This window comes from Macaca thibetana, chromosome 8 (genome assembly GCF_024542745.1).
Source record: "Macaca thibetana thibetana isolate TM-01 chromosome 8, ASM2454274v1, whole genome shotgun sequence".
Classification (NCBI taxonomy): Eukaryota; Metazoa; Chordata; class Mammalia; order Primates; family Cercopithecidae; genus Macaca; species Macaca thibetana.
The window spans coordinates 13771818-13843906 of record NC_065585.1 but is presented as its reverse complement, the minus strand read 5'-3'; the positions used below and the strand labels follow the sequence as shown (position 1 = coordinate 13843906).

The following is a 72089-nucleotide window of genomic DNA, read 5'->3' as shown; positions in this document are numbered from 1 at the left end:
GATATTTCAACATATATATTGTAAAATTATCAAATCAGGGTAATTAGCATATCCATTACTTACCTTAACTGTTCATCATTTCCTCGTGTTGAAAATATTTAAAATCCTCTCTTGTAGATATTCTGATGTATACAATACATTATTACTAATTGTTACTAAGTAGAATCACTGTCACCTTTCTGTGTAATAGAACACCCACAACTTATCCAGGGGAGTCTGGTGAGATAAAAGCATCCTAAACGAGATTAAAAATGGAGAAGAAGTCAATTCTATGTTTCAAAAGCGAAAACCTTTAAAAACAATAAAGTTTAATGGGCATAAAGTTAAGCCATTATTATTTTTGAAGGCTTTGCTTTTGGAACACAGAACTGATTCCCTCTCCATTTTAAAACTTGGTTAGGATACTCTTTTATCTAGCTGGATTCCTCAGGGGCTATCAAATTTTTACACATTGTTTTTATTACTCGAGTTCTGTCTCATCAGTTTATATTTTTAAAATACACTGAAGAAATGCAGTTTGACATTGGCCAGAGGGACCAGCATTGTCTTTTTTCCCAGGAATGGGAGTTTGGCAGGTTGTGTGTGGCCTATGAGAGAGGGTGGGGATGAGCATAATATATTACACCTTTTAGGGCTGAAAAATAACACCTTAAGGTTTAAGACTGAATTACAGAACACTTAGCCTTCAGTAAATCCACTGTGATGGGCAAATGCCTGCCAGATTTCTTTGAGGCTAATTGCTTCTGAAGGCCTTAACAGGTGTCCTCATTACTGTCAGGACTGAGGTACTGCTGCTGACTTAAATCAGAATTTAGTGCATGAAGAGGAGATAGGTGACCAAGACTCCCTTTTATTCCCTGATAATGCAGAGAATTTGGCAGGGAGTGAGGCAAGAAGAGACTCTGAATGTCTGGTTATATTTGGGCACTTAAGCAGTTATGTCTCTACTTTATGGCAGAGAGGCCATATGTCAGCATATAGAATTATTCTTTACCCTGTATTAGCAGAATGACTTGACTAATATCGAAGAAAGAATCCTCCATATTCAGGAACATACCAGAATAAACTTTAGTTTTTCTTGTTTGCATGAAATCTGTTGCAAGATATGTGGCCCGCTGCTATCTTCTAACCCTACCATCTTTTACTCTCAGCCTCCAGTGGCACCATGGTGGCCAGTGGGGAATGTAGGAGGTATCTGACTGTTCACCTCCTTGGACAGAAAATTACAGTCATCAGTGCATTGACCAGAGCTGACAACATTGTTCCAACTTCAGTCTGTAGTGGTCTGGGAAATGAAAGAGAGCACATACAATATTTGGTCATTATTGTCTCTGCACCATTGTCCCCCACCCCTCTTTACAAGCAGACATATTCCCAAGGGTTCTACCATCATCATCATCACCAGCAGCAGCAGCAGCAGCAGCAGCGGCAGCAGAACCAGCAATCCCCTTATTAGCTCAGTTTCCTGATTTCTGAAAAAAATAAGGACAATAATGCCCACTTCACAAAACTTGGATAAAGTAACATTTGAAAGGACTTAAAGTAGGATATGGCACAGAATAGATATTCAACATGTATCAGTCATCTCTAGTGCTACACTCTTGATTGAGAATTCAACAGGGACATTCCCATTGCACATAATTAAACACATAACATGAAATTGAAAATAAGATAAAATAAAGTCATTTATTTTTATTTTTCAGTCACATATTACAAAACAAAGTAGTGGTGACTCTGATATGGCTATTTGTTCTTTAATTCATCTTCTTATTCTCAAAGGGCACTGTAGTCATTGCCTGAGATCTGTGGTTCTCAAACTCTAGGTGATCCAGTGTGAAGCAAAGTTGTGAGCCAGTACTGTCCCTTGCTTTCTAACCTTCCTACTCTCACCCTGTTCCTCTGAATAGCATCTGGATTCTGGAAAAGTATGTAGTAATTAGTTAATTACTTCCAGTTTTCTGCTACCCCTTGATTACTATTGTCATTATCATCATCATCAACCCTGTTTTTCACAGAGCAGTGTTTCTGAAAATAATAGTTCCCCATTTTTATTGAAAACACTATAATGTTAGGTTCTCATTTATAAAATTAATAAAGCATTTCACAAGCAAGATTTTTGTTCCCTTTTACAATGAGAAGACTATGACTCAGACATGTACTGTGACTAGTAAGGGGAAGAGTATGGGACTCCACTTCAGGTTTTCTCATACCAAGTCCTGTGCCTTTTTAGTTGTATCAATCTCTCCTAAGGTTGAGATCTCAGGATTTGTAAAAAATAAAAATAGCAGTGGCTTATAAAAATAATAGCAGTGGGTGATTAGTCTCAAATGAGCAAGTAAGGCATTTCCTACCAGCAAATTAGTAGCAATGTTGGTCATATGAATTGAATCTGTTTTTTAAATTGTCTTAACAGTCAACTCACAATTAGAGTTTTAAGCGATTGCTAGAAACATTAAACGAATAAAGTAATTGGGCTGACCACTTGTTCACTAGTTATTTTGATCATTAAGAGTAGCCTATGTTAAATGAATTTGTTTAACTGCAAATAACTTCATCCCCAACCTTCCCAGATCTAGCCAGTCTCAAGGGCTGAGCAAAGCAATTTCCTTGGTTACATGAGTACTTGTGTTTGCCAAGGCATCTTGGATATCCAAAGGACCCAAAATAGATTTAGTCAAATGGATTTCAATCTTATTTGCTTCCTTCTCCCAATAAGGGTCAGTCCAGAAGGATTCTAAATTAATGCAAGTTCTCCAGAGGTCAGCATAAATTTAAAAACATCAGCATGTGCTTTAACTATTGATAGTCTATTAAACCCTGTTATTTAAATTGTGCTAGCATATAAATTAGGCTGCTGAGAATTAAGAATCGAGGGGCAATGCTTTATTAGAGTAATCCAAATACTGCATACTAAATTGTAAGGCAGATTAAAATAACAGATTCTGTAGATACTCTAGCCTAAAGAAAGACGAGTATAACTCTCTATGACTTGAGTGAGGGCTGTGCATAGTAAAGTTATTCCAAAGAGTACTGTACAGAAAAAAATAAATGACCTTACAATGGAGAAATCTAGAAACACTTGTCATTTAGGTAATTAATGGTCAAATCATATTGATAATATATATTCTCACTTTATGTGATGAAAATGGCACTTTGTCTCTGTGATCCTCCTCCCCAAACCCACAACCTCAGTCTAATCGTGAGAAAAACTTGAGGCAAATTTCAATAGAGAGAAATTCCACAAAATGCCTGACTAGTATTCCTCAAAACTGTCAAGGTCGTCAAACCCAGGGAAAGTGTGAAAAAATGTCACGGCCAAGAGGAACCTAACAACTTGTGACAACCAAATGTAACAAGGGTTATGTGTGATATCCTAGAACAGAAAAATAACATTAGGTAAAACAAAACAAAAAAAAAATAGATAACTGATGGACTTTAGTTATTTATAATATATTAAGATTTGTTCATTAATTGTAATATGTACCATACTAATGTAAAATAATAATAATAGAGACAATGAGAATCTGATGTGGAGAAGTTGTATAAAAACTGTTTAATCTGCAAAATTTCTCCATAAATCTAAAACTGTTCTAAAAAATATGTCTATTAATAATTCTAAAAAATCACAATAATAAACCCTTACATGGTCCCAGGTACTGTTCTGAGTTGTGTTATTATTTTGCATGATAATTTACTTAATGACATAATTATCATTCCCATTTTATAGATGGAAAAACAGAAACACAGAGAAAAGTAATCTGCTCAAAGTCATGCCTACAGGAAATGCTGGGTATGGTTAGGACTCAGGGAACCTGAATGCAGTGTCTAGCTCTTAAGGCTATGCTAACTTTCTAAAATCTATTTTCTTGTTTATCTTAGTCTGTGCTCATCTTTGTGACCCTTTTTTGAAATTAACTTCTGTCTAAACCAAACCTCAATTTACCTTCTGTAGTGAGAATTTATTTTTCCTTTCCTGAAATTAATTTCCAATTCTTCCAGCAACACTTACCACTACTCTGCCTCCCATCAACATCTTCACCTTTGGAATCTACATCTTTCCCAATAACAACCAATAAGGTTCGAATTGTGTTGACTCTACTCCCAGTTCCAGGATTGGACCAAGCCAATCAACCTAGAGCATTCCTCTGGCTGCAATGATTAGCTACAGGATGGCCATACAACATGGCCAATGAGAAGATACAGAAACTTCTCCAGGATTTCCAAGACAGTGAAGCTTTTTTCCCCCTGTATTTGGTGAAGTAAGTGCCTGAGGCTTGTTGCTGTACCTATATTACTACCTTGAAGGCTGCCATACTGAGGAACAGTTGATATTTGGAAGACAGTAGGGAAAGGTAATCCAGAGAAATGAACTGGATAACAATATTTCAGCCTGCCTTGCCCTACACATTCAGGTTATAGGTATCAATTGATTACCTTTTTTTGTTTGAAAAATTTGAGGTTTTTGACAGACAAACATAAGGAGTTCCAGCTGCTGCACTGTGCTCCTCTGGACCTCGGCCCCAGGAAAGTCTGAATTTTACTTGAGCAGTCACCAACCAGTCACCAATTTTACAGAGCAGTCTCTGTAGGTGAGATGAATTTCCTAAGCCATCTCACCCATGCTCACCTTCCTCCTCTCCCATTCTTCCCCCATCGGGGCTAGATTGCTTGTGATTCAGAGCTCCAAAGACCACAACTGGTTTTAATTCAAATTGGTTACTCTTAAATGGACTAGCATTCCCTTGACCTACAGTTTTTATTTCTTGCCTTTTTTCCTTTTCTTGTCCCCAAATATTAATAATTACTTTATTCATGAGCCTTCTTTTCTCTCCACCATTGCCTGCCTTTCCTTCAACTAAATTTTTATCTCAAAAAGAGAAGGGGAGTTTGTCCCCCATATAATTTCTTTCTATTGCTATATTCCCAATCCCACTGAATGTTTCCAACAGCTGTCTAGATCCTCAAGCCAGAAACTGGACATTTTTATTGTTGTTGTTAATTTTTTTTTGATACCTAGTGGAGTAGAGAGTAGAATGGTGATTACCAGAGGCTAGGAAGGGTAGTGGGGAGGAGGGTGAATTTGTTCCTTCTCATGCTGCTATGAAGAAATACGCAAGACTGGGTAATATATAAAGAAAAGAGGTTTAATTGACTCACTGTTCTGCATTGCTGGCAAGGCCTTACGAAGCTTTCTATCATGGTAGAAGGGGAAGCAAACATGTCCTTCTTCACATTGCGGCAGGAAAAAGAAGTGCAGAGCCAAGAGACTTATAAAACCCTCAGATCTCATGAGAACTCACTCACTATAATGAGAACAGCATGGAGGAAACCACCCCCATGATTCAATCATCTCCCATGAGGTCCCTCCCCCAACACATGGCGATTACAATTCTGATTCACACCTCAAGATGAGATTTGGGTGGGGACACAGAGCCACACCATATCAAAGGGGATGAAGAGAGTTTGGTTAATGGATATAAAAACACATTAGATAGAAGGAATAAGGGCACCAGATTTTATTCTTTCCTCTTTCATATCCTTGCATCTAGTGTTACCATACCCTCTGCCTTACATTTCTAAAATGGCTCACAAATCCATTAGTTTTTGTCTGTTTATCAACAAATGCTCATCTACTATTATCAACTATTATCTTGAAGACTTACATCAATAACCTCCTAATTTATATTGCATCCCTAAACATTGAGAATAATAAATTCACAGATGCTTGGAGCTGGTAGAGACCTCAAAGATATTCTGGTCCAATCCTTTGTTAAAGTCTTGGGTACACTTGGCAACATACCACAATATCACCTCAACTGCTCAAGGCCCTCCACCCCGTACATCCCCGGACCTGGCCTCAGCCTCATCCCTCTCTGTACTTCTATGCATGTGAACTGCTGCTTACTTACATCTTCCCAAATACAACTGCACATTCAGGCTTCTGGGCCTTTGCTCCTGCTTTTCTCTCTGGAAAATTGATTCCCTCCCTTAAATCATCTGACAATAAGCATTCACTTTTCATAATTCAGTTCAGGGTCACTTTCTTATAATATATTTCCTGATGATCTTTTTCATTCTTGCCGTAGTACTGGTTTCTTCCAACTTACATGCCCCTGCTGTGGCCTCTGTGGACTGCTATCACAGTACCTAGAACTTTTTATCACACCTGATCATTTATGCATCTGTCTCCTTATCTAAACTGAGAGTTTTTCAGGCTGAAGGTATCCTTTTTTTTGTATTTGTGCCCCTATACCAATCATAATATCTGTTATGTAACAGGACCTCCAGGCATGTTTAATGAATGGCTAAGTTAATGACTGAACAATTAGGTCTTCATCCATAATAAGCTGGACATGGTCAAGGTAATGTCCCCTCGCCCTTGTTTGAGCCCTTGAGTGACTGAAGAGAACCATGAGGTCTCCTTGGTTTACAATGATTTATATTTAATTTTTTAGAATTTATAAATTTATAATGATATGAGAGAGGTGGAGTAAGGGAGAGAGAAACAAAAGGGTAAAAAATAAAACCCTGTCCTATACAGAAGAATGTCAGCTTACATATGTAGAAGACATTACGGAATTAGAAAAACAACAGTCATTTTTAATTGATTTAAGCAATGATCATCATAATATAGGGTCTTCAAGGACAGGGTCCATATGTAAATGGTCCTCAAAATGTGGTTCAGCATGAGTATCTCTTGAGAACTTGTAAGAAATGCAAATTATCAGTCCCCACTGAAACCCACCAAATTAGAAACTCTGGTGATGAGGTTCAGAAGTCTGTGCTTTAGGATCAGGTGATTCTGATGTGCTGTGATGTGCATTCAAGTTTGAGAACTACCACCATGTACCACCATGTACCACTCCCTGCTGCATTGTCAGCACAAGGAACTACAAAGCAGAAACGATTGTTAATCTAATTGAAGCCTTCTAGTTACCCATTGTTCATTCCTATCACAACTCTTCAGGAACTGTCCTAAACCATTTTGACATTCTTCAGATTTCTAATTCTTCTCTGTACTCCCACTCCCTCAGCAGAAGGCCTAACCATTTGCTGTCCTGAGGAAATAGAGGTTATCCTAATGACTTCCCTTCATTTCTCATCTTTTCATCCAAGTATGTCTCAGTTTCAGCATTCAGGTAGTTTAAACCCCTTGGTATTGCTGACCGGACTTTCATGACATACAATGCCTCCATCCTCACCTCCTACCACTTATCTAATTACAAACTATTCCCCAGCCAAACCCTAAGGGAGTCTTCTTGTATAAAAACCTGAGCATTGTCTCATGAAAAAAAGTACTACTCTTCCATAGCTCCACCTCTATGTACACACATACAGGGTCTCTTGGCTCATAGTTGGGTCTCAAAATATGTGTGTTAAATCAAGCAATAGGAAAGATGCAAGTTAGGGCTCCTGATTGCAGAGAAAAGAAACTAGTTTCACCAAGGTTAAACCAAGAAGAAATTTTTTTTTTTGGAAAACATGTATTTTAGCTTACAGACTTGAAGGAAAAGCTAGACCATCAGGCCTTGGAAAGGACAGCTAACCAGACCCCTCTGCAGGCATTGGAAGCAGGGCAGTGTCTGAGGGTCAGTAATGTTAGTCAGCCAACTCCAACCATTCTCCATCTTTTCATCACTGTTCCACTTTTCAAGTCATGCATGGAGGATGGGCTAAACTGGCTGAATTTGTGTCACATATAACATCCAAGTCACAAGAGGTGTCTTAATTGGAATTTCTCCAATAGCAGATCCAGAATCAAAAACTTGAGTGCTTGTAACTTATTTGGGAGGTGATGTCAGAAACTAAATGGAAGTGAGAAAACAGGGATAGTGAGACAGGGAAAGGAGAAAAGACGTTATCATAAACTATGTAGAAAACCTTTGATTCCACATTTCTGGATTGCTCCGGTTGGCAAACAAATGAACTCCTGTTGTGGAAAACCTACAGGGTTCAAAGGGATATGGGGCAGGGATTAATAGAATCTGCTGTAAGAGGTTAATGCACCTCTTTTAAGAATTCCATTAAGACTGTGTGAACTAACCAGACACAGTTCTCTAAAAGAAAATCAAGACACTATTTACTGGGAGAAGGGAGAGTAGATTCTGGGCAGATAACATGATATACACGTCAAAAAATAAGGTAACCCATGGATAAGAGAGATTTAGAAAAAACGTGCTTGGGCAGGTTCATAGGATAGAAAGATCTTATCCAATCAGAGAAAATTATTTTAAAAAATCATTGAGAAGTTGGATTTTGTTCACCAAATGCACTCTCCTGTCTCAACACAGCAAAGTCTGTTTTCATGGTCTCTCCTCTTCAAGCATTCAGTGCATGTATGAACTACACTAGATTCTCATCATCACAACATAATGCAAAGGAAATGTATGTGGATACCTGGGTGTAGCAAATCATTAGTGCTGGGTGTTTGCTTAGATCCCGTTGTTGCTATTTTCAGGTGAATAACTGCTAATTTAATTCTTGCTGGGAAAACAACATTACACTCAAATTCCTGTGTGGGGGAAAAAAAAAGAAAACAAGGCACTAATGACTAGACAGACTCAGGTTTCTATGGCAACATATTGCTCTTAAGGCTCAAGTGGAATATTAAAATAGTGGTTCATTAGGTGGTACAGGTTTATTTTCTAATATAGTATATATGCAATATATAGTGCCTCAATAATGTAGTACTTGATTTATGGTCTCTAATATACCGTCTACAGCAGTGACAATTTTTTTCACCACATAAAGAATTATTTCAAGGCCGTAGCTATATTATTATTAATCTATTCATATCCTTTTGCCTCTATGTAGCTGAATGTGTATCTCTACCTCCTTATATCTCTCTCTGTCTATATCATGGTCATGGATATCTGCCCTGCATCTAGTAAATATAAAAATTCCAGAGAAGAGGGGAACAACTCTCTGTCTGAGTATACGAATGTCTGTCCTTGAAATATTCAATGGGTCTGGCATTCAGAACTCTCTGGGATCTTGCTTCTCACTACCTCATTCTCCTGCATCTAAATAGGATCATTCAAGTCTCTTCAAGAATGCTCTTTGTTTTTCATTCTGAAATCCATTCATCTAGCTATATCCTCTTCCTGGAAGATTCTTCCATCCATCACTCCTCTGCTTGTTGAGAGTCTACCCATTCTTCAAGGGCCTGTTGAAATACCCCAATCTCTGTCCTTTCAGATCTTCCTTAAAGGCTTGATCAGAAGTAACTGACCATTTTTCTGCAGTATAAAGGTCTTCATTTATATTTTGCTGGTAGTCCTATTCGAGTGATCTACTGGCCCCAATGTGGATCAATGTTAGAGACACTTCTCAAACACTTGATCTTTTTTTTTGAATCTTTCTCCTCACCTACAATAAATCACCTTGAAATCAGACAGCTCTGATACTACTTCCTTCTCAACTTATTACCTGTGTGTTCTTGAGAAAGAGAGATAACTTCCCGAAGCCTCAATTTTACCATCTATAAAAATGGTTTTAACAATAGATCCTATATGATACTGTTGTTGTAAAGATTAAATGAAATGCAAATCGATGTTGATGATGATGATGATAGTAATGACAACGGAGAGAATGAAAATTACGCTGGTTTAGATGTGCTTGAGTATTGAAAGAAAATTTAAATTTTATAAATAGTGAGTTCAAGGGGACCCACATAGCTCAAAAAAGAGCAAATAGCACGTTAATGCCCCGAAGAGAATGAATGCATCACCAAAAATTCACTGAGCATTTATTAATCATTTCTATGTGCTAGCCTCTGGCGAAAATTAAATACAAACAATGCTTAATATCCTGCAAAATTAAGCTCTGTTTTCTAGCTTGGAACATAAGCATGACTAGTATCCTGCTAGCATCTTTAGAATTTTCTTCCTATGATTTTCCTCGATTTTACAGTCCTCTCATATCGCCATATTTTTCCACTCACAATTTTCTTTCATTGGAATGTCTTTTTTCACCATTCTGTCCCCTAATGTTTCCTCAAGATTTTTCTCAATAATTGCCACTTACCTCCTCTAGCAAAGTTTTTCTATGATCCATCATCCTCTAAGGTTTGGTCACAAACAAGCAAAAAACCAAGTCTCCCTTTTTGCTCTTATAGTTGCTTGTGCAGGTCTGTCACTACACTTTTTTCTCTTGATTTTAATTAATATACTTGATTTTGCATGCAAAAAAAAGTTAGAATTATTTCTTTATCTCTACAACCTTAGCACTTAATACAATGCCTGTCACTTAATATGAACTCAATAAAAAATAAGTACATACATGCATGTAGTATTTATTAGTGTTATTTGACACAAATGGTATACTAGATTATTGCTTGGTAAATCATCACTCTCACCCTCTTCACCTTCATGGGAGAAATGTAGTTCTTTGCCCCAGCAACAGTAGCCCTGGCCATGAGGTAATTCAGATGTTAGTGGACATGACACAAGCAAAGGCTAGAAGTGTACTTGTGCACTCGGCTCTTTTTGTGCATGCCTTCCTTCTGCCATGAGAAGAATGTGGGTTAGGCAGCTCTCAGTTCTAAGGAGAAAGAGAGACATGAAGAGCAGCTCTATATCTACTCAGAAGTGGGATTATCACACTTGTTAGGATTGCTATTATCAAAACAAACAAGCAAACAAGCAAAAACAAAAGATGACAACTATTGTTGAGGATTCAGAGAAATTGGAATGCTTATACACTGTTGGTGGGAATGTAAAATGGTGCAGCCACTATGAAAAACAGTAGGGAAGTTCCCTACACACACACACACACACACACACACACACACACACACAAACCCAGAAATACCATATAATCCACCAATATCACTTTTGAGTATTTATTCAAAAGAATTAAAATCAGGATCTTGAAGAGACATTTGCACTCTCATGCTCATTGCAATGCTGTTATGTGCATAAAGCAGAATGTTGTACAACCTTAAAAAGAAGGAAACCTTGTCATATTTGATAACATGAGTGCACCTTGAGGACATTATCCTAAGTAAAATAATCCAGTCACAGAAGGGCATATATGGCATGATATCACTGATATGAGTTATTTAAAGTAGTCAGATTCAGAGGAGAGAATCATGGAGTGAAATGTTTTCAGGGGCTGGGAGGAGGAGTAGATGGGGAGCTGATATTCCATGGATATAGTGTTTTAGTTAAACATGATAATTAAGTCCTAGAGAGTTGCTACACAACATTGTGCCTACAGTCAACAATACTGTACTGTACACCTAAAACGATCTTAAAAGGATTGATCTCAGGTGAAGCGTTCGTATCACAATAAAAAAGAACAAATCAGAAATTTTTCTTTTAAAAACCCACAAAGGTTTTGAGAAACCTGCATGTATCTTAACTAAAAGAAAAGAGACTGAGACAGAGACTGAGAGAGACTGACACTGTTGATATAAAAATAGCGCTGGTATCATAACTTTCTACAAGGAAGAAGCAGGCTGAGAGATATGCTCACATACCAAAAGGATATATTCTTCAATTCCATCTTCAGAAGTGACCAAGGAGGAGGATTTCTTACAGGGTAGAACCATGAACCATGGAGAACAGTGGACTGAGGGGCCACTTCCAGAAATTACAATGAGATCTAATCAAAGAACCAGGCACTCTTTGCCCAGTGAGATTTCAGCATTGCCCAGAACCGTTTACAGCTATGTACCTCCCATTCTCTTTGTGTGTGTTGTGGTTATCCTGTCCACATCCCAATACTCTGTGTCAAATGTAAGGAGGGCAAACACCTTGTCTTTTTATTCATTAGTCACTCTACCAAGAGATGTGCAAACTGGGCTTAATATATGATTCTGGATTTGAGTATGCCCTGATTCAGTGAGGTTAGGAAGACGTCTTAGGGTTGTATCAGTGTATTTTGTAGGTATAGATAATGTGAATATTTATCATTTTAGTGGATACTGTGCTGCCCTACCCCCTTATGCAGGACCACAGTACTCATTTTCTTCCATAAGGACTGTGGCCTCCTGATGGCTCACAGCTGAGGCTCTTCCAAAAAATTACCATCAGCATAGGGAAGCTGCCTCACCAAGTACACATCCCTTCCCCAATTAAGATAGCCCCATTGCTTCAACTAGAGACAAATCTGGAGAGTCATCTTAGACCCAGACTTCCCTACTGGATCAGCTGAAGTCTCATTTGAATTTCATCACCCTTCATTGTCTCTCTTTTTCTAACCCTACTTCCTTCATTCTCATACATATCATAATGGAGATTACTGCTAATAAATTTCCTTTAAGAATAATGTCTATATTGTGGTGAGTTGCCATAAAACACAATCAAAGAAAGTTGGATCCAGGAGTGGTCTAAGAAAGCAGAATGCAGAATGAGATTTTAGATCTGGATCAGTCATCTACTGACTGCCAATCAAGATCCAGTAGCTAGTGGCAGGGGGAGTATGGATAACCCTTGGCATGCTGGAGCAGTACAACTTGAAACATTTTTACGGGTGATGTACTGGGATAGAATAACTGTGGGAAGGAATGTTCTGGCAAGTGAATATATCTCAGGCACTTGAGAAGTTCAATGGAAAGTGGAACACTTTGAATGGAAAGAGAAGTGGGTTGAACATCTTCATGGGCAGTTGTGAATTGTACAACTTGCTCATTAAGCACAAATTGGGAAAATCTTAGTATCACATTTTTATGCAGCATAGAGAGTATTCATCAGGCAGGAGGTATTAAATAACCAAGAACAGAAGTAATGTGGCCAGCTAGATCAGCTAGCACAGTGGACACCTGAGTGGAATAGCCATGGTGGCAGGCACAGAGGCCATTCATGGGGAACTGAGCATAGCTACCTTTTACTGTGGCTCATTTAGCTACTACTGCCACCCAATATTCAACATGCCAGCAACAAATACAAACGATGAGACTCCAGACAGCACCTTCTCTCAAGGTGACCGATTAAATACTTGATGGAACGTTGATTACAATGGGAAAGGGAGGCGAGTAGTTGTTTTTGTGTTTGTTTGTCTGTTTTTGAAACAGAGCATACCCGTGTTGCTCAGGCTGGAGTGCAGTGGCATGATCTCGGCTTACTGCAGCCTCAACCTCTTGGGCTTAGGCGATCCTTCCACCTCAGACTCCCAAGTAGCAGGGACTACCGGCATGTGCCACCATGCTAGGATAATTTTTGTATTTTTTGTGGAGATGGTGTTTCACCATATTACCCAAGCTGGATGAATGATTTTGACTTGAATTTATACATATTCTGAATATGAGTTCATATTTTCTCCCTCAAGGGCCCCAGTCAGCAAAATTTTCAAAGGATTTACAGATTGTTTGGTTCACTAGCATATGAAGCTATATAACACCACATTGGATCAAGGGTCCCCACCTTTAGATCACAGAAGGTGAACGTAGGTACATGCTTTACTGGCTATATCACATACTATACATCACCCCAAATCTACCAGCCTTACGAAGAGATGGCATAGCTAGGATGCTATCCTGGAGATACTACTCTGTGATGATGAAATACCACCCTCCAGGAAGGAGCGTAAACTTGAATCAACGACCATTATATGGTTCTTCATCCCCAAAAGGTACAATATACATACTCATACACCAAGAGGTGAAATAAGAGTGGCTCAGCACTTTGGGCCACATTAGACACTTTGGAAATGAGTATTTCCAGTCCTAGTCATTCTGAGCTCTGTAACACTAGAGATCATGATTCTCACTGGTGAATGCTTCTATCTGGAAGTACAATAAGATCTGCCATGACACTTTTTGCAGTGGTTGTGGATTGATAAGTACAAGTCCCTGTGACAAGAGACTGTCAGGTAAAGAGCCATCATCCTGGCAGAAGTAATTGACCCTAGTCACCAGAAGGAGGTAGTTATGTTGCTAGAATAAGAGGGGAAGTACAACACACTTAGCAAATAACCAGATCTCAAGAGAACTCTATTAAGAGAACAGCGAGAGGGAAGTCTGTCCTCATGACTCAATCACTTCCCACCACGTCTCTCCTGTAACAAGTGGGGATTATAATTTGAGGCGAGATTTGGGTGGGGACACAGAGCCAAACCATATCACATGGTGTTTATGTTGAGTGCTCCAGGTTGATGTTATAAACACAGTGGATTTGCATCACAGTGGAGGAACCTTGAACTTAAAGAACCTGGATCTTTTAAAAAAGGTTGCACGCAAACATGCCCACTGCTCTGGAGGGAGACTGTCTCTATCTTTCAAGGCTGTTCACTATACAAACATGCTTTAAAAGTTCAGAACGAAATGGCAATTAGGGCATCACTTTCAAGATAAGCAGAAATGTGAAAGACCATGAAGAATTGTTGTAAAACACAGAGATCTTTCATCCCTACTCCATATGGAATTAAGTTGGGTCCCTTGACTGAGGGCTGGAGGATCCTTTGTCAAGGTGGTTCACTCACATGACTGGCAAGTTGATGTTGATTGTTGTCTGGGAGCAGCGACTGCCGTGGAGCAGCAATTTAGCTTCCTCCAACATTTATCTCTGCATGGGTTGTTTGGGCTTCCTCATGAATGCTGGTTAGGTTGAGTTCTGGATTTAGAAATCATACAGCATCATTTCCACTGTATTCACAAGTCCATCCCTACTTAATGTGTTGATGGGAGGAGTAGTAAAATCACAATGCAAGAGAAACATGCAGGATGGGAGATACTGTGGCCCTTTTTTCTTTTGAAAATGCAATCTTCCATAACATCTATTAATGTAATAGCCATGTGTTGAGCATCTATTATATTCCACACAGTGGGCTAGTTGGTGAAGAATGACAAAATCACTGGTTAATGAGTTCCCCATTTAGTGGAGAAAAGAGAGGCACAAAGAAGTACAGTTAATACTAAATGGTGTGTTCAATAACAGATAAAAATAGAGTAACACACGCACACAGTACAGGGCTATGAATCCAGTCTCAGAAGCAAGTCAATCATTCTGATTCTGAAACCAGTGCCGGCCCTCAGTACTTAATTTGTCATTGATTTTTTGTACTTATGACATCTCATATTGCATTTACCTGGACACATGTCTTTATTACCCATCAGATGATGAGCCAAACAATAATACTGTTTCTTGAGCCATTATTTATTTGACAGACAATATACTAAACATTTTATTCAGGATATATCATTTGTTCACTTACAACAAACCCAAAGGGGTAGATAAAATTATACCATTTAAAAAATGAAGAATCAAGTTTCAGAAAGAGAAGTTATTAAAACTTTTAAGTGGCAGACCTTGAAGAATTAGTTCTCAAGTCTTTCAGTTTCCAGTACCTATAACTACTACGTTGTGCTGTGGTATGATGATCTCTGTGTCACAGTAACTAAAATATTAGCGCATAAATATTAACAAATCCCTTTCCTCTGCCCTTTAAGAGTTCTATTTTGCATTTATTATATCTGTGCTTTATTATGAAATTGATAACAGTAATAGATGAGACTGGGAGTCAAGAGAGGCTGGATTGGTTTGCATTGGAAAGGACAGACTGTCAGATACATATTAAAAGGAAAAGGAAATAGGTAGGAGAGAGTAGAGACTAACTACCAATATATGAGTTATATTTAGAGAATTTTATAAAGTTTGAAGAGGAGAGTCAAAGACAGAGTAATAGGAGAGAGGATGTAGGACATTTTACTGTGGTCTGAGCCATGTAACATCTTCTTGATTTTTTTTTACAGAAAAATACCAGAAATATTCAATTGACTTCCAATTACTTTGGATGCCAAACTTGTTTCTTCTTACATCATTCAGAAGTGTAAGGTCCACAAAGCAGTGTTTTATTGAGGTTCTATTTGCATCAGATCATTTCAAATCCAGAAACAGCCAGTAAGTTGCTTCTATGAACAAGTCACAGTGCTAGGAGCTGGGTATTACACAGACCTAAAGAAAACCTGACTTTGTTAGTAAGATTACAGTCCTTTGAGGTGAAACCAATAATAAATAATTGTAATACATGCAACGATTGAGGAAAACACAGGAGATTGTGAGGCCAGAATGGATAGACACATATGACTATGTGCGGGTGGTAAGTGGGGGGGTTGCTGGGGAAAGGTCAAGTATGTTGCCTGATGCTTTTCATATTCAGAGCATTAATCATATCTAAATTGCTTTGAAATGGGAAGAAAAGTTAGAGGGAGATTTACCAAGTGAACTTGATATCAGAGAGTACCTTAAGCAAAAGGGAAGGTTGATTTCATTATTTACTCATTCCTACTGAAGAAATTAGGGCAAGTGTCTTATCTCAACTGATTCTGCAACCCAGCAATGGAGACAGCCTAGCTGGGCAGGTTCATTGCGTTACATGCCAAGCACATATTAATAAGCCTATCTCTGCGAAGCTTCCCATGGAAGTGAGCTTCCCACTACGCATTAAGCGGCAGGCCATGAGCACTATGGCTATGTGTGTGAACTGATTTGCTGTCTGGGATACTTTCTTGGGTAGCTCTTTAAAATAACCCAACCATACTTTTAAACTTTGTTATGTGAATTCCAGACTCTTATTTAGTCTTTGGGATCACAGTTGTTTTGTTGATTGTTTTCTTCTTGAAGAATAGCCAACAGGTTTTATTCATTTTGTATCTCTGGAACTTTGTGTGAACACTGATATTGGTTTAGGGAATAAAAATGACGTGCCAATCTGTGAAGTGGATATTTTCTTCACTACTGTTTCTATTGTATCAATGAGCAAAGTCTCAGAGAGGTCAGGCTCTTCAACTACAGGGTGACTGTTGGTATTTTGGTTCAAATTCTGTGATCTTATATTCTAAAGCCCACATATTTTCTATAATTAAACTTTATCTCAATATGCTTCTCGAATTAGGCCAAATAAATAGTAAGTCTTTCAACATCTTTATTTTCAATCAGTTGGCCTGTTAGTTCACTTCTTAGCTATCCGATACAAAAATTAAATAATCAATTAAGATATGAACTACATATGACGTGGAATAACTCCATTACATGTTAAGTTAAAAATATTATGTATGCAGGTATGTTAAACATGGCTACATTTTTGTGAAATACAGTATGTGTGTATGTGTGTGTGGCTGTGTGTGCCTGAATTCCTGAAGGCTATGTATAAAAAATGTTAGCAAGGTTTATCTTTGAATGGCAGAATCACAGGTAACTTACCTTTCTTTTTATTTTTCTTTTCTGAATATTTATTTTTTGGAACAACTCGTGTTATACTTTCATAAACATATAAAACAGTAAAGTTATTTCCATCTTAGAAAGATAAATCTCTTGTACATATTTGATACTTTGTTATTTGGATTTCAGTGCTATAGAAAAGCCTGGGGATTAGGGAAAACTAGCAGAGCTGGTTGAAATGAAACAAACAAAAGCTGAATGAGGTTCCCAGTACCCTAGCTCTAATAGATCAATGTTTGTGTCCACCTGTGTCCATGTGTAATTTCTGGTGAATCCTGGTCTCTGGTTCAATAGCTTGTTGCATTTGTGTCGTCTCTTACAGTTTACCAGGTCTCTGATCCTCTTTTTCAACAAACACCCTCTGTATAAGCAAGAAGGTCAGGCATTGTTTTCTTTTCCTTTCCCACGTCCCATCCTCTGCTGTATTTAGGCCAAGGAAGTAAAATTCAGAGAGGTTGTTACGTGCTAAGTCCTATATTGAATTGAGTTATGGCATGGGGAGGAGTGCCGAGAGACAGTCAATAAATATTATGAATCATCATAACTACTGTCTTTGCCGTTTATTTTATCTTCCCCTGCTCCCCCAGGAGAACTAGATACTCCCACCTCTAATAAAAATTACACATACCTCCAACCCTAATATAGCATTTGCCTACATGCATCTCCTTGAGGGAAGACAGTATTTCAATTTCCTACTGCTTATGTCAGAATCCGGCACACAGCAAGTTCCCAACACACAATTACTGAATAAATAAACAACTTCTGTCCTGGAGGCCCACAGCACAAAAATAATTATGAAAAATAAAGACAGAAAAAGACCCCTTTAGTAATATGATGGAGCTCCAGGAGATGAGGGGGTGCAGGTCGGTCTCCAGACCTCCTCATAATCTCCAAATTATAGCAATTTCTACATCCGAACCGGTAGGCTGGAGCTGGCTCTTATCGCCGCACAGAGCTGATAACTACAATTTTGAAGACTTCTGTGAGCCATTTGACTCACACTGGTAACTTGAAATTGGCCATGATGGAAGTACTTACACTGTAGGAACTGGCAAATGGTACAAATTGGCATTTTATTTATTTATTTATTTTGAGACAGTGTCTCACTCTGTTGCCCAGGCTGGAGTGCAGTTGCGTGATCTCGGCTCACTGCAAGCTCCGCCTCCCAGGTTCACACCATTCTCCTGCCTCAGCCTCCCCAGTAGCTGGGGCCTCAGGCGCCCACCACCACGCCTGGCTAATTTTTTGTATTTTTAGTAGAGACGGGGTTTCACCGTGTTAGTCAGGATGGTCTTGATCTACTGACCTCGTGATCCGCCCACCTCGGCCTCCCAAAGTGCTGGGATTACAGGCGTGAGCCACCGCGCCCGGCCGCAAATCAGGATTTGTTGTTGTTGTTGTTGGTTCCCGGACCGAGGGTTTCAGCGCTGTCTTTGTCTCCCCATGCCATAAACTTGCCACTTTCACAGAAAACTGACACAGCAGGAGTATTGGGAAGGCAAGGTAGAGATGGGGGAAGTGACTTGTTCTGGCTTACTCAGTGACTTCAGTAGGGCAAAAAGAGGATTTTAACCCTCAATTCCTTTGCCAATATTTTTTCTTCAACACCACCATATTAGAAGGGCTTAGACAGGCCAGTCACGGTGGTGGCTCACACCTGTAATCCCAGCATTGTGGGAGGCTGAGGTGGGTGGATAACCTGAGGTCAGGAGTGCCATATCAGCCTGGCCAACATGCTGAAACCCCATCTCTACTAAAAATACAAAAATTAACCAGGTGTGGTGGTGCGCGCCTGTAATCCCAGCTAATCTCCCAGGCTGAGGCCGGAGATGCGCTTGAATCTGGGAGGCGGAGGTTGTAGTGAGTCAAGATCACACCACTGCACTCCAGCCTGGGCGAGAGAACGGGACTCCGTCTCAAAAACAACAACAAAACAAAGAAGAGCTTAGACACTCTTCAATAAAGGCCAACTTCTTTCCTTGCTTGAGTGGATGTTACCCTCGGTGGTAGATACCTTAACGGGAATGCGTGCTTCCACCTTGACCTCTGCCAGGGAGCTAGGTAGCCACAAAAGAGCTGACCGCTTTGAGGAACATGAGGAAGATGACAATGATAGTGCTGATGGCAGAGTTTATTATGTGCTGGGCCCCATGCTAGGTGCGTCCATGGACGATGTAATGTAATTATCATAGTAACACTACAATAACAATAATGACTAGTATCTGTTCATTAGTATTTTGCATGCTAGTTTTTATGTCAAACTCTAGAGGTGACAAGCAATCTCTGCCCTGGGAGATCCCATAGTCTAGGAGCAGTTAATCACAGTACATCACAGCCTGCTCAACCTATACCTAAGCAATAATAACAACAAGAAAAACAAAAATGGTAAACGGTTGCTTATTATTTACCAGATGCTGTTCCAGGCATTTTACATGTATTATCTCATTTAACCCTCCGCTATGGGTGAGCTGTCATTATTATCCCCATTTTAGAGATAAGAAAAATGAGACACAGAAAGCCTCAGACTGCTTTTTTCACCACTATACTTTGCTATTCATAAAACAGAAATCGTTGTTTGGTAAGTAAAGAAACCGAGCTACAAAGAGATAAAGTAAGTTTCCTCAAAGCCACACAGCTAAAAGTGAGAGATGGGATTTAGTCCAGGACTCTGGTTTCAGAGAAGGGATTCTCTCAATAGTATTTATGATGGAGCTGATGATGGTGACAGAGAAAATCATGCCATCCCTCTAGTAACAAGGGCTCCTCAGGTGGAAAGAGTCTCAGATGAGTCAGATGGTATTAATTACTTCTCACAGACAGTAAGTCAAGTCCCATAGTCGGAGTCATAAAGCCAGTTATGTAGAGTCAGAGCCAGTCCCAACCTCAGAACTCTCTTCACATCCTTGTGCCCTTTTCTACTGCTTTCCCATGGACTGTCCTCTCAAGAGGATGCCTGTCACAGACCCTTGGATTACTGGTCTGCTTGATAGCATTTCTTGAATATAAACTGGCTAGGATGTAGGAGTCTCAAATTAGGGGCTATGGTTTCTAGTCATTTCTGGTTTGATCTTACACCTGCCTCTTCCCTCCCTGGATTTCCATTTGCTGAAGGTAAAATGATATGCATTGGGGAACGGACTTAATGATCCCAAAGGTGCTTTTTAAAGTTAATATTATATTCTAAGTTTAGCTGGGGAAATAGAGTTTTCTGAGAAAGAGTCATACTCTACAGCTTTGGATGGGAAAGTGCTTTTTGACATGAGATCTGAGAGAATTAAGAAATCAGCCAAGCATCACTGAGTAGGCTGTGAATGGAAGAATGCTGGCAGATCTTCAGGGACACAGTAATTAAGCCAGAAGCAGATGAAAGTTTCTAAAAGAGGTATCAACAAAAACTAGTGCTGTGGCCGGGTGCAGTGGCTCATGCCTGTAATCCCAGCATTTTGGGAAGCCAAGGCAGTGGATCACCTGAGATCAGGAGTTGGAGACCAGCCTGGCCAACATGGTGAAACCCCGTCTCTACTAAAAATACAAACATTAGCTGGATGTGGTGGCAGGCACCTGTAATCTCAGCTACTTGGGAGGCTGAGACAGGGGAATCGCTCGAACCCGGGAGGCAGAGGTTGCAGTAAGCCAAGATTGCGCCATTGCACTCCAGCCTGGGTGACAAGAGTGAAACTCTATCTCAAAACAAACAAACAAACAAACAAACAACTATTGCTGTGCCTGATAGCCTCTAAGAGACCTGCTCAAACATTTGTAGATAAGGGAAACGTGGCTAGAGCCTAGGAGATGGAGAACTACTATAGGGCAATTAACATGAAAGAAAACATTAAATAAGACTGTAGTAGTACAGTGAAGTAATATTGGAAAACATTAAAATCACAGAGTCCTTCTTTCACCAAGTTTTGTCAATTGTGAGGAACAAGTGAGAGTTAAGGAAAACCCTCATGGCTTTTGCTGAACCCCCATCCCAGTAATGGAGACAGAACTTCAGAGTTCTCCAGGTGTTTTATTTTCCAGTTTATAGTACAGTTTAACTACTGCTTTAGAACTTTTGTGTCGCTTGTTGGGGATATGAGTGGCAGTGCCTGAGAATTAACCTAATATAGAGAAAAGTTAGAGCTGAGAAATCCAGTAAGATGTAAAGCATCATTTGAGGTCCTGGACATAGCTATTCTTAAAGCCATACTTCCTCTTACAGGGCTAGTCAATACCTCTCATTTCTATTATGCCTTCAGTCTCTTGGGTTAGTTACCTTTAATTTGCAATAAGAAGAGTCCTGGCACCTAATACAAACTAATAATTTTATGTAAGTATCTATACATGCATGTGTACATTGAAAAAGTCTAGAAAAAATGGCACCCCCCAAAAAGCAAACACTGCATTACCTAAATCTTGATTTCTCAATACCATCACCAAACCAAAAAAAAAAAAAAAAAAAAAAGCCAGAGATCCTTATAGGAATGACTGATTCTAGGTTTGAGGTGGGAAAGTACAAGGTAAACTAGACTTTTTTTTTTTTTTTTTTTTTGCCAGAAATCAAGAAAGAACTCAAAGACCGATGGGCTACATCCAGTGCATACAAGAGCAGAGGGAAGGGGTTCCCACTGGCTAATTTTTGGAAATTTAAGCACAAAAAAAGAATGGTTATAATTTATTGTAGTACATTTAATTTTTTAGAATTTATAAATTTATAATGATATGAGAGAGGCGGAGTAAGGGAGAGAGAAACAAAAGGGTAAAAAAAAAAAAAAAAAAAAAAAAAAAAAAAAAACCCTTGTCCTATACAGAAGAATGTCAGCTTACACATGTAGAAGAGATTACAGAATTAGAAAAACAACAGTCATTTTTAATTGATTTAAGCAATGATCTTCAATGGAATTATGACCTGTTTCTACTCACAAAACTTTTGAAATCAAATGTGTGGGTGTTTCCACACCAACAACCATTCTCTAACTCTCTCAACACCAACTGGGTGTCCAACAATTCAATACATTTCTTACACCAACTACCTGGAGTTAGCATCAAGCCCCATAGGTGAAAGCCTCAGTCTCTCAAGACTGCCCTTATTTCAGATGCCAAGAGTGAGTCCTGGGGACTTTCCTGCTTCTGACTGGCTAGCTGTAAATCTAGGGTTCCCACAATTCTCCCCTTGATTTTGATAATTTGCTAGAACAGCTCACATAACTCAGGAAGTCACTTCATTTTTATTTACTAGTTTACTATAAAGGAACAGTCAAATGGAACAGAAGCATAGAAGGGATGGGAGAATGCAATATCACAGAAATAAAAAATCATTAAATAAAAAGTTTTAGGGAAAACAGATATTCCATGATGCCAAAAGATCCCTACCTCCTTTGCCACCCCAGGAAATCTTGTAGATAATAGCAAAAGGAAACATATACCTTTCCATACCAACATCATGTTGACCATCGTCTTAACCAAATGATCAAACTTTGCCTTGTCAATAGTTAGAAAACTTGATATTGTTTTTCTCCTTTAATGTTGTAAAATGACATTGCCAAAAATGTTTAACTTGGATCTAAGCAAGCCTTTAGAACCAATGCTCAGTTTCCAGAAAAAATAGAAGATGGGAAAAATGGCTAATCACACCATGAAGATTTCAGTAAATATAAATTAATATAGATGTGGAGTTTTCTACAAAACCATTGGCCTAGACTCTGCCAGAAGTCAATATTAACTGGGGGAGAAAAGAAGAAATATAAGATGACAGATCTGTTTTAGAGAGAATAATTCGAAGAAACATAATGATGAAAGATAATGCATAAAACTTTGAGTGGATATTGATTTTAAATTTCAAACAAATATAGAAAGAGTCTAAGGATAATTGAGAAATTATGACTGTGGGCTATTATGAATAGTTATTAATTTATTTATGTGCAAAAGGCATTGTGACTTTATAGAAGAATGTCTTTATTCTTAGCAGAGGTATCCAAAGTGTTCAGAAGGAAAAGGTCAGGATATCAGCAACTTACTTTCATATGGATCAGAAACATATGACTATAAACCCTTTATATTTATAAATATAGAGAGATAAAACAACTATGATGAAATGTCAACAACTTTTGACAATTCTCAGAAGGTGTACAAGTGTTCTTTGTGCAAGTCTGAGAGTTGGCAAACTTTTTCTGTAGAAGCCACTTTACATATATATAGTACTTTACACTAAAAAATATAGTAAATAACAAACTTCTTATGCTTTGTGTACCAGCAGGTCTCTGCATAGCTACTCCACACTGCCCTTACAGTGCTAAGCAGACATTGACGATGCACTTAAGAATGCACATGGCTGGATTTGGCTCTCAGGCATAGTTTACCAATCCCTGTACAATAAATCCCCCTTATCCATGGGAAATACATTCTAAGACCCCCCCCCCATAGATGCCTGAAACTATGGCTAGTATCAAATCCTCTATATACTATGTTTTTTTCTAAGCATACATACCTATGATAGTTTAATTATAAATTAGGAACAGTTAAGACATTAACAACAATAGCTAATAATGAAAGAGAATGAACATAAGAGTATACTGTGGTAAAACATGTGAATGTGGTCTCTCTCAAAATTTCTAATTGTACTGTACTCACCCTTCTTGTGATGATGTGAGATGATAAAATGCCTAATGATGAGATGAAGTGGGATAAATGACATAGGCATTGGAGTGAGGCATTAGGCTACCACTGACCTTCTGAAGATATGTCAGAAGGAGGATTATTTGCTTCAGGTGATCCTGGATCACTGACCCATGATAATGTTGATGGTGGGATTTCAGGAGCAGACCATGTAGATGACTAATGGGTGGATAGTGTATGTAGAGTAGATACACTGGACAAAGAAATGATTCATGACCTAGGCAGGATGGATTTCATCACAGTACTCAAAATAGCTTACAATTTAATACTTAGAAACTGTTTATTTTCAGACTGAGGTTGACTGAGGGTAACTGAAATCTTGGAAAGTGAAACTGTGGATAAAGGTGACTAATGCACTACTCCTTTAACTCTGTATGTGATTGTAAATTCTCATCATATAAAGTGTGGAGAGAAAAGGGAGCCTTGGTGTTGATCATCATAATGCATATCAATGAGGAAGTATTCAACATGCACAATGGAGTGGTGATGGACAAGGGTTGGTGAGAGGGCACCTCATAGTCTCTGCTAAGGGCATGGGGCTTTGTGGGTGAGTAAAACAGAGCCAGCAAAAGCATTCTCTACTCTCTTTACAATTGCTTGTTTTAAAAGTTTGAGCTCCAAATCACTGTGCTATTTTACATTTGGTCTTTTTTTATTTTCCTCAGGTTTTTTAAATGTGTTATTGTTGTTTCCTGAGTGCCTCCAAATGCTACTTGTGCATATTTAATACCACTCAAAAATCTCTAGATTTACTCAAATTTATCTTTATTGATCTTGCCAGTTAGTAACTGTGTAAAACAGAAAGGCGTTGACTATGTGTAAACCAATTGCAGACAATTATTTTATTTCTGACGCCCTTATCTTGACGTTCAGTTCTTTAGCAAGACTTATCTACTTTGACAGCTGGGGACTCTGGGACTTCATTCTGCCAGATATAAACCTCAAGTAGATGTGAGGCTATGAAGGGAGCTGGTTGGTTTGGAAAATTGAGCACTGAAAGTTCTCAGGTAAATAGGGAGGAAGCGCTAAAATACTGCTTCTTCAGCTTCAGTCTGCTTTTGGCTAGCATTTTATCCTAGTTAACACTATAAAGAGAGGTTGGGGTTCTTCTGTTTAGTCAAGCTTTGTTTTCAAAGATCTGCATTTACCACTACTTGGACAACACCTCGATCTGTGCTCTTTCTAGAGCACTGACAGTCTTATCAGACAAACAGCCTGTTCAGAGTCAGTCAACCTCATCTGGCAATTAGGCTGAAGATAAGCCATTCCTCTGTTTTGCATTTGCAGATAAAATCATGCTTCCCATTCAAGAGGTTCACTCTGGGTTTAGATGGCATTTCTGAAAACATGGCATTGACTGACATTATTGACCCTGGACTGGGAATGGAAAGATCAGAGTTCTCTGCATGGCTGAGCATCTTACTTTTCCTTGACCTTGGGAAGGCAGGCGCCTTCTCTGATAGAGATTATCTGTCAGTGAAACTAGGTGGGTAGACCTGGAGACTTCCAGCTTCCACCTCCTATTTAACTACAAATCTATACACATGTTCATTTTTTCATTTTATTTTATTTTCTAGTCATGAAGGCAATTTTATGTTTCAAAATAAGAATCCATTTCCAGATGAATAATTTGTTAATTCAACTGTGCAGTTAAAAGATGATGAAGATAGTGACTCAAGAAAATACACACACATGCGTGTGTGTACCTGCAGGCTTCCAGAACTATACTTTCTCAGAACAAATGTGTCAGAACTTGAAAGAAAATGTTATTGAATTGCCATGTCACTAATCATGCTCAACATGCTCTCTCAAAAGAAGAGAAAGTAACCATTGTTACTTATTTAATCTGTAGTATATTCTCAAAATTCTTCCCCTAATGTGTAATATGTGTATATATCATAACTGACCTTTGTGTGTTATTTTGGTTGCTGTTCATTCTCCTGCTCCACTTTAAGCTAAGTAAAGGTAGGCAAGGAATCTCTCAAACACCATCGTATCTCTAGGGTTCTGCAGTTTCAAGTGCATGTGCTCAATAACTATATGTTGAATCAAATACAATTGAATTAAATAGAGAAATAGAGTCTATGGAGTCAGGTTGTATACCCAGACTATGCAACTAGTGTTTGAAGTTAAGTGTGCTGGACTTTAACCTGTGTTCATTCCGCTAAACTGTTTTGTCTTGTAAGATTATTATTTCACACAGCCAAATAAGTGAACTTGAGGCACTTTACAAACAGAAAAGCTCTGGTTTACCCCCACTCCCCCGACCAGAAGCCCATTTTAAATCTAGCTGATACCAACAATTCTACCATGGTATGATGATTTTATCCTATGAGTGTAAGGTTCTGATTAATATGAAAAATGCTAATAACCTTGGAAGATCTCACATACACATTATCAGATATCTATCCTTTTATTTAAATAAAACATCTTATTCCAGCAGCACATGTTCTTTTTAGAGTTTAAATACCAATCACTATGGAGAAACAGATGGAGGAATGAAAACCAGGAATCAAGGGGAATTAAGAAATGTAAAACAATCTGACACAGTTCTCACAGCGACAGCACGTTCATTTTCTCTCTCAGCACCCTGCTTCTGGTGTCACTGGTATCCGAGTCATTAGCTGGTAAAGCTTAGCACCTCATCGAGGGGTCTGCATCATTTCACTCTTCAAGACAGAAAAGTTGTCAAGACTGAAAGAAAATAGATCTCTGTTAGAAAAAAGGGGATTGCTATTTTGAGATTTGGGGTTCTACCCAGCAACACCCAAGATACCACTTTTTTACCATGGAGATGAGATCATTACAAGTACACGTACAAATGCTTATGTGAAATTAAATTATTTAGAACAAAAAGAAATATGTATTTCAGAAGAAAGCATTTATGTGAAGACCTATGTCTTGTTTGGCTCATTTGATTCTTTGAAATTGTTTCTTTTAAGGGAAGGAGAATGAAAAAAAATCTCTATAATTCTACAAACATAAAATTCTATGACTCAGTGATTCAGTTTCATACCGAGTATATTGCTAGCCAAAATACAAAAGCCTTTTTATTATTATTTTACTTTTTTAAAAAGAGTTGTTCCCAAATGACATGAATTCATGTTGTGGTATAGAGAGTTTAACAAAACCCTAGAGGTATTCAATCGTTAACTAGATCATTGTTTGGCAAATACATTATAGAGGCCAGTCCTGCAAAACATACGGTGGTTTTCAAAGTGTAGTATGTGGTTCATACACATGAAAATCATCTAGGCTGTTTGTTAAAAAGTAGTAACTAAAATCTCTAGTGATTACTTTTAGTAATTTGCATTTTAAACCATTTAACAGGGGAATTCTTATGTAGTCTGAAACTAAGAAGTACTAATAAAGAGAACTGGATCTAATATCATGAAGTCCAATTTTAGACCCTATTTTATCTTCCTTTATGTTAGTTTTTAAAAACGTTCTGTTTGCTCAAAAGAAAATGGATGGAATAGTAGATCATCTAGAGTTCCTGAGTTAGGAGCACCAGAAACAAATTCTGCTAAAAAGTGATAACAGAATCAAAGAGAAAATAGTACAAAATCTAGCCTTTGGAAGCACATGACCTGCAGTCACTCTTCTGAACTTAGGCAGTATAGGCTATCTTTTGAGGACATTGCTGCCGGAATAATTCAGTTCTAGTTAACTTCAGTTTCCTAGATTAAAATTCAAAAGTTTTAGAGAAAAAGGCATTCAAGTCGGAAAGAAAAAAGTAAAACTATCTCTATTCACAGATAAAATTATATATATATGTATGTGTGTATACATGTATATACATGTGTTATATACACACACATATATATAATCCACAAGAATGCTACTAGAGCTAATAAAGAAGTAAGCAAAGTTGCAGGGCACAGGACCCACATACAAAATAATTGTGTTTCTGTATATCACGAATGAACAATCCAAAAAGAAAATTTAAAAAGTAATTTTTAATTTTACTTACAATAGAATCTTTAAAATTTTAAAGATTATTTAAATTTAGATTTATTTATGAATAAATCTAAAGAGGGAAGTGAAAAATCTTGTACACTGAAAACTGTAAAATATTGTTGAAATAAATTAAGGAAGATCTTAAGAAATGGAAAGACACCCCACATTCATGGATAGGAAGACTTAACCTTGTTAAGATGTGAATATTATTCAAAGCAACCTGCAGATTTGACACAATTTCTATCAGAATTCCAACAGCTTTTTCCACCAGGATTCATAGCATCATGATTCACAATAGCCAAAAGGTAGAAACTACCCAAGTGTTCATCAACAAATAAATAGATAAATGAAATGTGCTATATACACACTATGGAATATTATTCAGCCATAAGAAGAAATAACATTTTTATATAGGTTACAACATTCATGAACCCTGAAGACATTGTGCTAAGTGAAATAAGCTAGACGCAAAAGGATGAATATTGTATGATTCCACTTATATAAGGTACCTAGAGTAGACAAATTTCATAGAGACAGAAACTAGAATAGAGGTTACCAGCATCTGGAGACAGTGAGGAATGGAGAGTTATTGTTTAATGAATAAAGGGTTTATGTTAGGGATGATAAACATGTTTTGATTATAGATAGTAGCAATGGTTACCCAACACTGTAAATGTATTTAATACCACTAAATCAAACATTTATAAATAGTTAACATGATAAATATGTTATACATATTTTACCACAGTGAAAAGAAAGGGAAAATGCCTTAAGATCAAGAGCGCTAGCATCAGCTTAGACTTGGATCATATCTATGGCCACTCCTTGCCTGGGAACAGTGTTTGTTGGGTGGGAGTTAGGATTTGGTGATGGGAGTAAACTTGATGGGTGGCCCCATTCAGGCTGCCAAAATGGTGAAAAATTGTTTCCTCCAAAGAAAAATCAAGAGAAAAGTGAGGAAACAAAAGCAAATGTTTACTGCAGAGTTATTTGAATGGAGATTATTTCTTAGTATCCAGACACTACTAATCTCTTAAATTCTCAAGTGCATTAACAAAAGAATGAGTCAACTGACCCCAGCAAACATAATCTGTATTTGGTGATTTAAAATATCACTTGCCCTTGGCAATTTGACACGGGCCTCATTAAGTCACCTAGAGTGAGGGTCTTCTTACAGAAGGAATAAAAACCTGCTGTCCCCAAAATGACTGATTTCTGAAAAATTTTATTTGAATTTGTTTAACGGAAACAGACACTATCCATTACACTTTAGGCCTCACAACCCCTCTGAGATCTTATACTTGACTCAACTCATTCATTGGTGTGATCTACTTGGTCTACGTAGATTTTTAAGCAACCCTGGGCTTACGGTGAGTTGGCAAGCACGTGTGAGAAAGATCATGTTGTCTTAAGCAACTTTGATTCCAAGAGAAGGAGAGTAATATGAGTGCTCCAGTCCAGTCACCTGATGAGAGATTCCTGAAGGGTGAACTTGCATCTTCAAAGCATTGGAGGTAGAAGTAAGATGGGCAGAAGGATGTCCCAGAATCACCCCAGGTACTGTTCTCTGCCTGTCACACTTTCCAGGTCTTCTCTCAGCTCTTCTCTCACTTATTTTCTCCATAGCACTTATTACTCCTTTCAGTGGTATGTATTTATTTCATTACGGGTTTTTTTTCTCACGTAGGATGTGCCTAGAATAAGAGGAATTTTTTTCCACTGCTCTACTTGAAGTATCTAATACAGTTTAGGCACACTTAGCTAGCACAAAATAGGTGGACTATAAATATTTGGCAAAAGAATAAATTCAAATCCGTATTCTTAAAAATCAACCTTCTTAAACTACCTCCAACACCTCCCTCCTCCACAAAATGAAAAATATGTTAGAGTCAGAGGGTTTCATATGGTACTATCTACTGCCTTCTATTATAGCAGATGAACAGATACAACAAAAAATGTTATGTTTGTTCACTTAGATGTCTTTCCACTGAATTCTCAACTCTTCAAAAACAGGGAGTGTGAAAACTCAGTGAATATGTATGGAAGGGATGAAATAAAGCATGATTTGGGAAGTGAACTCTAAGAGTAAACAATAAAAAATAAACTTCAGGTAGAATGTAATGCTTTTCTTCTCTTGCTATCCATTAAATTCAAGAGAGTACATTGGTCCTGATTTGTTGCCCTAGTTATTTAAGCTTTTTGCTTCCAGCAGAGGATATCTAGATTAAAAGATAAAGGTTGAGATAAAGATGGATTGTAGAATGCCAAAAATAATTGTTACTGTCTTTTCAACAGTTCCAGTATAGTAGGATCTAAATTAATCCTGGATTACTAATATTTATTGTCAGTCATATAAGAGATAACACAAAGGCCATATTAAAATTCTTGATCTTTATAAACTTGCCTCCAAAGTTCAAGTAAGTTCGAGAATATATGGATAAAAGAAACACAAGCACATTTTTTAAAATGTTATTAAGAAAGCTGACTTTTCCCTAAGTTTCAAGAGGAATAAGTTTGTCATTCAGCAAATATAGAAAATTAATGTGTATGTATTCATCAACATATATATGTGTATAGAGTTTAATATTTTCCACATTATTTAATATTTATATATTTTAATATATTTATTTTAATATATTTAGTATTAATTATTAAATTCCTGTTTTCTCATTTTATTAAATATTCTTTAAAATTACAATTACTGTTTATTATTTCAATATTTGCATTATTCATTTATTCAGTCCCTTATTGTGGGGCTTTTACAACCTAATAGACTGCAAGAAACGTCCAGTAATCTCTACCTTTATTCGCGTTCCCCACCGTTTTTCAATGTGACTTTGAAGCTTCTCTTATCAAAAGATGCAAACTATTTCCCCACTCGTCTTTGATTAACAGAATGTGGTGGTAGTGACTGCATCAGATCTGAGCCTACACACCCAGAAGCCTTGCAGACTTCTACTTCCTGCCTTGGAATCCTGACAAGCCACTACCTAAGCAAATGTGAGCTACACTTTTAGTGATGGTTACATGGGATTAGATGAGAGACATGGGGCCCAGATTCCTGATTGCCCCACGTGACAGCTGACAAACACCCGGGAGCAGGGCTGCCCAGCTAACTTCTGCTGACTGCAGGTGAATGAACAAGCCCAGCCAGATAGAGAAGAAACAGTCAGCTGGGCCATAAACAACGTTTTGTAATAATCGTTTATTTATATGGTTTATATTTTGTTTCACTCTCATTTTTTAATGGGAATAGGACTTCTTTTATTGTGGTAAAATATACATAATGAAAATTTACCATTTTAACTAATTTAGCTGTGTAATTCAGTGGCATTCAATATTGTGCAATGCTCACAACTATTTTCAATTCTTTTCATTATTCCAAACAGAAACTCTATGCCATTAAGCAATAACTTTTGATTCTTCCCATCCCCAGCTCCTGGTAATCTCGATTCTACTTTCTGCCTATATGAATTTGCCTATCTTAGATACCCCACAAAAGTAGAATCATACAATATTTGTTCTTTTGTATTTGACTTACTTTACTTGGCATATTTTCAAGGTTCATCATGTTGTATTATGTATTAGACTTTTAGTTCTACTTATGGCTGAATAACATCCTATTGTAGATAAATAGATATAAAATATGGTAAATATATGTATATATAAAATTTATCTCTTCATTTGTTGATGAACCCTTGAGTTGTTTCTACCTTTTGCCTACTGTGAATAACACTGCTATGAACACTGGTATAGAACTAGCTGAGTGTCTGCTCAATTACTTTGGGTATATACGTAGAGGTTGAATTGCTGGGTCAAATAGTTATTCTATGTTGAACATTTCGAAGATTGCCAAAATTTTCCAGAGTCTGCATCATTTTATGTTCTCACCGGCAGTTCACAAAGATAACATTTTCTCCACATCCTTGCCAACACCTGTAATTTTCTATTTGTTTGATACTAGTCATGCTAGCGAGTGTGAAGTGGTGGTATCTCACTGTGGCTTTGATTTGCATTTTTGCAATGACTAATGATGTTGAACACTTTTTTTTCATGTGATTATTGATCATTTGTATATCTTCTTTGGAAAAACTGTCTATTCAAGTCTTTTGCTCACTTTTTAATTGGGTCATTTCTTTTGTTATTGAGTTGTAGGAATTCTGTACATATTCTGGATATGAATTTCTTTTTAGATATATGTTTTTTCTGTCATTCTGTTGGTTTTCTTGATAGTGTTCTATCATTACCAAGTGTCAATGCTAATTTTTAAAAATTTTGATGAAATATAATTTATTCATTTTTAAATTACTTGTAGTTTTATTACCATACTTAGAGACCATCACCAAATCTAAGGTCATGGTGATTTTTCCTTATGCTTTCTTGTAAAAATATTGTAGTTTTAACTTTAAATTCAGTTATGTAACTCTTCTAAACAATTTTTGCAAAGCGTGCATTCCTTAGTGTGTTTGGCCACTAAAGTTTCTGTTCTATTATATTTGTGATCAGCCTGACAAGCAGTTCTTTAGATGTCTAACTCCAAAATGAGAAAGAACATTAAAAAGATGCTGTCTCCTTAAATCTGACAGATATTCTCAGGAATTCTGCTTCAGCTGAGAGGACCAAAACAAAGGCAAGCATTTGGGCAGGTTCCTCAGGTAAGTGGTGCCACACCAACCTAAACACACAACTCCAAATGCTTAGAGGAGAAGGTCTCCACTGCCTGTCCTGGCACCAGACAGCAACTCCAAAATATGGGATGCTAACCCCACAACCTTGAAGGGGCTAAGAAATGGTAGATGATAGTGGGTTCTAGCATGAGCACGCTGGTGACTTACATGTGATCAGCAGCCTTTCCTTCCATTAAGCACTGCTCTGGCTGCTATAAGTGTTAGATCAGGTTCCAGAACTCCAGTGAAATTGATCCAAATCACTCTTTTCAGCTCAGTGATTTATTTGGGGGAGGAATCAATTTCTCCATTGCATCATAAAATTTTCTACTCTGCTATTGTGTGACATTATTCGTCTCACATTTTTAAATTAAACATTTTGAGATAACTGTTGATTCACATGAAGTTGAAAGAAATAATACAGAGAAATCCCATGTATTTATTTATCCAGTTTCAACTTCTGGTAGCATGTTGTAAAACTGTAGTGCAAAATTACAAGTGGAATATTGGCATTGGTACAGTCAAGATGCAGAACATTTCCATAATACAAGAATTACTCATGTGGTCTTCAAATAGCCACATCTACTTCCCTTTAGCTCTCAACCCTTCTGAACCCCTGGTAATTACTATTCTGTTCTCCATTTCTATAATTTTGTCATTTCATCATTTGACCATTATTCCACAATTTTCTCAACCTCAAAATAAGAATAATATTACTTACTTCCCAGTGTAACTTCACATAATGTACTTCAAATTTATTTGAGTACTTATCTTGCACATATTAAGTACTCCAATAAATGTTAGCTGTAATTATTGATGCCATTATTACTATAGTCAGAAACATAGCCTTAGGGTATCAATACCAGGGATAAAGTATTGTCATTGGAAAAAAGTTAAAGAATATGTATTTGGCTTTAACTTTTTCTTAACTAACTAGAAGGTATCCTCCATTATATCATAATATTTCTAAATCTTACTTTCTCCACATTTAGAATGGAAATAAGAAAGTTATTTTACATTCAATGTTTTTGTGGTGATTAAATGTACAATGTTTATATAGGTTGAACCAGTCAGCTTTCTTTCCCCTTTTATTATTCACTGACAATGTATGAGAGTTAAAGGTTAAATCTATTGTCAACCTACAAGGTTAAATCTATTGTCAACCTACAATGTACCCATTAGCAGAGGTACACAGGGAAGAACGTACTATACAACTCTTTAATGAAATTCTTACCCTTCTGCCTCAATGACAGAGAAGGACAATATTTTGAAAATGCTTATTCTACCTCTTCTATGCTTTTTCTGGGAAAGCAAGTTGGTACACCACCTTGGGAAGATTATATGTTAGGTCTATTGAATTAGGCCATTCTTGCTTGCTACAAAGAAATACCTGAGACTGAGTAATTTATAAAGAAAAGAGGTTTAATTGACTCATGTTTCTGCAGGCTGTACAGTAAACATGGTGCTGGCATGTGCTTGGCTTCTGGAAGCTTTTATTCAGGGTGGAAGGCAAAGTAGGGAACAGACACATCACATGGCAAAAGCAGGAGCAAAAGACAGTGACTTAGCGGGGAGGTGCAACACACATTTGTTTAAATGACCAGGTCTCATGTGAACTCTCATGATCCAAATCCTCATGATCCAAATACCTCTCACTAGGTCTATCTCCAACATTAAGAATTGCATTTCAACATGAAATTTGAGTGGAGATAAATATACAAATGATATAATTTCATCTCTGGCCCCTCCCAGATCTCATGTTCTTCTCGTGGTGAAAAATACCATCATGCCTTCCCAATAGTTCTTTAAAGTCTTAACTTGTTTTAATGTTAACTCAAAAGTCCAAAGTCTCATCTGAGATAAGGCAAGTCCCTTCCATCTATGAGCCTGTAAAACCAAAAACAAGTTCTTTACTTCTAAGATAAAATGGTGGTATAGGCAGTATAGGGTAAACATTGCCATTCCAAAAGGGAGAAGTCAGTCAAAATAAGGGGCTGTGGGCCCCACATGAGTTCAAAACCTACCATGGCAGTCATTAATCTTAAAGAGCCAAAATAATTTTCTTTGACTCTATGTCCCACATCCAGGGCACACTGGTGCAAGGGGCCGCTCCATCCCTGTGGCTTTGCAAGGTTTAGCCCCTCTGGCTGCTCTCACAGGTTATTGAGTGCATGAGGCTTTTCCAGGTGCAAGGTGTAAGCTGCCAGTGGATCTATCATTCTGCGATTCTTTCCTACAGCTCCAATAGGCAGTACCTAGGGGGGACTCTGTGTGGGGGCTCCAAACCCACATTTTCCCTCTGCATTGTCCCATTAGAGGTTCTCTGTGTGGCTTCAGCATGCTTCTGCCTGGGTACCCAGGGTTTCTCATACATCCTCTGAAATCTAGGTCGAGGTCAAGTCTCCTTAATTCATGCACTCTGCACACCCAGGCTTAATAATACATGGAAGTTGCCAAGGCTTATGGCTTGAATTTTCCAAAGTGATAGCTCTAGGTGTACCTGGGCCCTTTGAGCTCCAACTGAAGCTGGAAGGCCTGGGATCTCAGAAGCAGTGGTGTCCCAAGGCTGTGCAGGGCAGCAGGGGCCCTAAGCCATGCCCAGGAAACCATTCTTCCCTTCAAAGTCTCTGGGCCTGTGATGGGAGGGGCTGCTGTGAAGGTTCCTAAAATGCCTTTGAAGTCATTTCCATGATTGTCTTGGATATTAGCACTTGGCTTTCTTTTAGTTATGCAAATTTCTCTAGCCAGTGATTGTTCCACAGCATGTTTGAATTCCTTTCCCAAAAAGCTTTTTCTTTTTCTGCCACGGTGGCCACAAAAAACTTTTTCTTTTTCTGCCACATGGCCAGGCTGCAAACTTTCCAAACTTTTATGCTCTGCTTCCCTTTTAAATGCAACTTCCAACTTTAAGTCATTTTTCTGCTCCCGTATATGAGTGTAGCTCATTAGAAGCAGCCAGGCAACATCTTGAACTCTTTCCTGCTTAGACATTTCCTCTGCCAGATACTCTAAATAATCACTGTTTAGTTCAAACTTCCACAGATCCTCAGGGCATGAACAGAATGCAGCCAAGTTCTTTGCTAAGGCATAATAGGCATGACCTTTGCTCCAGTTCCCAATATATTTTTCATTTCCATCTGAGACCTCACTAACTATCAGCAATTTGGTCACAACCACTTAACTAGTCTCTCAGAAGTTTCAGACTTTCTCTCATCTTTCTGTCTTCTTCTGAACCCTCCAAACTCTTCCAACCTCTGTCTTTTTCTGAGTTCCAAAATTACTTGCTCATTTTCAGAAACATTTATAGAAATGCCCCCCTCTTGGTAGCACTTTTCTTCATTAGGTTGTTCTTGCATTGCTGTAAAGAAATAACTGAGACTGGGTAATTTATAAAGAAAGAAGGTTTAATTGGTTCATGGTTCTACAGGTTTTACAGGAAGCATAGTAGTGATATCTGCTGAGCTTTTGGGGTGACCTCAGAAGCTTACAATCATGGTACAAGGTGAAAGGGGAGCAGACACGTCACACAACAAAAGCAAGAGCAAGAGGGAGAGTTGGGGGGAAGGTGCCACATACACATAAACAACAAAATCTCAGGAGAACTCACAGCAAGAGCTGGCTTAGTATGGCCCAAGCCATTGTGAAGGATCTGCCCCTATGAACCGAACACCTCCCATTAGGCCCCAGTTCCAGAATTGAGGATTACTATTCAACATGAGATTTGAGTGGGGATGAATACACAAACTGTATCACCTATCAAAATGAAAAATCTACAAACTTGTATTTCTATGAATTCTATTTTCAGGTATTCATTATATAGACAGTTTTACAAGTATAAAAGAGTTATATTTTATTTTATTGCTTATTTGTAAGAGCTCTGTACATATTGTAGATACAAATCCCTTATCAGGTATATAATATGCACATGTTTTCTCCCAATCAATGAGATAATAAACATCCTTTTAACAAAAGTTTATTTCTATAAATTTAAGGGGTACATGTGTAATTTTGTTATATGAATATATTGCATAGTGCTGAAGTCTTGACTTTTAGTGTACCCATCACCCAAATAATGTACATTGTACTGATAAGTAATCTGTTATCTCCCTTCCTCCTTTCTAGCCCTAGCCTTCTGAGTTTCCAATGTCTATCATTCCACACTCTTTTGTCCATGTGTACACATCATTTAGCTCCTGCTTACAAGTGAGAACATGCAGAATTTGACTTTCTGTTTCTGAGTTGTTTGCCTTAAGACAATGGCTTCCAGTTCCATCCATTTTGCTGCAAAATACATTATTTCATTCTTTTATATGGCTGAATAGTATTCCATTGATTATATATACACAATATTTTCTTTATCCAGTCATCCCTCAGTGGACACTTAAGTTGATTCCATATCTTTGCTATTGTGAACAGCACAGTGATAAACATACAAGAACAGGTATCTTTTTTTTTTTTTTTTTTTTTTTTTTTTTTGAGGCGGAGTTTCGCTCTGTCTCCCAGGCTGGAGTGCAGTGGCCGGATCTCAGCTCACTGCAAGCTCCGCCTCCCGGGTTTACGCCATTCTCCTGCCTCAGCCTCCCGAGTAGCTGGGACTACAGGCGCCCGCCACCTCGCCCGGCTAGTTTTTTTTTTTTTGTATTTTTTAGTAGAGACGGGGTTTCACCATGTTAGCCAGGATGGTCTCGATCTCCTGACCTCGTGATCCGCCCGTCTCGGCCTCCCAAAGTGAGGAACAGGTATCTATTTTATATAATTATTTCTTTTCCTTTGAGTAGTTATCAAGTAGTGGGATTGCTGTTACATGCTAGTTGTATTTTTAGTTCTTTGAGAACTCTCCATACTGTTTTCCTTAGAAGTTGCACTAATTTACATTACCACCAACCCTTTTCTTTGCAACCTCACTAAGGTTGTTTTTGACTTCTTAGTAACAGCTCTTTTCACTGGTGTAAAGTGATATCTCATTGTGGTTTCACTTTGCCTTTACATTATGATTAATGATGTTGAGAATTGTTTCATTTGCTTGTTGATCATTTGTTTTCTTTTAAAAAATATATATTTATGGCTTTTGCCCACTTTTAAATGGGGCTATTTTGTTGCTGTTGTTGCTGGAGTTGTTTGAGTTCCTTGTAAATTCTAGATATTAGTCCCACATTGGATGCATAGTTTGCAAATATTTTCGCCCATTCTGCTGGCTATCTGTTCACTCTGTTCATTATTTCTTTTGCTGTACAGAAGCTTTTTAGTGTAATAAAGTCAAGTTCCATTTGTCTATTTTTGTTTTTGTTGTTTGTGCTTTTGAGGTCTTAGTCATGAATTCTTTTCTTAGATCAATATCCAGAAGAGTTTTCCCTTGGTGTTCTTCTAGTACTTTTCTAGTCTTGGGTCTCAAATTTAAGTCTTTAATACATCTTGGGTTGGTTTTTGTGTATCGTAAAAGATAGGAGTCCATTTTTTTTATTCTGCATATGGCAATCCAATTTTCCTACGATTTATTGAAAAGAATGTGTCCTTTCCCCAGTGTATATTTTTGTTAACTTTGTCAAAAATCAGTTGCCTGTAGATATCTGGTTTTATTTCTGGGTTCTCTATTCTGTTCCATTGATCTATGTGTCTACTGTTACACAAGTACCATGCTGTTTTGGTTACTATTGCCTTCTACTATAATTTGAAGTCAGGTAATGTGATGCCTTCAGCTTTGTTCTTTTTGCTTATGAATGCTTTGGCTCTTCAGGCTCCTTTTAGTTTTACATAAATTTTAGAATTCTTTTCTTCTAATTCTGTAAACACTGATGTTTGTATTTTTATATAGATGATATTGAATCTGTAGATGTTTGGGACAAGATGATCATTTTAGTTGTTTTTTTAACTTTTATTTTAGGTTTGGGGGTACATGTGAAGGTTTGTTACACAGGTAAACATGTATCTCCGGGGTTTATTGCACATATTATTTTTTCACCCAGGTATTAAGTCCAGTACTCATTAATTATATTTTCTGTTCCTCTTCTACCTCCCACCCTCCCCTCTCAAATAGACTCCAGTGTCTGTTGTTTCCTTCTTTGTGTTGATAAGTTCTTATCATTTCGCTCTCACTCGTAAGTGAGAACATGCAGTATCTGGTTTTCTGTTCTTGCATTAGTTTGCTAAGGATAATAACCAGCAGCTCCATCCATGTTCCCACAAAAGACATGATGTCATTCTTTTTTATGGCTGCATCGTATTCCATGAAGTATATGTACCACATTTTCTTTATCCAACTTGTCACTGATGAACATTTAGGTTGATTCCATGTCTTTGATAATGTGAATACTGCTGCAATGAACATTTTCACACCTATGTCTTTATGGTAGAATGATTTATATTTCTCTGGGTGTATATCCAGGACTGGGATTGCTGGGTCAAATGGTAGTTCTTCTTTTAGCTCTTTGAGGAATCAATGTACTGATTTCCACAATAGTTTAAAGGATCAGTATTACTAAAATAGCGTATTACCCAAAATAATGTACAGATTCAATGCTATTCCTGTCAAACTACCAATGATATTCTTCACAGAAGTAGAAAAAGATATTTTACAATTTACATGGAACCAAAAAAGAGCCCAAAATAGCCAAGGCAAAACTAAGAAAAATAAAAAACAAAGCTGAAGGCATCCTGTTACCTGACTTCAAACTACACTACAAGGCTACAGACTACAGTAGCCAAAACAGCGTGGTACTGGTATAAAAACAAGTATACAGACCAATAGAACAGAATAGAGAGCCCAGAAATAAGGTCGCATATCCACAACCATCTGATCTTTAACAAAGCTGACAAAAACAAGCAATAAGGGACTGAAATGTAAAACCCAAATATAAAAACCCTGGAAGACAACCTAGGCAATACCATCCTGGACATAGGAATGGGCAAAGATTTCACAGCAAAGACACCGAAAGCGATAGCAACAAAAGCAAAAATTAACAAGTGGAATCTTATCAAACTGAAGAGCATCTGCACAGCAAAACAAACTATCAACAGAGTACACAGACATCCTACAGAATGAGACAAAATATATGCAAGCTATGCATCTGACAAAGATCAAATATCCAGCATCTATAAGGAACTTTAACACATTTACAAGAGAAAAACAAACAACTCCATTAAAAAGCAGACAAAGAGCATGAACAGAAATTTCTCAAAAGAAGACAGACACGCAGACAACAAGCATATTTTAAAAAGCTCAGTATCAGTGATCACTAGAAAAATACAAATCAAAGCCACAATGATCATGTAACGATAGCAATTCTTCCGTCCCATAAGCATGGGATATTTTACCATTCGTTTGCGTCATCTACAATTTCCTTCATCAATGTTTTGTATTTTTCCTTGTAGAGATCTTTAACCATCTTGGTTTCTAGATATTTTTGTTGTTGTTGTTGTTGTGGTTAAAAACAGAATTATCTTCTTTATTTGATTTTAAGCTTTATAGTTATTGGTGTATAAAAATTCTACTAATATTTGTATGTTGGTTCTATATCCTGAAAACTTACTGAATTTTTAAAATCAAATCTAAGATATTTTGGTGGAGTCTTTAGGGTTTTTTAAATGTAAGATCACATTGTCAGCAAATAGAGATCATTTGACTTTCTCTGTTTCCAATTTGGTTATCTTTTATTTATTTCCCTTACCTGATTGCTCTGGCTAGGACTTTCAGGACTATGTTGAATGGGAGTAATGAAATTGACCAAACAAGATAAGGACGTCCTTATCTTGTTTTAGTTTTTAGGGGGAATTCTTTCAACTTTTACCCATTCAGTGTGATGTTGGCTGACGGTTTATTGTGTATGGCCTTTATTATGTTGAGATATGTTCCTTCTATGCCTAGAAGGCAATACCAAAAGGAACTGTAGAAATGATATAAAAACAGTGAAATTTAAAAACATTCCCTGAATGACCATTGAGTCAATGATGAAATTAATATGGAACTTAAAATAATTTTTAATTATTGAATGAAATGAAAGCATAACATACCAAAATATTTAGGATACAGCAAAAGCAGTACCAAGTGAAAAGTTTATAGCATTTTGTGATGCCTACATGAAAAACACAGAAAGATTACAAATTAACAGCCTAATGTCACACCTCAAGGAACTAGACAAACAAAAATGAATCAAATCCAAAGCTAGCAGTAGAAAAGAAATAACAAAGATCAGAGTGGAACTAAATGAAAATGAGACCAAGGAAATAATGCAAAGATTTGTGAAACCAATAGTTGATTCTTTAAAAAGATAAAATTGGCCAGGCACAGTGGCTCACGCCTGTAATCTCAGCACTTTGGAAGGCCAAAGTGAGTGGATCACAGGGTCAGGAGATCGAGACCATCCTGGCTAACATGGTGAAGCCCCGTCTCTACTAAAAACACAAAAAATTAGCTGAGTGTGGTGGTGGGCGCCTGTAGTCTCAGCTACTAGGGAGGCTGAGGCAGGAGAACGGCATGAACCCAGGAGGTGGAGCTTGCAGTGAGCTGAGATCATGCCACTGCATTCCAGCCTGGGTGATAGAGCAAGACTCTATCTCAAAAAAAAAAAAAAAAAAAAAAGATAAAATTGATAACTCACTAGCTGGACTAACCAAGAAAAGCAAAGAGAAGATCCAAATAAACACAATCAGAAATGAAAAAGAAAACATTACAACATATATCACAGAAATACAAAAGATTATCAAAGACTTCACAACTATACATGCACAAACTAGAAAACCTAAAAGAAATGGATAAATTCTTGGAAACATACAAATGCCAAGATTGAACCAGGAACAAATAGAAATCCTGAACAAACCAATAAATAGTATTGAGATTGAACTAGTAATAAAAATCTCCCAACAAAATAAAGCCCAGGACCAGATGTATTCACAGCATAAGTTCTATCAAATGTACAATGAAGAACTGGTACCTTCTGAAACTATTTCAAAAAATTCAGGAAGAGGGAATTACTTCTAATTCATTCTAGGAAGCCAGTATCATCCAAGACAATGATATAACAACAACAACAAAAAAACTGAAAATCAATATCCTTGATGAACATAGATGCAAAAATTCTCAACAAAATACTAGCAACCAAGTCCACCAGCATATCAAAAAAATCAAGATCAAACTCATGATGAAGTGAGCTCTATTCCAGGGAGGAAAGAATGCTTCAACCTACAAAAATCAATAAATATGATTCATCACATAAACAGAAAATTAAAGACAAAAACTGTATGATCATCTCAACAGATGCAGAAAAAGGATTTGATAAAACTCAGCATCCTTTCCTCCATGATACAAACCATTTACTTTTAACATGAATCTTTATATTTAAAGTAGGTTTCTTATAGATCACATATAATTGGGTTGTTGTTCTTTTTTTATCCACTCTGACAATATATGTCTTTTAATTGGTGTAATGTGACCAGCCACATTTAAAGTAATTATTGATATAGCTGCATTAATATCTACCATATTTGTAGCTGTTTCCTATTTGTTGCACTTTACCTTTTCCTTTATTTTTTTTTTGGTCTCGCTTTAATTGAGCATTTTATGTAATTCCATTTTATCTCTTCCTTCAGCATATCAGTAATGGTACTAACAAAAAACTTACTACTTTTCCTAAAGTTTCCAATATACATTTCTAACTAATCTAAATTTAACTTCAAATAACATAACATCACCTCACATGTAATGTAAGTGCCTCATAATAATATTCTCAATCCTTCCCTCCTGTCCTTTGTGAATTGCTTCATTTCTTTTACTTATTTATGTTATTATAACCTAATGCATTGTTACTATTATTGCTTTAAACAAAGTTACCTTTCATAGCAATTAAAACCAAAAAATGAAATATTTTATTTTACCTTCATTTATTCTTTCTCTGATGCCCTGCCTTTCTTTATGTAAGTCCAATTTTCTGACATCATTTCTCTCCTGCTCAAAGATCTTTTATTATTATTATTATTATTATTATTATTATTATACTTTAAGTTCTAGGGTACATTGCATAATGTGCAGGTTTGTTACATAGGTACACACGTGCCATGTTGGTTTACTGCACCCATCAACTCATCATTTGCATTAGGTATTTCTCCTAATGCTATCCCTCCTCTAGCCCCTCACCCACCAACAGGCCCCAGTGTGTGATGTTCCCCTCCAAATATCTTTTAAATGTCATGCACAGCAGATCTGCTGGTTACAAGTGCACTCAGCTTTTGTCAGATAAAGTTATTATTTCTCTTTAACTTTGGAAGGATAATTTTCACTGGATATAGAACTCTAGGCTGGTGTTTTGTTTCCTTTCAACACTTTAAATATTTCACTCCACTTTGTTTTCGCTTGCATTGTTTTTGACAAAAAGTCTGCTATTCCTTTTCCTATTCCTGATCAGTAGGTATTTAATTTCTCTGACTTCTTTCAAGGTGTTCTCTTTGTAAGGCCTCTGAGTCCAAGCCTGCAGGTATACATCCAGATGGCCTGAAGCAACTGAAGAATCACAAATCAAGTGAAAATGACCAGTTCCTGCCTTAACTGATGATATTAGCTTGTGAAATTCCTTCTCTCGAACAATGAATCTCAGGAACCCCCCCACCGAGCACCTTGTGACCCCCACCCTCAGCCCCTGCCTGCAAGAGAACAATCTCCTTTGACTGTAATTTTCCACTACCTACCCAAATGCTATAAAACTGCCCCACCCCAACTCTCTTTGCTGACTCTCTTTTCAGACTCAGCCCACCTGCACCCAGGTGATTAAAAAGCTTTATTGCTCACACAAAGCCTGTTGGTGGTCTCTTCACACAGATGGCATGACACTCTTGACTTTGATTTTCTGCACTATGAATATGATAAGAAGGGTATATATTTGTTGTTGGTGGTGGTGTTTGTTTCATTGCTGCTGTTGTTGCTTTTTGTATTTATTATGCTTGGGGTTCTCTAAACTTTCTGTATCTGTGATTTGGTGTCTATCATTAATTTTGGAAAGCTCTTTGTTATTTTGTTATTTTGTCTTTCATTGTTTCCTTTAATTTCGGAAAGCTCTTTGCTATTATTACTTCAATGCTTGGGGTTCTCTAAACTTTTTGTATCTGTGATTTGATGTCTTTCATTCATTTTGGAAAGCTCTTTGTTATTTTGTTATTTTGTCTTTCATTGTTGCCTTTAATTTCGGAAAGCTCTTTGCTATTATTACTTCAATGCTTGGGGTTCTCTAAACTTTTTGTATCTGTGATTTGATGTCTTTTATTCATTTTGGAAAGCTCTTTGCACTATTACTTCAAATATTTTTTTCTGTTTGATTCTGTCTTTCTTTTCCTTTTGGTATTCCAAAGTTTCTCACAGTTCTATAATCTTGTAATTATATCTCAGTCATTTATTGGACATGTGTCTTAGAGCTGAGACCTTCCTATGTGTTTCTCAAATGGTGTAGCATTTCCTCCCCTTCTTTCTAGCTGCAACATTTCCACTTTATTTCCTTGAAGCCCCCAAAACCTGTTGGCCATATTTTTCCCTTCACGTGTGAGACAGGAAGAGAAGAGTGGATTGGATTGAGAAAAATGCCTTTTCTTAAACTGCAATGCGTCTTTACACATTCTCTTCTTCTGGAAGGCAGCTCTTTGTTATGGAGAACACTCTAGGTATGTTTCACAATTTTGATTCTTCCCCATTCTATGCCACAGTCAGGAAAGGGTCTTTCTTGGATCTTTACTTTGAGGATATGATAGGATTCCTTGAGATAGAGCCCATGCACGTATGAGATTTCCTAAAACTGTGGTCCCCAAAAGACTCTCCCTCTCATGCTATTACATAGTTAGCCTCCATCAGTTTGCTAAAATTGCAATTTCAGTATCTTTACAGGGTATATGGCTCCATTACATTCTGCTCCAGTGTTGCTGTATTTTTCTGATTGTACCTGTCTCTAGATTTCAGATTGCAATTTTCCCTGTGACCTCAGTTTTCTGATAACTAGCATAAAACAAAAGTCATTTTTCAGAATTTTCAGCTTTTTCTTATTGTAGGCTTGGGAGTAAGAACTTCAAAGCTCTTACATTTTGGAGCTAAAATTGGAACTCCCATGCATGGGGTTATGATAAATAGTAATCATTCATCTTCAAAACCACTAATATCAACTTGGCCAAAAATATGCTTAAGAAAAATTTTTCTTTTTGTTAATATCAGACCCTGTAGGGTTCTTAGCTCTTTCTCATCCCTGCAGCTAAAGACATGTGGTCGTCTGTTCCTATACCAAACACTATCAGTTAAGATGGAGATTTCAGGGGCCTTGTTTTTAGGTACTACTGAAATCAGTCCTTCTTTAGCTATTAGTCTGTTTTGGGCCTAATTTCCAGATTCCTAATTCTTGGGATTGTTTTCTCCAACTGAGGAATTCTTCACCAAACAAGAGACTTGTTTTTTCATTTCCTAATCTGATGATTTCCTTTTCTGTCACCGTTTTTAAGATTTAATTCTTGCCTCTAAACTCCAGCTAAGTGTTGCCTTTGGAGCCTAATCCTTGTATCTCTGGAAGTCAGTGTTTCCTACCTATACCCATACGGAAGGGAACAAATTATGGTAAACCGCAAGCACTAGTAGCATTTACAACAGTTGCTGAAGATCCTCCATAGCTCCCAGCCTTCCATTCTGTTTCAGGTCAGCCTGCCTCCTGATGCTGGATGTGCTCCTCCTCCCTGACCTTTATAAGGGCTCGTGGAATTGAGGGCTGCACTGGAGCCTACCTCTGCTTTTATGGAACACACTGAATCTACTAATGTCAGTTTTCTCACTAAAAGCAAGATCTCAATTATGTAAATAGTACAGGCCTTCAAACATCTCATTCACTGGTGATTTCAGGTAGTTGAATCTAGGATACTGAGGGAGACAGAGCGTGATCAAGCTTGTTCCTTAACTGGCCAGATAGTTAATTCAGTTCAGTATCTGCTGTGCATAGACAGGTATGTATGGTTGTACATAATTCCTTATTTTTGCTCCTAAAAGTCAATCATTGTAAGTAACTAGTTATATACATTTAGTGCTAGCACACACACTTTAAGTTATAGTCTTTACAAAAAGAATAAGCTGTGCTTGAATTATGCTTCAAGCACTAACTTTGTGACCTTAGCTAAATCACATAAACCCCACATATCACTTTCCTTAGTCTTAAATAAAGACAACACACAGTGAGTGCTCAGGAAATACCAACTCCTCTTTACTCCCGTACATACTGCTCAGCCTGAATGTTGCATCTTCTGGGCCTTGCTCACTTTTGCCAATGCAGGACTTGCTACAAACACATGTGTTCATGAATGGTCTGTCTTTTCAAAAACCTTCCTTATATGCCTATCACGCTGGTATTTTTTTAAGCTAGTCTGTCCCTGAAAATTCACAAGCTCATACCTGCCTGTTGAAACTATGTCCTTGCTTCACATTCTAACTCAAGATCTAACTGTGATAAAATATTTTTCACTCTCACTACCCACGTTGTTTTACACATCTACACTAGTGTCTGTCAACTTTGCAAACAGAATACACTTATATGTAAACCTCTTTCCCTAAACTGTGAACCTATAGAGTGCCAACCATTTACAATTAGTGTCAATGTGGAATTTTGTTTTCAACAGATAGTGGGTAAATTAAATGTTTTATCAAATAATGATCACTGCAACTGAATAGCAGATATGTCAACATTTCCTTTTAAACTGGAGTACATTTATCTCCATTACAGGGACTGTGTGGTCTAACCTTTGAAAACACTGTGCATAGCATTGAACCATGAAGTAAACATTTATTAATCAATTTTGAGGCCTTAGTGTATTTCATAATTTAAATTGGTATTCTGATCAAAAGAAAATAAGAAAATGGTGGAACAAAAGTTTTAGAGAAAAAGGGTAGGGAAAGAAGAAAGAAGGAAGTAACAAAAGGAAGATTCCTAGCCCTATAGCAACAAATATCCAGCAGGTGCTGATTTTTTTTTTTTTTTTCCAGAAAAGAAATAGAATGCTACAGCATAGTCAGTTTTGAGAAAAGGCTAACCAACAACAACAACAACAAATCATAGGCATGCTCAGATTGCACATGCACAGAAAAATGTTGGAGAGAAACCATTGAAATAGCTCACTGGTCCTCTTGTGTTGCTGCTTATCTGATTATCTGAGGTCAAGAGAACTGAGGACAACAAAGGAAATTAGGTCTTCCATAGTTCTCATTAAATGCTGGAGGAGTCTGACTACTGCTGAGCTGAGCACTTCAGCGGCTTTGGAAAAGGAAGTGTTGTTACTTATTTCACCACCTTCATTGTGCTGGAGGAAATAAGAAATAGCTCTGAGACTAATAATAACAGAAACGCATCCACAGCAGCAGAGCCCAGTTGCACTTCCTAAAGGCAGTATAAATAATTAAGTGTCTCTACAGGCAAGCCACTAGGAAAAAAGGAAAAAGAGCTGCAATTGCTGATGTGGTTTCACCCCAGTCCTGCCCATGTTTCTTAACAGGAAAGGGAGTTGTAATGCCAATAATAAAATCTTAGAGCTGGAAAGAACATTTATTTGTTCATTTACTCAGCCATTATTGGACACTTATGATAGATTAGTCGTTATGTTACCTACTGAGAACTTGGATATCACCCACTTCTATGTCTTCAGTCTTTGAGTGAAGAGCTATCTATATGGTGAGTCCAAAAGTGCACAAGAGGAAACCTGGCTTGTCCAAACCAAGGGCTATAACTTAGTTTCCTAACTCCCCAGCAAAAATAATTTCAATTAGGCTCCACTTGAACTCTTAAAAATGTGGCTTGTGAATTACTTGATGAATAAGTTTACTTTCTTGATTATATTAAGCACAAAAAGGAAGAGAAACACAATTACAATATTAAAATTGTTAAAGGCATCTCACCAAGGTGCTTCTTCTGAGAACTCCATGTCTCCATTGCTTATTTGAAACCTTTATTTTGCTTGGCCTCTGGGTCCCACTGCTTCTGGATTTTACCTCTTACCTACTGACTGCTCCTTCTTTTTTACTTTTTCTGTATGCTCTCCATCGTCCTGACCTCTTTAATTTGAATGCCTTAGGACTCAGCCCTTTGGCTTCTCTTTGCAATCAGTGCACACACCCTAGATTTACCCATCCAATGCCACAGCCTTAAATAACATCAATACTCTTCTGATGGCTCTCAAATTAATATATTTTGCTCTGACCTCCCTCTTTAATTCTACATTTAATTCTATGTATATCAGAGTGTCTATTTGGCAGCCCCAGTGTGATGTTCCTCTAGAATCACAACCTTAACGTATGTAAAACAAACTCTTCTCACCCTACCCCTCGTCAAAAAAATCTATTTTTTATATACCTACCCATTCAGGAAAAGGAAACCTTCTTCTTTCATTTGCTCAGGTAAAACACTCTGGGTAACCGGTTCCTCTAATTTCTCTATTTCCTATATTCAATCCATCGGCAAATTTTACAACTGTAACTTTGAAATAATACACACAGCATCCAATCACTTCTCTACAACTCTGTCGCTGCCGCTCTGGTCTAAGCACCATCATGTCTCACCTGGATTATTGTGACAGTCTTCTTAATGGTTTTTCTGCATTTCCTTTTTACTCCACTGCAGTCTATGCTTCTCAGAGCAGCCTAAGTCACTCCCCTGCTCAGAATGCTCCAATGCACACTACATTCCATCAAAGCCCTAACTATTGCTAAAATAACCCATTGTCACCTTTATTCCTGCTACCTCTCAAGTCACATGCCCTATCCCCTATGCCTTCTCCAACTGTCCCTCTGATGCAGCTATCAAGTCCCATGCTGTTCCTCAAACATAGTAAGCACACCCTCTCTTAGGGTATTTGCATTATCTATTCCCACTGCATGGAAGGCTTCATTTTTAGCTATGTAACCGCACGGTTTATCTTCACAGAGATCTTGGCTAACGCTAGTACCTTTTCACTCTATGGTCCTTTCCTCTGCTTTATTTTTCTCTTTGGTACCTTTCACCATCTGATCCATACTTTTTTTGTTTGTTTGTTTTCCCCTCAAGAACATAAGCACCATGAGAATAGGAATGTCACTTTATTTATTTATGTTTCCGTTTACATAAGTGCATTGGCCCCAGAAATCTAGACTTCTAATTTTAGAGGCCATTTTTTCCCCTCCAGTTTCAAAAAAATTGCACTTCAAAATTGTAATACTTTGTGAAAAAAGGAAAAAGATTAAAAATTATGGGTCTAGGGTCAAGGCAATGGTGGAAGATAAAAAGGAAAGATGTTACATTCATTGGGGAAAAAGGTTGGTCTTGAAGAAGAAAACAATGGGGATGTTGAATGAAGTAAAAAAACAACATTGGCCGGGCACGGTGGCTCATGCCTGTAATCCCAGCACTTTGGGAGGCAGAGTTGGGTGGATCACAAGGTCAGGAGTTTGAGACCAGCCTGACCAACATAGTGAAACCTCGCCTCTACTGAAAATACAAAAATTAGCCAAGCATGGTGGTGCACGCCTGTAGTCCCAGCTACTCTAGGGGCTGTGCCAGGAGAATCGCTTGAACCCAGGAGGCAGAGATTGTGGTGGTGAGCTGAGATTGCGCCATCTCATTCCAGCCTGAGCAGCCAAGCAAGACTCCAATTCAAAAAAAAAAAAAAGTCTAGGAAAAAAGGACAATATTCCAACATAAATGTTAATATAATTATTTCCATGAGGCAGTAATTGGAATAATCAAGGGAAATGACTCAGAATGAATGCAGTCATGCCTGTGTGACACCATGGCTCATGCTTGCAATCCCAACTATTTGAGAGGCTGATAGAGGCGTTTGAGGCTGTAGTGAGCTATGATGGGACCACTGCATTCTAGCCTGAGCAACATCATGAGACTCCATCTCTTAAAAAAATAAATAAATGAAAATGACAAGGATAATTGGTTTACCACTTTTGATAAAATTCCCTGGGAATTTTCTTCTAATGACATTAAGTATACTAGAGTTACTCCTATTTGAAGGAATGATACAAAATTATTATTATTTATAGGCAACGTGATGGGAAAACTTGAGTCATCTGAAAACTATTTGAATCAACAAAAAACATTCAAGGCAGTAGCTTTGTAAAGAATAATTACCCAGTTCATTTTCTACACTTCAGCTATAACAAGATAAAAAATTTATGAATAAAGCTTAATTCTCATAATGATAAAAACTGATTTAAAGGAATACATAGTAATGTATTTACCAAAATAATTGTTTAGGAATTATATGGGGAAAATTACAAAGAGAAATTATGGCTTGAGAAAAATCTCATTAAAAACTCATATTGTAGAAAAGAAAAACTAAATATTGATATAATATCAGATCTCCTAAGGTTAATATACACATTAATGTATTTTCCCACAATGAGTCTGTAATTACCCTATAATGAACTTAAATACTTTAGAAATAGAAAAACTCATATCTAAATATTAGAAGTATTGAAGGCATTTGCAAGATTAGTCAACTGTTAACCATATGTCCCATGAATTGGTAGAATGAATAGCTTAACAAAAAATTATACAGGAAAAATTGTGTAATAAAAATATCAGGGATAAATAAAAACTGAATCTTAACAACTGTACTTCAAACAAAGGAATTTTCTTCAGATAACATATTTTACTTTGAATACAGATTATTAGTGGCCACTGATAAAGAAACAGTTTATATTTCACATATATATTAGTCATCTGTGCTACAGTAATAAGCAGTCCATAATCTCAGTGGCTTATAACAAGGGTTTTGGTATGAATATGTGCTCCTCTAAAATTTATATTGAAATGTAATACCCAAAGGTGTGGCCTTTGGGAAGTGATTATGTCATGAGGGCTTCACCTTCACGAATAGGGTTAGCATCATTTTATAAGGGCTGTATGTTAAAGGGAGCATGCTCTTGCCTTTCAGTCCCTTCCATCACATGAGGACACATTCTTCATCCCCTCCAGAGGATGCAGCAACAATGCATTATCTTAGAAAGAGACAGCAGCCTTTACCAGACACCATGCCTGTTGGTGCATTGATCTTGAACTTCCCAGCCTCCAGAACCATAAGTAAGAAATTTCTATTGTTTATCAATTAGTCGGTCTGAAATATTTTATTACAGAAGCATAAATAAATGAAGACAACAACAAATCCTTATTTCTCATGCAGGTTGCCTGTCAGTAGCTGCAGAATGGCTGCTATGGCTCTTCTCCATGGATCCAAGTTGAATGAGCAGACCCTCTTTGGAGAATGTCATTATCTGGAGGAGAACAAGAGTCTAGTGGGAAATTCCACTGCCTCTTAAAGCTTCAGCTCAGACTAACGTAGGCCTCATCTGCTTACATTTTGTTGGTCAAAGCAGGTCATAAGGCAAGCCCTAATACCTGAGTCAGGGATAAGTACTCCTTCCAGGGTGAGGGCGGACACTGCAGGTCACATGGCAAAGAGAGCAGATGTATAATTCTTTTACAAAGAAGATGAGGCAGAATGATTGGGGATAACGATATAGCCTACCATCGTATGTCTATCTGTCCTGTTTAAGATGGGAGTTAAGCTCTGTCAAAACATTTCTATAAAAATTTCCAAGAAGATGAGGGTAAAACCTCTTGTAAAAACATTTTGACTAGAAAGCTTTGTTTTATTTCCATAAATTTTGGCTCTATCATTTACTATTTTTGTCACTCTGGGTGTGTTACTCAAATTCTCTGAGCTTCAGTTTGCTTATCTCTAAAGCAGTGGTAAAAATGCTAGTCTTTCATGTTTGCAAAATGCCTAGAATTAAGGATATTAGTGTTTATCTCACTGCACTATTTTGAAAGAGCTGGTGTTACCCTGCCTTTGTAGCAGTTTTATATTTCAGAGGATATTGTCTGACTGTTTGGGCTTCCCCATCCCGAGTCTCTCTTTATAGTGCCTACTTTATTTTAGGAACTACACAATATTTTCACTACACAATATTTTCATTTCTAGAAATTGTACCACTGATCTGTTCTTATAAGTGTAAATATGCAAGGGTAAAAACTGTCTATTGCTATGTTGTCTTGCAATGGGTACCTAATAAGTCACAGGTTCCAGTGTTTCTTTACGGTGAAGGCTGGCCACCTCACAACCATCCTAGCTACAACTTCAAAGACTAAAATGATTGATTACTAATAATCTGTGTTAACAAAACAAAAATAACACAGAAAATAAAACAAAACAAAATGCTAAGTATTATGGCACAACCCTGCTAAAAACCTTCAATGACACTGATTTGCTTTCTTTCTTTTTTTTTTGAGACGGAGTCTCGCTCTATCGCCCAGGCTGGAGTGCAGTAGTGTGATCTCGGCTCACTGCAAGCTCCGCCTCCCGGGTTCACGCCATTGTCCTGCCTCAGCCTCCCAAGTAGCTGGGACTGCAGGCACCTGCCACCACACCTGGCTAATTTTTTGTATTTTTGGTAGAGACAGGGTTTCACTGGGTCAGCCAGGATGGTCTCGATCTCCTTACCTTGTGATCCGCCCACCTCAGCCACCCAAAGTGCTGGGATTACAGGCGTGAGCCACCGCGCCTGGCCCCTGTTTTGCTTTTAGACCACATAACCAGTTAGCATCTGGTCCCTATTTCATCACAGCCTGATAGATTCTCCCAGAAGACCCAGGACTTTTCTTACACAGAACTATACGCATGTATATTTCTTTGTGAGATTTTGTTTAATAATTTTTTCTCACTTGGCATTAAGCTATTTGAGGGCAGAAACTATCTCTGTTTTTATTTCTACACTGTGGTTTTGGCAAATAAAAAGCCTAATACATGGCACTCAGTAACTACTTACTGTCTGAGTGAACTCACAAGAGGCTAATTTCAAGCTTGGTAAACAAGCTTCTCTCTTGCTCTGTGCCTCACTTTTTTATCAAAGCATAGTCTGCCCTGAAAGGTTTGTTTTTACTAATCTATGTTATTTTTTAATGACCTGAACCCTACAGATACTTATTCATCTCATTGATTTATTAAATTTAACATATGCATATTGAGGGCAAAATGTGTTCTTGGTATAATAGGAAATAATGTATACATTTTTTTCATTCTCTGCTCATTTAAAACCATTTAATTAGAATATGAAAGCAGTCATATGTACATGTGTAATTACATGAGTAATTATAGTGGGTTCCTTAGTGACACAGAAATGTATTTCTCTCTTGAAATACATAGAGGAAAATTAATATAGACAGGACAAAATGGAAGGGAGCAGCAATATTAAATAAGAGCAATTTCACAAGGTATTTTCCAGATAAGCATACATTATTGGCCTTGATTTATTTTAAGTGTGTGTACTTTGAGGAAATTGAGATGAATATAGATGAAATGCTAAGCTAGCCAATGAATCTTTTAGAAAATGGAATTAGCAATGCTATGCAATCTGTCTTTAAAAATTATTAATCTTGGATGGCTTTCAGAGTTCATGGCTTGTGTAACTGCCTGTGATCTTTCAAGAAATCATTTATATGACCTTGGGTATATCCCTTTTTTTTGTTGTTGTGTCTTGGTTTCCATATTTTTAAGATTAGAAAGTTGAATGATCAATTAGATTTCTTCCAACTCCCTTATTCTTTACTTGTATTTTTCCCCCTTACATATTTTGAAAACTTATTTTGGCCTTCAGTGGCTTCTGTGACTCAACCTTCTTGTTCTGCTGGCATTGAGTCTAGACCCTGGCAGTGCTATGGGGAATGTGACATTGGTGTCACCTGAATGCTGACCAGTCCAGCTTTATTGGTGGCACTATGATGTATCATTCATCTTGGTCACAGAAATTAATGAATTGAGGGCGTTTTCATAATCAGACTCATTCTAAAGTAGTTTAATCCAAGTTAAATGGTAAAGCTTTGTATTACTTCAGTCAGGCTTGGGGGTAAGTATATCCTGTTCAGTTGCCATACAGAATGAAACGTTGAAGGAAAGATGTTAAATGGTGATATGATATTTAGTCTATTGAAGTTATAATGAAAGTGGTAATAAGTAAGCATCATTGAACCAAAGAGTGTCACAGGGATCACTCAGCTACACCTTTGGGGAAATCTCAGGCTGCAGACAATGATGAGGCATCACACCACCTCCCATGAATGGTCTCCAGAAATGTGTGAAAATACCCTTTCTGGCAAGTGTGGAAGTGTGTGCCAACAGTGACGAGAGGCTGACTTCTCTACCTCTATTATACCTCTAAATCCAAGAATGCAGACCCTGAAAAGCTTCAAGAGAACTTAAATATTTCTTCAAGATGCCCCCAAGGACTCTATCCAAGACTTTTCATGTGCAGTAGTTCACGTAGCCTAAGGATACCTAGAGCATGGTGACTAAGAATGAGCTGAGGTTAGACTGCCTGGTTCCACAGTAGGGTAGGTTTACCGGTAATCAAAAGCACCATGTAATCAAAAGCATTGATATTTTTACAGCAAAAACTTTCACAATAGGTGAAATAAAGATAAATGATAAACAACTTCATATAAACTCAGGCTTAGTTTTTCTGCCAAAAGGATTAGCAGCAAGCTAATACAAAACTAAACAAAAAAACACGCCAAAACAAGCAAGATGGAAAGCTCTTAAAACAAGCTCTGTCTTACATGAAATGCTGCATTGCAATAGCTCTTATCACTGTCATTACTTTTATTATTACAGAAATGGGGCTCCGAGAACTTAATTAACCTCCTCCTGGGCACAAATCTTGTATGTGGCCAGCTAGAATCCATACTCACATCTCTTGGACTTCAAAGTTCACCTTCTTCTTACTGCATCACAAAGCTTTCCTTGTTCCAATTGCATTATCAGTGAAATGAAATTCAAATTCAAAACGATTCAGTTAGAATTTAGGTTTTCCTGTTTTGGAGGAGGGAGGACACCTGAATCTGTAAAGTAAGAGATATTTTCATTGGTTAATTTAATTAAAAACACTAGATACACAACAAAATCAATTACATTTTTGCATACTAACAATGAATGTGGAAAGCAAAATTATAAAGGTCATACAATTTATAAGCACTCCAAAGAAAATGACATACTTAGGAATAAACTTAAAACATTTACAGTCTTTATGCTGAAAATTATAAGATGTTAAATATATTAAGGAAGACCTAAATAAATGAAGAGATATTGTGTCATGAACTGAGAAACCTAAACATGGTAAAGATGTCAATTCTCCACAAATTGATCCGTAGGTTTAGTGCAATTGTATACAAAAACATGCTTACTCTAAAATTCATATGGAAGGGCATATGCTTAAGGATAGCTTATAAACCATCCTGACAAAAAAGGCTGAAGTGGAAACAATCACTCTACTGAATATGAAGACCTACTATATGGCTATTGTCATTAGACTGGTTTTGGCAGAGGAACAGACACAAAGACCAAAGGAAGAGAACAGAGAACCTAGAAATAGATCCACACAAAGACACACAACTAATTTTTGACAGTCATGCAAAGGAAATTCAATGAAAGAAACACAGCCACTTCACAAATAGTGCTGGGGCAATTGGGCATCCACATAATAATAATAATCTACTCCTAAACATCCATTTATACAAAAATGAGCTCAAAATTCATCATGGAATTAAATGTAAAGACATAAAATTGTAAAACTTCAAAGAAAATAAATGAGAGAAATCTTTTGTATCTATGACTAGGCAAAGTTCTCAGATTTGACCAAAAGCATGATAGATAAAAAGAAAAATTAATAAGATGTTTTCATCAAAATTCAAAATTTTTCTTCAGCAAAAGCCAATATCAAAGAAATGAAAGACAAGCTGCAATTTAAGGGAACATATTTGCAAATCAAATAACCAACAAAAGACTAAGAGCTAAAATAAATTAAAAATTCTCAAAACTCAATGATAAAGAAAAACGAGCATTCAAATTAAATCATGAGCAAAGGACATGGAAAAGCATTTCACTGAAGACGATATACAGATAGCAAAAAAAGAAAGCACTTGAAAAGATTTTCAACGTCATTAGCCATTAATCACATGCAAATTAAAACCGAAATGAGTTATTACTCTACATCTATAAGAATAAAGTAAAAAACATTGACAACACCAAATGATGAAGAGGGTGTGGAGAAATAGGATCAGTCATACTCTACCAGTGGGAGTCCCAAATGTTATAGCCCCTCTGGAAAACATTTCTGTAGTTTCTTATGTAACTTCTGTAGTTTTTTATGTCACTAAGCATGCAACTACCATACATCCCAACAACTGCATTCGTGAGCATTTATCCCAGAGAAATTAAAAATGTGGTCACACAAAAGCTTGTCCATGAATGTTCACAGAAGATTTTTCCTTAATTGTCAAAAATTGGAAACAAGCCACCCAGATGTCTTTCAGACAATGAATGGTTGAACAAACTGTGGTAAACCTATACCATGGAATACTAATTACCAATAAAAAGTACAAACTATTAATGCAGCGACTTTGATGGATTCCAGGGGTTTATGCTAAGTTTAAAAAAGCCCATCCCAAAAGTTCACAAACTGTGTAAATCCACTTATATAGTAGTCTCAAAATGACAAATATAGAAATGGAGAGCATACTGGTCTTCACCAAGGCTCAGGAATTGGGGAAGGCAGGGTGGAGGTGACAGCAGCTATAAAAAGGCAACATAAGAATATTGTGGTGGTGGAACTTTTCTGTTGTAGGTGATGGAACTTTTCTGTTGTAGTGACTATAAATTTCAATTCCTGATTGTGATATTGTACTATAGTTTTATAACATTATTTCTTGCAACTGCATGTGAATCATAATAATCTCAGAATTAAACGTTTAATTAAAAACTACTATATACTGGATATTGTCTTCTCTCCCAAACACTTAGATTTAAAATAATGTACTTTTTGAAAGTCTTAATCAATTTATTCTTCTTTTTAAATTAAACTTTCCTATTATAATTGTAAATGGAAACAATTAATACAATAGAAGGAAAGGATTTAAAACAATGCCTTTTAGTATCACATTTCAGCAGTCATCTCATTCACTTTCTTGTGTATTTCCCAGAATACACACACTCTTACTTACGTACATCAAACATATACACAGAATAATTCATATTTGCATCTCACTTTTTGATGGCCACCTGGTATTAAGTGCCTTGTATGCCCCGTGATTTAATTTATTGTTCCTGTTTTGATCAACATCCTTTTTCTTCAGTTGCATTTTATTATTTCATTTTATTTTTTAGTATTATTATCCTTTACTAGTTGTTATATGAATCTGTGATGTGTCAAAATTTATAAAACACTCCAAAACATCAATTTTATATAAATAAAATAAAATATAACTTAAAAATGCAACGTTGAATCATCTTGTAGCTTCACCTTTTTTATACTTGTGAAACTTCTCTGTAGAGTAAATTTGTGGAAAAAGAATTCTTGGAAAATTAATTTGTACATTTTTAGTTTTGATGGTGGACCTCAAAATTTAACCTTCAAAAAAGGTAAACCAAGTTACTTTCCCACAAAACTGTAGAAGACCTAGAATGAACATCTTCAAAAGCTTCTGTATTCGAGGCAGAGGGCTAAGGATTTTAGGGAAGTGTTGCATAGTAACTATTTTCTTCTCTGACTCTGCTAATAGATAACATGTAGGTGGACTACATATTAAGCCTCATACATCATCAGTGACTAATGGGAGAAGAAAGATAGATAGCTGATTATCGGTCACACAAATACACATTGTACATTTGATCACTATAAAAACATTGAAAACTGAATAATTTTATTTCCATTTATTATAAACTGAACTATGCACCTTCTCCTCACCCCACCAAATTCATATGTTGAAGCACCAACCCTTAATGTGACTGTCTTTGGAGGGCATTTAAAGAGGTAATTAAAAATAAATGAGATTATAAGGATGGGGCTGAAATCCAATATTACCAATGTCATTATAAGAAGAGAAAGAAACACCAATGACCTCCCTCTCTTCACCTACACACTGATGAAATACTATGTGAGAAGATAATGAGAAGCAGGCCATATGCAAGCCTAGAATAAATCCCTCACCATCAACCAAATCTAACAACACCTTGTTCATGGACTTCTAGCTTCCAAAGCTGTGACAAACTGCATTTCTGTTGCTTAAGTCACACCCAGTTTTTGATATGGTCACCCTAGATGACTAATATACCATTCTAAACTTGACAAAAGTGAGATCTAGAAATATTGAAACTTAAGTGGGTATACCCTTCTAGGTTTCTTTTTTTAAGTTAAGATCAAAAGGAAGATGGTACAGTAGGAAGCACAGGAATCTCTCTTTCCACCAAGACAACAATCACACTGGCAGAATCTGTCTGATATAACTACTTGGGAAATTTGTAGTGTATTGAAAGCTTGCAACTTCCAAGGGAAGCCTTGGACAGTAAGTTGTGTTAGCTTCATTCAGTTTCCACTCAGCACAGTGGCAGCTATGCCTCCCCCACCCACGCCCATTCTGGTGGCAGGCAGCTGTGCACAGAATTCTGGAGCAGCTTGCACACACATTGCAGGGGCCAGGGTGGGCAAAGAGGGCCCTATTCTCCAAATGCTCAAGATCTGTGCTCAAATTGCTGACTGCTGCTTCTGATCAAAGGGGTGCAGATACCGAGGCAGGCAGCCATTGTTGCCTTTCCTGCTCCAACTAAAATTACTTCCAGGGGATTAAAAGAGCCAGCACCTCTTTCCCATCTTCATTTTTCTCTTTATCTCTTTTTGGGAACCAGGCATTAAAAATTAGGACATTAAGAAACAACTGCATACAGAGGAGAAGTTAGGAAGTGATTATGCATGCTCAGGGAAAGGTTCAGGCTCAGAAAAGTACTGAAAAGGCATTAGATTTACTCCTCACACTGGCCATTGGCAAAGCCTACAATAATCAAAAAATAAATGAGAAGAATTACAAAATCCAGCAAATCCTGGGAAAGGGGAAGAATCTAACTTTCAGAGTTTTCATACTATGAGATTCAGGTGCTCAGTTTTCAAAAAAAATTAAAATGTACAAAAGTAACGAGGAAAGTATACTCCATTAAAAAAAAAAAGCACACACACACACACACACACAATTAAACAGCAACAACAACAAAAAATTCAATAGAAACTGCCTCTGGAAAATCCTCACGGTACATCTACTAGACGCAAATTTTAAAACACCTGTCTTAAAAATTCTCACAGAACTAAAGGAATACATAAAGTCAACAAAATAATGTATGAACAAAATAGAAATATCAATAAAGAGATAGAAAACCTAAAAAGCAACAAAAAATACATTTTTGAGATGAAAATTACAGTAACTAAAATGAAAAATTTGCTAAAGAAATTTAAAGGTAGATTTGAGCAGGCAGATGAAATAATCAGCTCACTTGATGAAAGGACAATGGAAATTATTGAGTCTGAAGTATAAAAAGATAAAGATGATGATAAGTAAACAAAGCCTAGGGGACATATGGGACACCATCAAGTAGACTAACACACACGTTGTGGGAATCCCAGAATAAGAAGAGATTAAAAAAAAAAGGGAAGAGAAAATATTATTTTAAATAATGGTAAAAAAAAAAAAAAAAAACTTCCTACATTTGATAACAGACATGAATATAAACATCTAAGAAGTTCAAGTTCAACAGATTCCATGTAGATGACCTTAAAGAAACCCACATCAAGACACAGTATAGCCAAACTTCCAAAACACAAAACCAAAGAATATTGAAAGCAGCAAGAGAGAAGTAGTTTGTCACATACAAGGGATCCTCAATAAGATCATCAGTAGATTTCTCATCAGAAACTCCAGAGGCCAGAAGGCAGTCAGTCAATATACTCAAAGTGGTGGCCAAATTATCCTTTATAAGTGAGGGAGAAATTAAGGCATTCCCAGATAAACAAAAGTTGCCACTAGACCTACCTTGCAAGAAATGCTTAAAGGAGTCCTGAAAGATGAAATGAAAGGACACTAAAAAATAACTTGAAGCCACCTAAAGAAATAAAGATCTCAATAAAGGTAATTATGCAAGCAATTATAAGAGCTAGTATTATTGTAAAAATGATTTTTATACTCCAGTTATTTTCTACATGATTTAGGAGACTAACACAATTTAAACAATGTTCATCTAAAAGCTAGTATTATTGTAAGTTTGGTTTGTAACTTCATGTTTTGGTTTCTACATATCTTAAGAGACTAATGCATGGTGGTTCTAGAAGTTTTTCAAAGAAGATGAGAGCCTTGAAGATGAGGAGCATAGTGACCTGCCATTGGAAGTTGACAATGATCAGTTGAGAGCAATCATCTTGACTGATCCTTTTATGAATACATGAGAAGTTGCTGAAGGACTCAACGTTGAGCATTCTACAGTCATTTGGCATTTGAAGCAAATTAGAAAGGTGAAAAAGCTCGATAAGTGGGTGCCTCATGAGCTGAGCAAAAATAAAAAAAAAAATCATCATTTGAAGTGTCATTTTCTCTTACTCTACACAACAACAATGAACCAATTTTCAATCAGATTGTGATGTGTGACAAAAAGTGGATTTTATGTATGACAACTGGCAATGACCACCTCTGTGGCTGGTCTGGGAAGAAGTTTCAAAGCACTTCCCAAAGCAAAACTTGCACCAAAAAAAGGTCATGGTCACTGTTTGGTGGTCTGCTGTCGCTCTTATCCACTACAGCTTTCTGAATCTCAGTGAAACTATTACATCTGAGAAGTATGCTCAGTAAATCGAAGAGATACACTGAAAACTGCAATGCCTGCAGCTGCCATTGGTCAACAGAAAGGGTCCAATTCTTCTTCATGACAGTGTCCGATGACACATTGCACAAACAAAGCTTCAAAAGTTGAATGAATTGGGCTACGATGTTTTGCCTCACCCATTATATTCACTTGATCTCTCACCAACTGACTACCACTTCTTCAAGCATCTCAACAACTTTTTGCTGGAAAACGCTTCCACAACCATCAGGATGTACAAAATGCTTTCCAAGAATTCACCAATTCCTGAAGCACGAATTTTTTATGCTACAGGAATAAACAAACTCATTTCTCATTGGCAAAAATATATTGATTGTAGTGGTTCCTATTTTTATTAATAAAGATGTGTTTGAGCCTAATTTTAATGATTTAAAATTCACAATCTGAAATGGCAATTACTTTTGCACCAACGTAATACTTACAGTGGAATCAATCCCAAGTATGGTTGGGTTAGGGTTAGGGTATCAAACCATGCCTGGGTTTAGGAATCAAAATAGGTAAAATCACTGAAAGTTTTACCCATGGTCTGCCTCAAACTAATTATGCAAAGTCAGTCATTGCATGTCTGTTTCATTATTCATGGAATAGAAATAAAAATCCCTACCTCTTAAGGACATTGTGAGTTTTAAATGAGAGAATGTAGTCAAAAATATTGCACACATTTTAACATGTTTTGTAAATGTTAGGAAGCAAGCCTATTTTATCTACAGCCAAATGTATGAAAGCAGTGTTTAATAAAATCTTAAATAGACTGAAACCAAGTTAACCAGTTTCCTTAATTAGCAAGATAACATGCTTCTAATTTGCAAAGAGAAAAGAAAATCACAAGAAAATGAGCTGACATCTATCTCTTATTTTAAAAAAAAGTCTAAGAAATACCGTGGGGCCATATTAATTCAATTAGATCCCAAACATCTTTTTATTTCCTTCTGACCTTGAAAATGAAAATTATCACTTATAATTCACGGGGCTAGTTTTTTTAATGAGATGGTGGGGCGGGGGGGTAGAGAGAGAGAGAGAGAGAGAGAGAGTGTGTGTGTGTGTGTGTGTGTGTGTGTGTTGGGTATGAGGGGAGACAGGGCTATTGGCATCCAGACACATCCTGCTAGTAAAGATTACTGTTGTCAGGATGCAGTTCGGGAGGAGGTGTAGGGGTCAGAAGAGAGAAGAAATTAAATAAGGGCAAAAGGCTCAGAAAGTTGCAGTAGCATACACTAACATCTGCTTACCATGTGCCACACAGGGCTCTTACGTAAATTCAATTCATCTGCAAAACGACACTGTGAAATAGAATCATTACTATTCCCATTTTACAGATAAGAAATTGAGGCACAAAAATGTTAGGTCACTTGCCAAAGATCGCACCGCTAAAAAGTGCTAGGGCCAGTAGTTCTACTCAGGCAGTCTAGCTCCAGGTACAGATCCAGGGTCATTATTCATATATTCTGCATTCTTCAAAATTTTTTTGAACATAGACTCTGACTTAGTGATAAATCTAAGGTGAGAACAAATATTGATTTGTCATGTACTATGTTCTAGAAACTTTCTATACTTTCTATTATTTCTTAATACTACCAGTTTTCCTAATTCTTCTCCTAATTGAGATGAGTTAAGAACATAAATTAAGGTCATCTTTTTTCCTTTCATTCCCATTGTGAAAATTAACTTGATGCTCAGAGGTTTATTGTGTTCCCCAAAGTCACATGACTCATATAGTGAAAAGATAAAATTTGATCTCAGGTCTTTTTTACTTTATTTAATTCTCTTGGAATATGAAAACAAATATCCTAGTTATATAAGAAACAGATATTTTACCCAGCATTGATATAACAATTGTAATTTTTGGAGGATATACTTTGTGTCCATTTGGGATCTCTGAGTAATAGACACCAAAATGGAATTAGATGTGCAAGAGGTATATTGGGGAAATGCCAGTAAAAAACAAATGGTGAAGAGGGAAAGAATAAGCAGAGGGACACTTCAGGGTGTGATGCAGATGTAGGATCTGTAAAAGGAGACAGGGAAATTAGGATGATTGGGTAGAAGAAGCCTCAAACTGCTGGGAAATTCTGAGAAAATCTTGGCCAGGCCAATGAAAATATCTCTAACGAAGCCTGACATTAGAGAAATCCCATGCTGAGTAGAAATGGTCCTGCTGAGTCATTGTCTGTGACCTAGGATCCACTCAGAGATCTCGTGGCATTGTTGTGAACCCGGTGGCAGGTTTAAAGGTAGAACAAACGGTTGTCAACCAACTACATTTCTCATGGCAGTTCTCTTAAAGGAAAATCTGAGTGGTACATGTAATAGGCCACTTCAACTTCTTGTGTTCATGTACACACAAGAAGATAATGCATGGAGATAATTTGTTCACTGTGATATTTACCAATGTACTCTGAATGCAACTTTCCATCCCATTGGATTCCAGTGCTGAAACAGGAGTGAGGCTTCAGATGTAGAGGAGGGATGTCATTGGATTTGCCCTGGATAGTGTACAAGTTACCTGAAAACATACAAGGGAGGGAACAGTAGGAAAAGACAAAAAAAAAAAAAAAATACTGTTGTGCTCAAGCATATTGAGTTTTAGGGAAAGCCAGCAGCTGGGCCATGTGGCTGAGCAGTTTTTCTATCTACTTATAGCTGGGGTACAGACAGGGAGGGTCTGGGCCATAACTCCATAAATCTATTAGTCATCTTGGTCCTGTTCCATTATCTGTTGGTGTTTAGTGAGGTTCTCTTAGTGAATGCTGGACTTCCCGGTTGCATCAAGAAGAAACACAGAAGCAAATTTGGTTGTGTGTTTTAGAGGGGGGAGTAGTGGCCTTCTGGAGACCTACAGGGCAGAAGAACCAGAGAGAGAGAGAGAGAGAGAGAGAGAGAGAAACAAAGAGACAGAGAGCACTCAGAAAAGATGGAGAAATCCAGGAACATGTTCTTGTTACTTATATAACTCTTCCTTCTCATTCATTCATTAAAAAACAATGTTTTTGGTCCCATATTGTCCTCAAATCGGTATGTGAGGCCCTGTAGATACAACCATAAACAAGAAATATTACCTATTGGCCGGGGGGACCAGTGGCTCATGCCTGTAATCCCCACACTTTGGGAGGCTGAGGCAGGCGGATTACTTGAGGTCAGGAGTTCAAAAACCAGCCTGGCCAATATGGTGAACTTCCCATCTCTACTAAGAATACAAAAGAATTAGCCAGGCATGGTGGCATGTGCCTGTAATCCCAGCTACTCAGGAGGCTGAGGCAGGATAATCGCTTGAACCAGGGAGGCAGAGGTTGCAGTAAGCTGAGATCGCACTACTGCATCACAGCCTGGCCTACGGAGTAAGACTCCATCTCTAAAAAGAAGAAGAAGAAATATTGCCTATTCTTCAGGAGCTTATAGGTCAGTCAAATCTTCCAAAACCATGGAGGGATTCACGTCTTATTTCAGGGAAGGAGTCTTTGTTCTTGTGGAATTCTTTGAGGAAGGACAAAGTGATGGAGGAGATGCAGCAGTTTTGTCAGTTACCATTATTCCTCTGCATTGTTCATGAAAGGTGACAGAGAATCTGTGTGCAAACATCTTAACTCAAAATATGACCTTCTGCCTTCAAAATAAAAAAAAAAAAGAAAAGATTATTAGAACCACCCAGACAAGGAAAATTTTTGTTATAGGATCCCCAACAAAGTTACAGAATTTTCATTCCCTCTCCCTTTCTCTCTCTCTCTCCTCTCTCTACTCACCCTACCCTCTTCACATTTGCTTCTTTTCTGATTAATTGTAGAAATGATATTGGACTGGGAAATAGAAGGTCTAGAATTGGATCCGAGATTCTCCTCTGCTGAAAAGTAACTTTACTTTTTTGACCCTCAAACTGAATCTCATCATTGTAAAATACCTCTTCACATAATTGAAACTGTTTACAACATATCTGACATGTAACAAGTACCCAGTAAATATCACTCCCTTCTCTCCCTGTTCCCTCCTTTCTTACTTTTTTCCTCTATTGTTTTCTTAGACATGTTTCCAAGGTAAAGTTCAATAATTTTAATGCCATGCGTTATTCCTACAAGACATTCAGGTACAAATGCTTGAGGGAAGGTTCTAGTTAAAAGCCTGGATTCATACATCAAAGCTCACACATGCAAAATTGGGCATAGATTGAGTGGTACTTAAGTGAGTAAGCATAAGTATAAACCACAGGTAAGATCTACATAACAACTGACAGTAGTGTCTTGCTTCCTGTACCTGTAATTGTTTTTATGCAGCCTGGAGTGAGACTCAAGCCAATGATAAATAGTACCTGCACAGTTTTCTGATGCAAACTTTTGGCTCATACCTCAAACATTTGTGATAAATAAAGTTTGGTTCATTTTTCTTCAGTGTCATATTTTTACCGGCGGGTCTTCGTTCTTAGAGCTCCCAAGATGGTGGTGGGCCCGCTCCCAAGATGGCAGCAAGCCTTTTGTTCTCTTACCTGGGGTTCTTGGCCTCACAGATTCCAAGGAATGAAACCCTGGGCCATGTGTTGAGTGTTATAGCTCTGTTAGAAGCTGTGGGTCATGGAAGAGAACCAGCGACTAGTATTCAGCTCGATTAGGATGAACCCAGGCACTTAGCCACACAGGAACAATGGCAAGCCTCTAGTCTAATGGGGAGTGGCAATGGGAGCCTCCTTGGATCAGAAGTGCAGCGGACACCCTGCCGGATCTGGAGACATGGAAGTCAGCAGCAGGTCTGCGACAACAGTGATCAGGAGTGGTGGACGGCGAGCAAAAGCTCAGCTCGAGCCAGAACAAACACAGACCAGAAGAATGTGCCGCTGCAAGATTTAATAGAGTGAAAACAGAGCTCCCATACAATGGGAGGAGACCCAAAGCAGGTTGCCTGATCTGGCTCGAATGCCTGGGTTTATATCCCGATCATTGTCCCTCCCCCTGTGCTCTCAGGTGATAGATAATTGACTATTTCTTTACCTCCTGCTTTTAGCCTAATTGGTATTTTAGTGAGCTCTTTTTACTATCTGGTTGGGTGTGAGCTGAGTTACAAGCCCCATGTTTAAAGGTGGATGCGGTAACCTTCCTCAGCTAGGCTTAGGAATTCTTAGTCAGCCTAGGAAATCCAGCTAGTCCTGTCTTTCAATATGAATCTATGTATAAAGCCTTCAGTTCTCATGAGTCACTAGGACTGTATGGATCTCCTAGGTCAGCATCACTCCTGGTGATCTCTGGAAAGCCTACTATTCCTTCTTCTTTCAAAATTATTTCATTTCTCAGCCAGGCATAGTGGCTCATGCCTGTAAGCCCGGTACTTTGGGAGGCTGAGGTGGGCAGATTACTTGAGGCCAGGAGTTTGAGACCAATGTGACCAACATGGCAAAACCCAGACTCACTAAAAATACAAAAAATTAGCCAGGCATGGTGGTGTGTGCCCGTAATTCCAGCTACTCGGGAGTCTGAGGCAAGACAATCACTTGAACCTGGGAGGCAAAGGTTGCAGTGAGCTGAGATTACACCACCACACTCCAGCCTGGGTGACGAATTGAGACTGTCTCAAAAAAAAAAAAAAAAAAAAAAAAAAAAATTATCTCATGTCTTGACTCCCTGGTGCCTGATAAAGGTTTTTGTTTCTCTATTGCTATCATGGAAGCTGTGTTTTCTTGTCCCTTTTTAATGCAATTGCGAGGATACTTCTAGGCTTTTCTTTTGACTCACGTGCTCATAAAGAGAATTAGGCTTGGCAAAGCTGATAGCCACAGACCCATAAAAACCCCTATTTCCATCACACTTCCTTCCAACATCCTGAATGCTGAGGACTAGACTTGAAAAAAGAACCACTTTCATTCAGTTTAATAATTCACCAAATATATACTGAAGGTCTACCATATGCCACATTCTATATGCTCTAATGATAGAGAATAATTAACAAGTCATGCACTAATTCAATATCATAAATACAAGAAGCTATAAGAGGACAAAAGAACAAGAATCTAGTCATTGTTGAGAGGTGAAGAAAGTTAGTAAGAGCAGGTGATATTTGAGCTGTCTTAAAAAGATACAAATGAGTTTGTCAGTCTGACAAAGATGGTGAGAAAATGAATTCTAAACAGAGGAGGAATTATGTAACAACATTAAAAAGGCCAAAAACACAGCATTTTTGAAAAATAATTAAGGCTAGAGTCAGGAAAGTAAGAAATAAGGTTTTCAAGATAGCAGAAATGATGAAAAATGTCCAGATTTTGTAATGCTCTGCTAGTTTGCCTGTATTCTATAGGCTCTGAGAACCACTGAAGGCCTCTTAACTGGTGCATGCATGAATGATCATATTTGTATTTTGAAAAAATCTCTCAAATGGCAAGGAATAAAGATTCTTAGACGACAAGTACAGAAGTAAATAAATGAGTTAAGTAGTCACTGTAAATAATGCAGGTCACTGACAATAAAGATAGCCAGGGAGTTGAAGTGAAAGGATTCTGTGGTGGATAAACAGGGAGTTAAGGAAAAGTGATTATTTGAGAACAAAGCTCATATTTCTTAAAGTGCTTGGGGAAAGCTCTTAATACCAAGACAACATTTAGGCTGATAGTTCTTGAAATGCTAAGACAAGCTGAAATAACCAACATTTATTCAATACTCACTATGGGTCAAACGCTATTGTCACATGTACTTGCATGTACTATAAGTAATTACAATTGTGATGAACACATAAAAAGAAGCAGAAAGTAGAATGAGTATTTGGAGCAAAGATATTGAATATGATTTCAGGAATCTTTGATATTGGGGTATGATATTCATCTTAAATTAACCATTATGTATTGGGCTTTCATTACCTGTGAAGCTCCTGAAGACAAGGAGAAAATACCCAAAAATTAAGCAATTCACTTGTCCACTTACCAAGCCTCCATTCTGAGTTATTAAGTTATACCAAGAAGATTCCTAGGAGTTTTTCTGTGTGGTGAAGATAGCAAACAAATAGGTCGGTGAGGATCCAATTTGTCACAACCAGAATCAGGAGACACTGAGAGAAGCTGGTTGTAAGGTCCATGGGTGCCGTGAGTTGCCTTGGGGGTTGTGAATTCTATGCCCATCAACATAATACAGTTCCTGAGCACCTGCTTTATGCCTGGAACTGTGCTGAGCGCTCTGTATGATCTCATAATAAACCTTCAAGGTAAGGAAAAATTCTTCCATCTTACTGGTAAAGAAACTGAAGCTAAGAGATAAATGACTTTCCCAATACCTTACTGGGAGTTGATGGGGGTCAGAGTTCACTTCAATGCCTGTTTCCAGACTCCATATTCTTTCCAGAACACTATGTTGGCTTTATCAACAGCTCAAGAGAGCTCAATGTTGCAAATATTGATGAAACATTCTCTTGTGCCAAGCGTTGTGTAAGGTTTTTAGGACTCCTGACCCTGAGAAGCAAATAGAATAGAAAGAGCAACAGACATAAGCAGCAATTCAATGCAAAGAAGTGAGTAGAATGCCTGGAAGTGAAGAGGGTGGTTTGGAAATATGAACTTAAGCTGGAGTTCCAGAAAGATTTTCTGGAGCATATGATGCCTTAGCTGACTCTAGGGAGGATCACTGAGATTTAGTAAGAAAAGGAAGGTGGGTGAGGCAGGAAGTAAGTGGCTGGAGATGAGGTGAATCTTGAAGAAGAGCCTAGACCAGCTCATAGAGAGGCCATGTGAGGGGTCAAGATCATGGAGAGATTGAATGCTTCACTAACTCCATCTTTATCTTTGGCAATGATTAGCCCTTGATGTGTTTCAAGTGAGATTTTTATGTTAGATCATTTAGGATGCATTCGGAATAATGGATTTTAAGAACTTAAAGGATGAGTGGAATGCAAATGATGAGAATGGAGACAGAAAAACTGGCCAGCAAGCATGACAGACAGCATTTATCTCTCTCCTGTGTCCATTCTTCCCTATTTTGGATAAATCTACTCTAATTGTATTCTAAAGAACCACCTCCTCTTTAACTCCCAGTCCATGTCCTTCCATTGGCAGTGATTTCCCATCAAACCTTAGTGGTGGGCATGTGACTCTGTTTTGGGCAATCAGAGCATTATGCTGTCTTAACTACAATGATTGTTTCAGGTATGGACACAGGACTAATTTGAAGTCTATGAGATGCAATGAGATTTCTACCAAAACTGCTGAGCAAGGCAGGCACTTTTTCTATTGGGCATGAATCTAAGAGTGTACAGTCTTCTTATAGGCAGCCTTCTTGTCACCATGCAGAGTCTGGGAATCAAAGCAACGTGGATATGGCAGAGCCAAGAGAGATAAGCCCTGTTGTTCAATGCCTGTCAAGTCATACATAAGAACTATTCAGAAGATTTCTTCAGCTAATAAGTTTTACATTTGTTTAAGCCCAAATTGAAGTTGAAAGGTCTACTATCTGTGAAAAAAGAAAAATGCAAGAAAAAAAAATCCCATCTACAGAAGCCATCTGCAACAATCATGAGGTTTTCAAATATGATATCGGACTATATCACTTCTTTCTAGGCCGCCTCAATTTCCTTACCTATAAAATAGGTTTGGTTGTATAACTTTTAAGGTGTTTCCCTGTCCAACACTGCATGCCGTGTTGAGTTTAATGCAGATACATTTTTTGCAGTCACATAAGCTGAAAATGCCTCCTCAACACCCATTTGCACTTCCCCAAAGTTGTCTTCGATCATCCCTGAGCAGAGAACTTTCAATTTAGCCAAGACCCATTAGGGAGATTCATAGCTAAAGGGAAACTTTCAAATGACTTTCCCATCATCCGCCTTTCAGGAGAAGTTCATGAGAACCCAGAGCTGACTATACATCCTCTTCCCTTCACAGTAAGGAAGATTGTTACATGAAAAATTCATTAGTGCTTTGGGTCTCAAATGCTTAGTTCCCCTGCCACAGAGGGTTCATAACTCCCACTGAAAAGAGAGTGGATTTAATCTGCTCAGAAGAATTCACCTCTGAATACTCAGTCTTGCCAAAGCATATACATTTGCTTCTTTGTGACATTCTCCATAGCATTACCTTCGCTTTCCTTTTGTTTGTAGCAATAAGAACATGGAGTAGTTATTAACAGATGGTGCAAAATGGGGATTCATTTGAGTTATATGGCATCATCCACAGAGCGGAATTTAAAGTCATGAGCTTATATTTTCATGCATAGCAATAGTGCGGTGGGTTATATCTCCCTAGTGCATTTGGAAGCGAGAAAAAAACTATCTCCTTTATGATTCAGGCGTGATGGAAATCCTCCCTATACTTGCTTAATGCAGTCATGCCTCATAGTTTTCAGACAGCACATTCCATTTGATTCAATTCCTTCAGCATTACTGAGCTCTGTTTTAGATGCTGCAAATATAAACATGAAAAAGATGTGATTCCAGTCCTCATGAAACTCAAAATTTTGTAGTGGAGAGAGGCAAGTACACACATACTTAGAGTCCAGCATAGCAAGTACAAGGAAAAGGGCCTGTGAAAGCATAGGCATTGTACAGAGAAGGGAATGATGAACTACAGTAGAAAGAACTGGAAGAAACAATACCTGGGACTGATTCTGAAAAATGAGGTGGAATAAATGAACGTGGCAGAGGCTATTATTGTACTCCCAGGAGAGAGCCCAGCACATGCAAAGACACACAGACATGACGCAGGTTAGCATTTTGCTGACGGTAAGTGGTTCATTGGCAGCAGGGTAAAGTGCCGAGAGGGGCTGTGATAGGAGAGGAGGCTGAAAAGACTGGAGTTCAGCAGGAGGAGAAATAGGAGGCAACTTTGATGCAATAGTGTAGAGAAAGGCCTGAACGACAGCAGTTGTGGTAGGAATGGGAACTGGAGGCATCAGAGACACATTAGGAAGTAGGGCTGGAAGGGCTGGGTGACTAACTAGTCTGTGGGGTTGGAGGTGATAGAGCAGGTAGAGCCAAAGAAGCCTTGTAGGTCTGCCTTAAAAAGCGGTCACACTTGCAACACGCCTTCCTTGAGCACACATTTTCATCTGCTTTGGGCTCTGCAACCAACTCAGCAGGGCTCCTCTTTTTCTGTAGAATTGGCCCATCATCATTTCAGGAACTGCAATTTTCAAATAAAATATTTGAAGTGTAATTTTCAAATGAAATATTTGAAGTGTAATTTTCAAATGAAATATTCAGAAGCCCTCTTAACCTTACACCTCAACCAAGTTTCCTAAGTTTATTAAAATAAAATAGGTTTGCTAATTTTATTAAAACAGGTGAAAATTTCCATCCCCATCTGCCTGACTCCTGTATCTGTATGTTATTTTATTTGGAACTTGGGTGAGGAAGAGAGTACTCCTCATAAGCTTCTTCCAACACCAAAACCCGAGTCCAGATTTCCTTTCTCAACCACACTCGGCCTTCTCTTCATTCACTTCTTTAAAGAATGAAAATGTTATTGAAGCAAAAATTGAGCTCTTTAGTACTGTTGTGTTTCCCCTTCTGCACTGGGCTCCCTGGCACACACCCTCTCATTTCCAAAGCATTCCATTCTCCTCTGACTTGGCGTAACTTCATACAGCACCCCTGAGTTTGTAGAATTCACTCTGTAATGAGCGACTTGGCTGGTGTTTCCTGTTCCTCAGCCAACCATCTCATACATGTTTACTTGGAATGAGCCTTTTCTCAATTTTCCACAATTAATAAGGTTTGGCCACATAGTGGGCATCAAAAATAAAAAGATTCCAAATTATTCCATTATTGTCTGAAGGAATTAAAATTACTTTCCAGCTGGGTGAAATGATTTCTGAGGGTTTTCTAGGAGGGTTTAGTTGAATATGTCTTGAAACTGATGATAAACCTACTAAGTTTAATGATCATTCAATATGTCTTTAAACTTAAAACTACTTCTCCAACAGTGTCAAATTCATGCAACTCTTGACTATTGTAGAAAATAATCCAGAGATCCCTGCCAACATAATTCTATGCATTTAGACTTCTCTTGCTGTTTTTTACTCTACAGGCTTAAACCATAAAATTCAGATTTCTATCATCACAAGTTGACTGTTACCCAGTGCCCAAGGATTGGGGATTAAGTGAATATTTTCAGAGTTTCTAATATATATTTTATGTTTAGTTTGCAACACATTATCTTATTCAGTTTTCACATACATCTTTTAAAGGTAAAGAAAGCAAAGCTCTGAGAGGTTAGGTGACTTGCCTGAGATAGCACAAGCTAGTAAGTTGTAATGTAGTAACTGGGAACCAGGGCTTCAAAACCCATATTCTTTGCAAATAATAAAATTCTGCCCTCAAAACAATTTTTTCTGCTCTAAAATGTGAAATGTGCAGTGATACAGTAATGAGTTTAAATTCTCATGAGGCCTCCATTGTAAATTGTGCATTATGAAATTAAAAGTGGGCAACCATATAAATGAACAGCTTTTTATAGAAGGAATTAACATGTTAGAGACATGTAAGAGGAGTCAAATCACATTCAGTTATAAGCATGGAAAAAAATTACCCATTCCATATTTAGGAAAATGGTACCATTTTAGACAATTCAGGTCAAGTACATCTCTATATCCAAAACTGGAAAAAACCTTTTTATTATAATGAATTTGTTTATGGAACTTGAGGTACATCAGAGAAACATGCATAATATTTTATGTGTGTCAGCTCAGAGAAAGAGAGTAATCACTGCGTTTAAGTCAATAATGATAATGAAACTCTGTAGCATCTTTCTATGCCAATAAAAATAATGATTCCCTTGAACATATATATGGCTATTCATTTAATAAAGTACTTCCATTAATGTAGGTTTATTTGATCATCACAACAGTGCTAGCGGGAATTAACATCTGGCTTTTAGCAAAAACAAAATTGAGAGTTTTAGAGGTCAAATGCTCTATTTGGGCCACGGCAGGTAACCAGCAATACTGGAGTTGGTGTCTTGGGTTTTGACTCTTGA

At 37.5% G+C, this 72089-nt stretch overlaps 1 long non-coding RNA gene across 1 annotated transcript; it reads left to right on the top strand.

The window, feature by feature from the left end:
• The first annotated feature begins 32368 nt into the window (after positions 1-32368).
• LOC126961359 (uncharacterized) lies at positions 32369-51821 on the top strand. Its single transcript, XR_007728279.1, has 3 exons — positions 32369-32434; positions 50357-50502; positions 50603-51821. It is a non-coding gene; the product is annotated as an uncharacterized LOC126961359 (long non-coding RNA).
• Positions 51822-72089: the final 20268 nt, after the last annotated feature.